This window comes from Osmia lignaria, unplaced genomic scaffold (genome assembly GCF_051020975.1).
Source record: "Osmia lignaria lignaria isolate PbOS001 unplaced genomic scaffold, iyOsmLign1 scaffold0005, whole genome shotgun sequence".
In the NCBI taxonomy this organism is placed as follows: Eukaryota; Metazoa; Arthropoda; class Insecta; order Hymenoptera; family Megachilidae; genus Osmia; species Osmia lignaria.
Genome location: NW_027478162.1, coordinates 20,419,830 through 20,491,918, shown reverse-complemented (window position 1 = coordinate 20,491,918; position 72,089 = coordinate 20,419,830).

Genomic DNA, 72,089 nt, shown 5'->3' with positions numbered 1-72,089 from the left:
CGCATCTGATCGAAAAATATCATAGAACATAAAAAGTAGGAAACTTAATTCTCTACAAAAAAGGTCTCTTAACATTTTGCCATAGCTCGCTTCGTTTCCGAGATATTTGCAGATTTATCTCAAGGGAAGGGGCCTAACGGACATATTTCGAGATATTTCTTCTTCTTGTTGTTCTTCTTCTGCACAGCTAAGCTGGAAGTGGCATTTGCGGCTCGCACTAGTGCAGAGTTATCTCAAAGAAAGGGGTCACGGTGTTTATGTATCTCTATTATGTTGGTGCGGTTTCGGAACTTTTAAATATCTTGATATATCTCGAGAACTACGCATCTGATCAAAAAATATCATAGAACGTAAAAGGTAGGAAACTTAATTCTCTACAAAAAAGGTCTCTTAAGATTTTGCCATAGCTCGCTTCGTTTCCGAGATATTTGCAGATTTATCTCAAGGGAAGGGGCCTAACGGACATATTTCGAGATATTTCTTCTTCTTGTTGTTCTTCTTCTGCACAGCTAAGCTGGAAGTGGCATTTGCGGCTCGCACTAGTGCAGAGTTATCTCAAAGAAAGGGGTCACGGTGTTTATGTATCTCTATTATGTTGGTGCGGTTTCGGAACTTTTAAATATCTTGATATATCTCGAGAACTACGCATCTGATCAAAAAATATCATAGAACGTAAAAGGTAGGAAACTTAATTCTCTACAAATAAGGTCTCTTAACATTTTGCCATAGCTCGCTTCGTTTCCGAGATATTTGCAGATTTATCTCAAGGGAAGGGGCCTGACGGACATATTTCGAGATATTTCTTCTTCTTGTTGTTCTTCTTCTGCACAGCTAAGCTGGAAGTGGCATTTGCAGCTCGCAATAGTGCAGAGTTATCTCAAAGAAAGGGGCCACGGTGTTTCTGTATCTCTATTATGTTGGTGCGGCTTCGGAACTTTTAAATATCTCGATATATCTCGAAAACTACGCTTCTGATCAAAAAATATCATAGAACATAAATTGTAGGAAACATAATTCTCTATAGAAAAGGTCTCTTAACATTTTGCCATAGCTCGCTTCGTTTCCGAGATATTTGCAGATTCAGCTCAAAGGAACTGGCCTGACGGACATATTTCGAGATATTTCTTCTTCTTGTTGTTCTTCCTCTGCACAGCTAAGCTGGAAGTGGCATTTGCAGCTCGCAATAGTGCAGAGTTATCTCAAAGAAAGGGGCCACGGTGTTTCTGTATCTCTATTATGTTGGTGCGGCTTCGGAACTTTTAAATATCTTGATATATCTCGAGAACTACGCATCTGATCAAAAAATATCATAGAACATAAAAAGTAGGAAACGTAATTCTCTACAAAAAAGGTCTCTTAACATTTTGCCATAGCTCGCTTCGTTTCCGAGATATTTGCAGATTTATCTCAAGGGAAGGGGCCTGACGGACATATTTCGAGATATTTCTTCTTCTTGTTGTTCTTCTTCTGCACAGCTAAGCTGGAAGTGGCATTTGCGGCTCGCACTAGTGCAGAGTTATCTCAAAGAAAGGGGCCACGGTGTTTCTGTATCTCTATTATGTTGGTGCGGCTTCGGAACTTTTAAATATCTCGATGTATCTCGAAAACTACGCTTCTGATCAAAAAATATCATAGAACATAAATTGTAGGAAACATAATTCTCTACAAAAAAGGTCTCTTAGCATTTTGCCATAGCTCGCTTCGTTTCCGAGATATTTGCAGATATATCTCAAGGGAAGGGGCCTGACGGACATATTTCGAGATATTTCTTCTTCTTGTTGTTCTTCTTCTGCACAGCTAAGCTGGAAGTGGCATTTACAGCTCGCAATAGTGCAGAGTTATCTCAAAGAAAGGGGCCACGGTGTTTCTGTATCTCTATTATGTTGGTGCGGCTTCGGAACTTTTAAATATCTTGATATATCTCGAGAACTACGCATCTGATCAAAAAATATCATAGAACATAAAAAGTAGGAAACTTAATTCTCTACAAAAAAGGTCTCTTAACATTTTGCCATAGCTCGCTTCGTTTCCGAGATATTTGCAGATTTATCTCAAGGGAAGGGGCCTGACGGACATATTTCGAGATATTTCTTCTTCTTGTTGTTCTTCTTCTGCACAGCTAAGCTGGAAGTGGCATTTGCGGCTCGCACTAGTGCAAAGTTATCTCAAAGAAAGGGGCCACGGTGTTTCTGTATCCCTATTATGTTGGTGCGGCTTCGGAACTTTTAAATATCTCGATATATCTCGAAAACTACGCTTCTGATCAAAAAATATCATAGAACATAAATTGTAGGAAACATAATTCTCTATAAAAAACGTCTCTTAACATTTTGCCATAGCTCGCTTCGTTTCCGAGATATTTGCAGATTCAGCTCAAAGGAACTGGCCTGACGGACATATTTCGAGATATTTCTTCTTCTTGTTGTTCTTCCTCTGCACAGCTAAGCTGGAAGTGGCATTTGCGGCTCGCACTAGTGCAGAGTTATCTCAAAGAAAGGGGCCACGGTGTTTCTGTATCTCTATTATGTTGGTGCGGCTTCGGAACTTTTAAATATCTTGATATATCTCGAGAACTACGCATCTGATCAAAAAATATCATAGAACATAAAAAGTAGGAAACGTAATTCTCTACAAAAAAGGTCTCTTAACATTTTGCCATAGCTCGCTTCGTTCCCGAGATATTTGCAGATTTATCTCAAGGGAAGGGGCCTGACGGACATATTTCGAGATATTTCTTCTTCTTGTTGTTCTTCTTCTGCACAGCTAAGCTGGAAGTGGCATTTGCGGCTCGCACTAGTGCAGAGTTATCTCAAAGAAAGGGGCCACGGTGTTTCTGTATCTCTATTATGTTGGTGCGGCTTCGGAACTTTTAAATATCTCGATGTATCTCGAAAACTACGCTTCTGATCAAAAAATATCATAGAACATAAATTGTAGGAAACATAATTCTCTACAAAAAAGGTCTCTTAACATTTTGCCATAGCTCGCTTCGTTTCCGAGATATTTGCAGATATATCTCAAGGGAAGGGGCCTGACGGACATATTTCGAGATATTTCTTCTTCTTGTTGTTCTTCTTCTGCACAGCTAAGCTGGAAGTGGCATTTACAGCTCGCAATAGTGCAGAGTTATCTCAAAGAAAGGGGCCACGGTGTTTCTGTATCTCTATTATGTTGGTGCGGCTTCGGAACTTTTAAATATCTTGATATATCTCGAGAACTACGCATCTGATCAAAAAATATCATAGAACATAAAAAGTAGGAAACTTAATTCTCTACAAAAAAGGTCTCTTAACATTTTGCCATAGCTCGCTTCGTTTCCGAGATATTTGCAGATTTATCTCAAGGGAAGGGGCCTGACGGACATATTTCGAGATATTTCTTCTTCTTGTTGTTCTTCTTCTGCACAGCTAAGCTGGAAGTGGCATTTGCGGCTCGCACTAGTGCAGAGTTATCTCAAGGAAAGGGGCCACGGTGTTTCTGTATCCCTATTATGTTGGTGCGGCTTCGGAACTTTTAAATATCTCGATATATCTCGAAAACTACGCTTCTGATCAAAAAATATCATAGAACATAAATTGTATGAAACATAATTCTCTATAAAAAACGTCTCTTAACATTTTGTCATAGCTCGCTTCGTTTCCGAGATATTTGCAGATTCAGCTCAAAGGAACTGGCCTGACGGACATATTTCGAGATATTTCTTCTTCTTGTTGTCCTTCCTCTGCACAGCTAAGCTGGAAGTGGCATTTGCGGCTCGCACTAGTGCAGAGTTATCTCAAAGAAAGGGGCCACGGTGTTTCTGTATCTCTATTATGTTGGTGCGGCTTCGGAACTTTTAAATATCTTGATATATCTCGAGAACTACGCATCAGATCAAAAAATATCATAGAACATAAAAAGTAGGAAACTTAATTCTCTACAAAAAAAGTCTCTTAACATTTTGCCATAGCTCTCTTCGTTTCCGAGATATTTGCAGATTTATCTCAAGGGAAGGGGCCTGACGGACATATTTCGAGATATTTCTTCTTCTTGTCGTTCTTCTGCACAGCTAAGCTGGAAGTGGCATTTGCAGCTCGCAATAGTGCATAGTTATCTGAAAGAAAGGGGCCACGGTGTTTCTGTATCTCTATTATGTTGGTGCGGCTTCGGAACTTTTAAATATCTTGATATATCTCGAGAACTACGCATCTGATCAAAAAATATCATAGAACATAAAAAGTAGGAAACTTAATTCTCTACAAAAAAGGTCTCTTAACATTTTGCCATAGCTCGCTTCGTTTCCGAGATATTTGCAGATTTATCTCAAGGGAAGGGGCCTGACGGACATATTTCGAGATATTTCTTCTTCTTGTTGTTCTTCTTCTGCACAGCTAAGCTGGAAGTGGCATTTGCGGCTCGCACTAGTGCGGAGTTATCTCAAAGAAAGGGGCCACGGTGTTTCTGTATCCCTATTATGTTGGTGCGGCTTCGGAACTTTTAAATATCTCGATATATCTCGAAAACTACGCTTCTGATCAAAAAATATCATAGAACATAAATTGTAGGAAACATAATTCTCTATAAAAAACGTCTCTTAACATTTTGTCATAGCTCGCTTCGTTTCCGAGATATTTGCAGATTCAGCTCAAAGGAACTGGCCTGACGGACATATTTCGAGATATTTCTTCTTCTTGTTGTTCTTCCTCTGCACAGCTAAGCTGGAAGTGGCATTTGCAGCTCGCAATAGTGCAGAGTTATCTCAAAGAAAGGGTCACGGTGTTTCTGTATCTCTATTATGTTGGTGCGGCTTCGGAACTTTTAAATATCTTGATATATCTCGAGAACTACGCATCTGATCAAAAAATATCATAGAACATAAAAAGTAGGAAACTTAATTCTCTACAAAAAAGGTCTCTTAACATTTTGCCATAGCTCGCTTCGTTTCCGAGATATTTGCAGATTTATCACAAGGGAAGGGGCCTGACGGACATATTTCGAGATATTTCTTCTTCTTGTTGTTCTTCTTCTGCACAGCTAAGCTGGAAGTGGCATTTGCGGCTCGCACTAGTGCAGAGTTATCTCAAAGAAAGGGGCCACGGTGTTTCTGTATCTCTATTATGTTGGTGCGGCTTCGGAACTTTTAAATATCTCGATATATCTCGAAAACTACGCTTCTGATCAAAAAATATCATAGAACATAAATTGTAGGAAACAGAATTCTCTACAAAAAAGGTCTCTTAACATTTTGCCATAGCTCGCTTCGTTTCCGAGATATTTGCAGATATATCTCAAGGGAAGGGGCCTGACGGACATATTTCGAGATATTTCTTCTTCTTGTTGTTCTTCTTCTGCACAGCTAAGCTGGAAGTGGCATTTGCAGCTCGCAATAGTGCAGAGTTATCTCAAAGAAAGGGGCCACGGTGTTTCTGTATCTCTATTATGTTGGTGCGGCTTCGGAACTTTTAAATATCTTGATATATCTCGAGAACTACGCATCTGATCAAAAAATATCATAGAACATAAAAAGTAGGAAACGTAATTCTCTACAAAAAAGGTCTCTTAACATTTTGCCATAGCTCGCTTCGTTTCCGAGATATTTGCAGATTTATCTCAAGGGAAGGGGCCTGACGGACATATTTCGAGATATTTCTTCTTCTTGTTGTTCTTCTTCTGCACAGCTAAGCTGGAAGTGGCATTTGCGGCTCGCACTAGTGCAGAGTTATCTCAAGGAAAGGGGCCACGGTGTTTCTGTATCCCTATTATGTTGGTGCGGCTTCGGAACTTTTAAATATCTCGATATATCTCGAAAACTACGCTTCTGATCAAAAAATATCATAGAACATAAATTGTAGGAAACAGAATTCTCTACAAAAAAGGTCTCTTAACATTTTGCCATAGCTCGCTTCGTTTCCGAGATATTTGCAGATATATCTCAAGGGAAGGGGCCTGACGGACATATTTCGAGATATTTCTTCTTCTTGTTGTTCTTCTTCTGCACAGCTAAGCTGGAAGTGGCATTTCCAGCTCGCAATAGTGCAGAGTTATCTCAAAGAAAGGGGCCACGGTGTTTATGTATCTCTATTATGTTGGTGCGGTTTCGGAACTTTTAAATATCTTGATATATCTCGAGAACTACGCATCTGATCAAAAAATATCATAGAACGTAAAAGGTAGGAAACTTAATTCTCTACAAATAAGGTCTCTTAACATTTTGCCATAGCTCGCTTCGTTTCCGAGATATTTGCAGATTTATCTCAAGGGAAGGGGCCTGACGGACATATTTCGAGATATTTCTTCTTCTTGTTGTTCTTCTTCTGCACAGCTAAGCTGGAAGTGGCATTTGCAGCTCGCAATAGTGCAGAGTTATCTCAAAGAAAGGGGCCACGGTGTTTCTGTATCTCTATTATGTTGGTGCGGCTTCGGAACTTTTAAATATCTCGATATATCTCGAAAACTACGCTTCTGATCAAAAAATATCATAGAACATAAATTGTAGGAAACATAATTCTCTATAGAAAAGGTCTCTTAACATTTTGCCATAGCTCGCTTCGTTTCCGAGATATTTGCAGATTCAGCTCAAAGGAACTGGCCTGACGGACATATTTCGAGATATTTCTTCTTCTTGTTGTTCTTCCTCTGCACAGCTAAGCTGGAAGTGGCATTTGCAGCTCGCAATAGTGCAGAGTTATCTCAAAGAAAGGGGCCACGGTGTTTCTGTATCTCTATTATGTTGGTGCGGCTTCGGAACTTTTAAATATCTTGATATATCTCGAGAACTACGCATCTGATCAAAAAATATCATAGAACATAAAAAGTAGGAAACGTAATTCTCTACAAAAAAGGTCTCTTAACATTTTGCCATAGCTCGCTTCGTTTCCGAGATATTTGCAGATTTATCTCAAGGGAAGGGGCCTGACGGACATATTTCGAGATATTTCTTCTTCTTGTTGTTCTTCTTCTGCACAGCTAAGCTGGAAGTGGCATTTGCGGCTCGCACTAGTGCAGAGTTATCTCAAAGAAAGGGGCCACGGTGTTTCTGTATCTCTATTATGTTGGTGCGGCTTCGGAACTTTTAAATATCTCGATGTATCTCGAAAACTACGCTTCTGATCAAAAAATATCATAGAACATAAATTGTAGGAAACATAATTCTCTACAAAAAAGGTCTCTTAGCATTTTGCCATAGCTCGCTTCGTTTCCGAGATATTTGCAGATATATCTCAAGGGAAGGGGCCTGACGGACATATTTCGAGATATTTCTTCTTCTTGTTGTTCTTCTTCTGCACAGCTAAGCTGGAAGTGGCATTTACAGCTCGCAATAGTGCAGAGTTATCTCAAAGAAAGGGGCCACGGTGTTTCTGTATCTCTATTATGTTGGTGCGGCTTCGGAACTTTTAAATATCTTGATATATCTCGAGAACTACGCATCTGATCAAAAAATATCATACAACATAAAAAGTAGGAAACTTAATTCTCTACAAAAAAGGTCTCTTAACATTTTGCCATAGCTCGCTTCGTTTCCGAGATATTTGCAGATTTATCTCAAGGGAAGGGGCCTGACGGACATATTTCGAGATATTTCTTCTTCTTGTTGTTCTTCTTCTGCACAGCTAAGCTGGAAGTGGCATTTGCGGCTCGCACTAGTGCAAAGTTATCTCAAAGAAAGGGGCCACGGTGTTTCTGTATCCCTATTATGTTGGTGCGGCTTCGGAACTTTTAAATATCTCGATATATCTCGAAAACTACGCTTCTGATCAAAAAATATCATAGAACATAAATTGTAGGAAACATAATTCTCTATAAAAAACGTCTCTTAACATTTTGCCATAGCTCGCTTCGTTTCCGAGATATTTGCAGATTCAGCTCAAAGGAACTGGCCTGACGGACATATTTCGAGATATTTCTTCTTCTTGTTGTTCTTCCTCTGCACAGCTAAGCTGGAAGTGGCATTTGCGGCTCGCACTAGTGCAGAGTTATCTCAAAGAAAGGGGCCACGGTGTTTCTGTATCTCTATTATGTTGGTGCGGCTTCGGAACTTTTAAATATCTCGATGTATCTCGAAAACTACGCTTCTGATCAAAAAATATCATAGAACATAAATTGTAGGAAACATAATTCTCTACAAAAAAGGTCTCTTAACATTTTGCCATAGCTCGCTTCGTTTCCGAGATATTTGCAGATATATCTCAAGGGAAGGGGCCTGACGGACATATTTCGAGATATTTCTTCTTCTTGTTGTTCTTCTTCTGCACAGCTAAGCTGGAAGTGGCATTTACAGCTCGCAATAGTGCAGAGTTATCTCAAAGAAAGGGGCCACGGTGTTTCTGTATCTCTATTATGTTGGTGCGGCTTCGGAACTTTTAAATATCTTGATATATCTCGAGAACTACGCATCTGATCAAAAAATATCATAGAACATAAAAAGTAGGAAACTTAATTCTCTACAAAAAAGGTCTCTTAACATTTTGCCATAGCTCGCTTCGTTTCCGAGATATTTGCAGATTTATCTCAAGGGAAGGGGCCTGACGGACATATTTCGAGATATTTCTTCTTCTTGTTGTTCTTCTTCTGCACAGCTAAGCTGGAAGTGGCATTTGCGGCTCGCACTAGTGCAGAGTTATCTCAAGGAAAGGGGCCACGGTGTTTCTGTATCCCTATTATGTTGGTGCGGCTTCGGAACTTTTAAATATCTCGATATATCTCGAAAACTACGCTTCTGATCAAAAAATATCATAGAACATAAATTGTATGAAACATAATTCTCTATAAAAAACGTCTCTTAACATTTTGTCATAGCTCGCTTCGTTTCCGAGATATTTGCAGATTCAGCTCAAAGGAACTGGCCTGACGGACATATTTCGAGATATTTCTTCTTCTTGTTGTCCTTCCTCTGCACAGCTAAGCTGGAAGTGGCATTTGCGGCTCGCACTAGTGCAGAGTTATCTCAAAGAAAGGGGCCACGGTGTTTCTGTATCTCTATTATGTTGGTGCGGCTTCGGAACTTTTAAATATCTTGATATATCTCGAGAACTACGCATCAGATCAAAAAATATCATAGAACATAAAAAGTAGGAAACTTAATTCTCTACAAAAAAAGTCTCTTAACATTTTGCCATAGCTCTCTTCGTTTCCGAGATATTTGCAGATTTATCTCAAGGGAAGGGGCCTGACGGACATATTTCGAGATATTTCTTCTTCTTGTCGTTCTTCTGCACAGCTAAGCTGGAAGTGGCATTTGCAGCTCGCAATAGTGCATAGTTATCTGAAAGAAAGGGGCCACGGTGTTTCTGTATCTCTATTATGTTGGTGCGGCTTCGGAACTTTTAAATATCTTGATATATCTCGAGAACTACGCATCTGATCAAAAAATATCATAGAACATAAAAAGTAGGAAACTTAATTCTCTACAAAAAAGGTCTCTTAACATTTTGCCATAGCTCGCTTCGTTTCCGAGATATTTGCAGATTTATCTCAAGGGAAGGGGCCTGACGGACATATTTCGAGATATTTCTTCTTCTTGTTGTTCTTCTTCTGCACAGCTAAGCTGGAAGTGGCATTTGCGGCTCGCACTAGTGCAGAGTTATCTCAAAGAAAGGGGCCACGGTGTTTCTGTATCCCTATTATGTTGGTGCGGCTTCGGAACTTTTAAATATCTCGATATATCTCGAAAACTACGCTTCTGATCAAAAAATATCATAGAACATAAATTGTAGGAAACATAATTCTCTATAAAAAACGTCTCTTAACATTTTGTCATAGCTCGCTTCGTTTCCGAGATATTTGCAGATTCAGCTCAAAGGAACTGGCCTGACGGACATATTTCGAGATATTTCTTCTTCTTGTTGTTCTTCCTCTGCACAGCTAAGCTGGAAGTGGCATTTGCAGCTCGCAATAGTGCAGAGTTATCTCAAAGAAAGGGTCACGGTGTTTCTGTATCTCTATTATGTTGGTGCGGCTTCGGAACTTTTAAATATCTTGATATATCTCGAGAACTACGCATCTGATCAAAAAATATCATAGAACATAAAAAGTAGGAAACTTAATTCTCTACAAAAAAGGTCTCTTAACATTTTGCCATAGCTCGCTTCGTTTCCGAGATATTTGCAGATTTATCACAAGGGAAGGGGCCTGACGGACATATTTCGAGATATTTCTTCTTCTTGTTGTTCTTCTTCTGCACAGCTAAGCTGGAAGTGGCATTTCCAGCTTGCAATAGTGCAGAGTTATCTCAAAGAAAGGGGCCACGGTGTTTCTGTATCTCTATTATGTTGGTGCGGCTTCGGAACTTTTAAATATCTTGATATATCTCGAGAACTACGCATCTGATCGAAAAATATCATAGAACATAAAAAGTAGGAAACTTAATTCTCTACAAAAAAGGTCTCTTAACATTTTGCCATAGCTCGCTTCGTTTCCGAGATATTTGCAGATTTATCTCAAGGGAAGGGGCCTAACGGACATATTTCGAGATATTTCTTCTTCTTGTTGTTCTTCTTCTGCACAGCTAAGCTGGAAGTGGCATTTGCGGCTCGCACTAGTGCAGAGTTATCTCAAAGAAAGGGGTCACGGTGTTTATGTATCTCTATTATGTTGGTGCGGTTTCGGAACTTTTAAATATCTTGATATATCTCGAGAACTACGCATCTGATCAAAAAATATCATAGAACGTAAAAGGTAGGAAACTTAATTCTCTACAAATAAGGTCTCTTAACATTTTGCCATAGCTCGCTTCGTTTCCGAAATATTTGCAGATTTATCTCGAGGGAAGGGGTCTGACGGACATATTTCGAGATATTTCTTCTTCTTGTTGTTCTTCTTCTGCACAGCTAAGCTGGAAGTGGCATTTGCAGCTCGCAATAGTGCAGAGTTATCTCAAAGAAAGGGGCCACGGTGTTTCTGTATCTCTATTATGTTGGTGCGGCTTCGGAACTTTTAAATATCTTAATATATCTCGAGAACTACGCATCTGATCAAAAAATATCATAGAACATGAAAAGTAGGAAACTTAATTCTCTACAAAAAAGGTCTCTTAACATTTTGCCATAGCTCTCTTCGTTTCCGAGATATTTGCAGATTTATCTCAAGGGAAGGGGCCTGACGGACATATTTCGAGATATTTCTTCTTCTTGTTGTTCTTCTTCTGCACAGCTAAGCTGGAAGTGGCATTTGCAGCTCGCAATAGTGCAGAGTTATCTCAAAGAAAGGGGCCACGGTGTTTCTGTATCTCTATTATGTTGGTGCGGCTTCGGAACTTTTAAATATCTTGATATATCTCGAGAACTACGCATCTGATCAAAAAATATCATAGAACATGAAAAGTAGGAAACTTAATTCTCTACAAAAAAGGTCTCTTAACATTTTGCCATAGCTCTCTTCCTTTCCGAGATATTTGCAGATTTATCTCAAGGGAAGGGGCCTGACGGACATATTTCGAGATATTTCTTCTTCTTGTTGTTCTTCTTCTGCACAGCTAAGCTGGAAGTGGCATTTGCAGCTCGCAATAGTGCAGAGTTATCTCAAAGAAAGGGGCCACGGTGTTTCTGTATCTCTATTATGTTGGTGCGGCTTCGGAACTTTTAAATATCTTGATATATCTCGAGAACTACGCATCTGATCAAAAAATATCATAGAACATAAAAAGTAGGAAACTTAATTCTCTACAAAAAAGATCTCTTAACATTTTGCCATAGCTCGCTTCGTTTCCGAGATATTTGCAGATTTATCTCAAGGGAAGGGGCCTGACGGACATATTTCGAGATATTTCTTCTTCTCGTTGTTCTTCTTCTGCACAGCTAAGCTGTAAGTGGCATTTGCGGCTCGCGCTAGTGCAGAGTTATTTCAAAGAAAGGGGCCACGGTGTTTCTGTATCTCTATTATGTTGGTGCGGCTTCGGAACTTTTAAATATCTTGATATATCTCGAGAACTACGCATCTGATCAAAAAATATCATAGAACATAAAAAGTAGGAAACTTAATTCTCTACAAAAAAGATCTCTTAACATTTTGCCATAGCTCGCTTCGTTTCCGAGATATTTGCAGATTTATCTCAAGGGAAGGGGCCTGACGGACACATTTCGAGATACTTCTTCTTCTTGTTGTTCTTCTTCTGCACAGCTAAGCTGGAAGTGGCATTTGCAGCTCGCAATAGTGCAGAGTTATCTCAAAGAAAGGGTCCACGGTGTTTCTGTATCTCTATTATATTGGTGCGGCTTCGGAACTTTTAAATATCTTAATATATCTCGAGAACTACGCATCTGATCAAAAAATATCATAGAACATAAAAAGTAGGAAACTTAATTCTCTACAAAAAAGGTCTCTTAACATTTTGCCATAGCTCGCTTCGTTTCCGAGATATTTGCAGATTTAACTCAAGGGAAGGGGCCTCACGGACATATTTCGAGATATTTCTTCTTCTTGTTGTTCTTCTTCTGCACAGCTAAGCTGGAAGTGGCATTTGCGGCTCGCACTAGTGCACAGTTATCTCAAAGAAAGGGGCCACGGTGTTTCTGTATCTCTATTATGTTGGTGCGGCTTCGGAACTTTTAAATATGTTGATATACCTCGAGAACTACGCATCTGATCAAAAAATATCATAGAACATAAAAAGTAGGAAACTTAATTCTCTACAAAAAAGGTCTCTTAATATTTTGCCATAGGTCGCTTCGTTTCCGAGATATTTGCAGATTTATCTCAAGGGAAGGGGCCTAACGGACATATTTCGAGATATTTCTTCTTCTTGTTGTTCTTCCTCTGCACAGCTAAGCTGGCAGTGGCATTTGCAGCTCGCAATAGTGCAGAGTTATCTCAAAGAAAGGGGCCACGGTGTTTCTGTATCTCTATTATGTTGGTGCGGCTTCGGAACTTTTAAATATCTCGATATATCTCGAAAACTACGCTTCTGATCAAAAAATATCATAGAACATAAAAAGTAGGAAACATAATTCTGTACAAAAAAGGTCTCTTAACATTTTGCCATAGCTCGCTTCGTTTCCGAGATATTTGCAGATTTATCTCAAGGGAAGGGGCCTGACGGACATATTTCGAGATATTTCTTCTTCTTGTTGTTCTTCTTCTGCACAGCTAAGCTGGAAGTGGCATTCACAGCTCGCAATAGTGCAGAGTTATCTCAAAGAAAGGTGCCACGGTGTTTCTGTATCTCTATTATGTTGGTGCGGCTTCGGAACCTTTAAATATCTTGATATATCTCGAGAACTACGCATTTGATCAAAAAATATCATAGAACATAAAAAGTAGGAAACTTAATTCTCTACAAAAAAGGTCTCTTAACATTTTGCCATAGCTCGCTTCGTTTCCGAGATATTTGCAGATTCAGCTCAAAGGAACTGGCCTGACGGACATATTTCGAGATATTTCTTCTTCTTGTTGTTCTTCCTCTGCACAGCTAAGCTGGAAGTGGCATTTGCAGCTCGCAATAGTGCAGAGTTATCTCAAAGAAAGGGGCCACGGTGTTTCTGTATCTCTATTATGTTGGTGCGGCTTCGGAACTTTTAAATATCTCGATATATCTCGAAAACTACGCTTCTGATCAAAAAATATCATAGAACATAAAAAGTAGGAAACTTAATTCTCTACAAAAAAGATCTCTTAACATTTTGCCATAGCTCGCTTCGTTTCCGAGATATTTGCAGATTTATCTCAAGGGAAGGGGCCTGACGGACATATTTCGAGATATTTCTTCTTCTCGTTGTTCTTCTTCTGCACAGCTAAGCTGTAAGTGGCATTTGCGGCTCGCGCTAGTGCAGAGTTATCTCAAAGAAAGGGGCCACGGTGTTTCTGTATCTCTATTATGTTGGTGCGGCTTCGGAACTTTTAAATATCTTGATATATCTCGAGAACTACGCATCTGATCAAAAAATATCATAGAACATAAATTGTAGGAAACATAATTCTCTACAAAAAAGGTATGTTAACATTTTGCCATAGCTCGCTTCGTTTCCGAGATATTTGCAGATATATCTCAAGGGAAGGGGCCTGACGGACATATTTCGAGATACTTCTTCTTCTTGTTGTTCTTCTTCTGCACAGCTAAGCTGGAAGTGGCATTTGCAGCTCGCAATAGTGCAGAGTTATCTCAAAGAAAGGGGCCACGGTGTTTCTGTATCTCTATTATGTTGGTGCGGCTTCGGAACTTTTCAATATCTTAATATATCTCGAGAACTACGCATCTGATCAAAAAATATCATAGAATATAAAAAGTAGGAAACTTAATTCTCTACAAAAAAGGTCTCTTAACATTTTGCCATAGCTCTCTTCGTTTCCGAGATATTTGCAGATTTATCTCAAGGGAAGGGTCCTGACGGACATATTTCGAGATATTTCTTCTTCTTGTTGTTCTTCTTCTGCACAGCTAAGCTGGAAGTGGCATTTGCAGCGCGCAATAGTGCAGAGTTATCTCAAAGAAAGGCGCCACGGTGTTTCTGTATCTCTATTATGTTGGTGCGGCTTCGGAACTTTTAAATATCTTGATATATCTCGAGAACTACGCATCTGATCAAAAAATATCATAGAAGATAAAAAGTAGGAAACTTAATTCTCTACAAAAAAGGTCTCTTAACATTCCGCCATAGCTCGCTTCGTTTCCGAGATATTTGCAGATTTATCTCAAGGGAAGGGGCCTGTCGGACATATTTCGAGATATTTCTTCTTCTTGTTGTTCTTCTTCTGCACAGCTAAGCTGGAAGTGGCATTTGCGGCTCGCACTAGTGCAGAGTTATCTCAAAGAAAGGGGCCACGGTGTTTCTGTATATCTATTATGTTGGTGCGGCTTCGGAACTTTTAAATATCTTGATATATCTCGAGAACTACGCATCTGATCAAAAAATATCATACTACATAAAAAGTAGGAAACTTAATTCTCTGCAAGAAAGGTCTGTAAACATTTTGCCATAGCTCGCTTCGTTTCCGAGATATTTGCAGATTTATCTCAAGGGAAGGGGCCTGACGGACATATTTCGAGATATTTCTTCTTCTTGTTGTTCTTCTTCTGCACAGCTAAGCTGGAAGTGGCATTTGCAGCTCGCAATAGTGCAGAGTTATCTCAAAGAAAGGGGCCACGGTGTTTCTGTATCTCTATTATGTTGGTGCGGCTTCGCAACTTTTAAATATCTTGATATATCTCGAGAACTACGCATCTGATCAAAAAATATCATACAACATAAAAAGTAGGAAACTTAATTCTCTACAAAAAAGGTCTCTTAACATTTTGCCATAGCTCGCTTCGTTTCCGAGATATTTGCAGATTTATCTCAAGGGAAGGGGCCTGACGGACATATTTCGAGATATTTCTTCTTCTTGTTGTTCTTCTTCTGCACAGCTGAGCTGGAAGTGGCATTTGCAGGTCGCAATAGTGCAGAGTTATCTCAACGAAAGGGGCCACGGTGTTTCTGTATCTCTATTATGTTGGTGCGGCTTCGGAACTTTTAAATATCTCGATATATCTCGAAAACTACGCTTCTGATCAAAAAATATCATAGAACACAAATTGTAGGAAACATAATTCTCTACAAAAAACGTCTCTAAGATTTTGCCACAGCTCGCTTCGTTTCCGAGATATTTGCAGATTTATCTCAAGGGAAGGGTCCTGATGGACATATTTCGAGATATTTCTTCTTCTTGTTGTTCTTCTTCTGCACAGCTAAACTGGAAGTGGCATTTCCAGCTCGCAATCGTGCAGAGTTATCTCAAAGAAAGGGGCCACGGTGTTTCTGTATCTCTATTATGTTGGTGCGGCTTCGGAACTTTTAAGTATCTCGATATATCTCGAAAACTACGCTTCTGATCAAAAAATATCATACAACATAAATTGTAGGAAACATAATTCTCTACAAAAAACGTCTCTTAACATTTTGCCATAGCTCGCTTCGTTTCCGAGATATTTGCAGATTCAGCTCAAAGGAACTGGCCTGACGGACATATTTCGAGATATTTCTTCTTCTTGTTGTTCTTCCTCTGCACAGCTAAGCTGGAAGTGGCATTTGCAGCTCGCAATAGTGCAGAGTTATCTCAAAGAAAGGGGCCACGGTGTTTCTGTATCTCTATTATGTTGGTGCGGCTTCGGAACTTTTAAATATCTCGATATATCTCGAAAACTACGCTTCTGATCAAAAAATATCATAGAACATAAAAAGTAGGAAACATAATTCTGTACAAAAAAGGTCTCTTAACATTTTGCCATAGCTCGCTTCGTTTCCGAGATATTTGCAGATTTATCTCAAGGGAAGGGGCCTGACGGACATATTTCGAGATATTTCTTCTTCTTGTTGTTCTTCTTCTGCGCAGCTAAGCTGGAAGTGGCATTCACAGCTCGCAATAGTGCAGAGTTATCTCAAAGAAAGGTGCCACGGTGTTTCTGTATCTCTATTATGTTGGTGCGGCTTCGGAACCTTTAAATATCTTGATATATCTCGAGAACTACGCATCTGATCAAAAAATATCATAGAACATAAAAAGTAGCAAACTTAATTCTCTACAAAAAAGGTCTCTTAACATTTTGCCATAGCTCGCTTCGTTTCCGAGATATTTGCAGATTCAGCTCAAAGGAACTGGCCTGACGGACATATTTCGAGATATTTCTTCTTCTTGTTGTTCTTCCTCTGCACAGCTAAGCTGGAAGTGGCATTTGCAGCTCGCAATAGTGCAGAGTTATCTCAAAGAAAGGGTCACGGTGTTTCTGTATCTCTATTATGTTGGTGCGGCTTCGGAACTTTTAAATATCTTGATATATCTCGAGAACTACGCATCTGATCAAAAAATATCATAGAACATAAATTGTAGGAAACATAATTCTCTACAAAAAAGGTATGTTAACATTTTGCCATAGCTCGCTTCGTTTCCGAGATATTTGCAGATATATCTCAAGGGAAGGGGCCTGCCGGACATATTTCGAGATATTTCTTCTTCTTGTTGTTCTTCTTCTGCACAGCTAAGCTGGAAGTGGCATTTACAGCTCGCAATAGTGCAGAGTTATCTCAAAGAAAGCGGCCACGGTGTTTCTGTATCTCTATTATGTTGGTGCTGCTTCGGAACTTTTAAATATCTTGATATATCTCGAGAACTACGCATCTGATCAAAAAATATCATAGAACATGAAAAGTAGGAAACTTAATTCTCTACAAAAAAGGTCTCTTAACATTTTGCCATAGCTCGCTTCGTTTCCGAGATATTTGCAGATTTATCTCAAGGGAAGGGGCCTGACGGACATATTTCGAGATATTTCTTCTTCTCCTTGTTCTTCTTCTGCACAGCTAAGCTGGAAGTGGCATTTGCAGCGCGCAATAGTGCAGAGTTATCTCAAAGAAAGGGGCCACGGTGTTTCTGTATCTCTATTATGTTGGTGCGGCTTCGGAACTTTTAAATATCTTGATATATCTCGAGAACTACGCATCTGATCAAAAAATATCATAGAAGATAAAAAGTAGGAAACTTAATTCTCTACAAAAAAGGTCTCTTAACATTTTGCCATAGCTCGCTTCGTTTCCGAGATATTTGCAGATTCAGTTCAAAGGAACTGGCCTGACGGACATATTTCGAGATATTTCTTCTTCTTGTTGTTCTTCCTCTGCACAGCTAAGCTGGAAGTGGCATTTGCAGCTCGCAATAGTGCAGAGTTATCTCAAAGAAAGGGGCCACGGTGTTTCTGTATCTCTATTATGTTGGTGCGGCTTCGGAACTTTTAAATATCTCGATATATCTCGAAAACTACGCTTCTGATCAAAAAATATCATAGAACATAAATTGTAGGAAACATAATTCTGTACAAAAAAGGTCTCTTAACATTTTGCCATAGCTCGCTTCGTTTCCGAGATATTTGCAGATTTATCTCAAGGGAAGGGGCCTGACGGACATATTTCGAGATATTTCTTCTTCTCCTTGTTCTTCTTCTGCACAGCTAAGCTGTAAGTGGCATTTGCGGCTCGCGCTAGTGCAGAGTTATCTCAAAGAAAGGTGCCACGGTGTTTCTGTATCTCTATTATGTTGGTGCGGCTTCGGAACCTTTAAATATCTTGATATATCTCGAGAACTACGCATCTGATCAAAAAATATCATACAACATAAAAAGTAGGAAACTTAATTCTCTACAAAAAAGGTCTCTTAACATTTTGCCATAGCTCGCTTCGTTTCCGAGATATTTGCAGATTTATCTCAAGGGAAGGGGCCTAACGGACATATTTCGAGATATTTCTTCTTCTTGTTGTTCTTCTTCTGCACAGCTAAACTGGAAGTGGCATTTCCAGCTCGCAATAGTGCAGAGTTATCTCAAAGAAAGGAGCCACGGTGTTTCTGTATCTCTATTATGTTGGTGCGGCTTCGGAACTTTTAAATATCTTTATATATCTCGAGAACTACGCATCTGATCAAAAAATATCATAGAACATAAAATGTAGGAAACTTAATTCTCTACAAAAAAGGTCTCTTAACATTTTGCCATAGCTCGCTTCGTTTCCGAGATATTTGCAGATTTATCTCAAGGGAAGGGGCCTGACGGACATATTTCGAGATATTTCTTCTTCTCGTTGTTCTTCTTCTGCACAGCTAAGCTGTAAGTGGCATTTGCGGCTCGCGCTAGTGCAGAGTTATCTCAAAGAAAGGGGCCACGGTGTTTCTGTATCTCTATTATGTTGGTGCGGCTTCGGAACTTTTAAATATCTTGATATATCTCGAGAACTACGCATCTGATCAAAAAATATCATAGAACATAAAAAGTAGGAAACTTAATTCTCTACAAAAAAGATCTCTTAACATTTTGCCATAGCTCGCTTCGTTTCCGAGATATTTGCAGATTTATCTCAAGGGAAGGGGCCTGACGGACATATTTCGAGATATTTCTTCTTCTCGTTGTTCTTCTTCTGCACAGCTAAGCTGTAAGTGGCATTTGCGGCTCGCGCTAGTGCAGAGTTATCTCAAAGAAAGGGGCCACGGTGTTTCTGTATCTCTATTATGTTGGTGCGGCTTCGGAACTTTTAAATATCTTGATATATCTCGAGAACTACGCATCTGATCAAAAAATATCATAGAACATAAATTGTAGGAAACATAATTCTCTACAAAAAAGGTATGTTAACATTTTGCCATAGCTCGCTTCGTTTCCGAGATATTTGCAGATATATCTCAAGGGAAGGGGCCTGCCGGACATATTTCGAGATATTTCTTCTTCTTGTTGTTCTTCTTCTGCACAGCTAAGCTGGAAGTGGCATTTACAGCTCGCAATAGTGCAGAGTTATCTCAAAGAAAGCGGCCACGGTGTTTCTGTATCTCTATTATGTTGGTGCTGCTTCGGAACTTTTAAATATCTTGATATATCTCGAGAACTACGCATCTGATCAAAAAATATCATAGAACATGAAAAGTAGGAAACTTAATTCTCTACAAAAAAGGTCTCTTAACATTTTGCCATAGCTCTCTTCGTTTCCGAGATATTTGCAGATTTATCTCAAGGGAAGGGTCCTGACGGACATATTTCGAGATATTTCTTCTTCTTGTTGTTCTTCTTCTGCACAGCTAAGCTGGAAGTGGCATTTGCAGCGCGCAATAGTGCAGAGTTATCTCAAAGAAAGGGGCCACGGTGTTTCTGTATCTCTATTATGTTGGTGCGGCTTCGGAACTTTTAAATATCTTGATATATCTCGAGAACTACGCATCTGATCAAAAAATATCATAGAAGATAAAAAGTAGGAAATTTAATTCTCTACAAAAAAGGTCTCTTAACATTCCGCCATAGCTCGCTTCGTTTCCGAGATATTTGCAGATTTATCTCAAGGGAAGGGGCCTGTCGGACATATTTCGAGATATTTCTTCTTCTTGTTGTTCTTCTTCTGCACAGCTAAGCTGGAAGTGGCATTTGCGGCTCGCACTAGTGCAGAGTTATCTCAAAGAAAGGGGCCACGGTGTTTCTGTATATCTATTATGTTGGTGCGGCTTCGGAACTTTTAAATATCTTGATATATCTCGAGAACTACGCATCTGATCAAAAAATATCATACTACATAAAAAGTAGGAAACTTAATTCTCTACAAGAAAGGTCTGTAAACATTTTGCCATAGCTCGCTTCGTTTCCGAGATATTTGCAGATTTATCTCAAGGGAAGGGGCCTGACGGACATATTTCGAGATATTTCTTCTTCTTGTTGTTCTTCTTCTGCACAGCTAAGCTGGAAGTGGCATTTGCAGCTCGCAATAGTGCAGAGTTATCTCAAAGAAAGGGGCCACGGTGTTTCTGTATCTCTATTATGTTGGTGCGGCTTCGCAACTTTTAAATATCTTGATATATCTCGAGAACTACGCATCTGATCAAAAAATATCATACAACATAAAAAGTAGGAAACTTAATTCTCTACAAAAAAGGTCTCTTAACATTTTGCCATAGCTCGCTTCGTTTCCGAGATATTTGCAGATTTATCTCAAGGGAAGGGGCCTGACGGACATATTTCGAGATATTTCTTCTTCTTGTTGTTCTTCTTCTGCACAGCTGAGCTGGAAGTGGCATTTGCAGGTCGCAATAGTGCAGAGTTATCTCAACGAAAGGGGCCACGGTGTTTCTGTATCTCTATTATGTTGGTGCGGCTTCGGAACTTTTAGATATCTCGATATATCTCGAAAACTACGCTTCTGATCAAAAAATATCATAGAACACAAATTGTAGGAAACATAATTCTCTACAAAAAACGTCTCTAAGATTTTGCCACAGCTCGCTTCGTTTCCGAGATATTTGCAGATTTATCTCAAGGGAAGGGTCCTGATGGACATATTTCGAGATATTTCTTCTTCTTGTTGTTCTTCTTCTGCACAGCTAAACTGGAAGTGGCATTTCCAGCTCGCAATCGTGCAGAGTTATCTCAAAGAAAGGGGCCACGGTGTTTCTGTATCTCTATTATGTTGGTGCGGCTTCGGAACTTTTAAGTATCTCGATATATCTCGAAAACTACGCTTCTGATCAAAAAATATCATAGAACATAAATTGTAGGAAACATAATTCTCTACAAAAAACGTCTCTTAACATTTTGCCATAGCTCGCTTCGTTTCCGAGATATTTGCAGATTCAGCTCAAAGGAACTGGCCTGACGGACATATTTCGAGATATTTCTTCTTCTTGTTGTTCTTCCTCTGCACAGCTAAGCTGGAAGTGGCATTTGCAGCTCGCAATAGTGCAGAGTTATCTCAAAGAAAGGGGCCACGGTGTTTCTGTATCTCTATTATGTTGGTGCGGCTTCGGAACTTTTAAATATCTCGATATATCTCGAAAACTACGCTTCTGATCAAAAAATATCGTAGAACATAAAAAGTAGGAAACATAATTCTGTACAAAAAAGGTCTCTTAACATTTTGCCATAGCTCGCTTCGTTTCCGAGATATTTGCAGATTTATCTCAAGGGAAGGGGCCTGACGGACATATTTCGAGATATTTCTTCTTCTCCTTGTTCTTCTTCTGCACAGCTAAGCTGTAAGTGGCATTTGCGGCTCGCGCTAGTGCAGAGTTATCTCAAAGAAAGGTGCCACGGTGTTTCTGTATCTCTATTATGTTGGTGCGGCTTCGGAACCTTTAAATATCTTGATATATCTCGAGAACTACGCATCTGATCAAAAAATATCATAGAACATAAAAAGTAGGAAACTTAATTCTCTACAAAAAAGGTCTCTTAACATTTTGCCATAGCTCGCTTCGTTTCCGAGATATTTGCAGATTCAGCTCAAAGGAACTGGCCTGACGGACATATTTCGAGATATTTCTTCTTCTTGTTGTTCTTCCTCTGCACAGCTAAGCTGGAAGTGGCATTTGCAGCTCGCAATAGTGCAGAGTTATCTCAAAGAAAGGGGCCACGGTGTTTCTGTATCTCTATTATGTTGGTGCGGCTTCGGAACTTTTAAATATCTCGATATATCTCGAAAACTACGCTTCTGATCAAAAAATATCATAGAACATAAATTGTAGGAAACATAATTCTGTACAAAAAAGGTCTCTTAACATTTTGCCATAGCTCGCTTCGTTTCCGAGATATTTGCAGATTTATCTCAAGGGAAGGGGCCTGACGGACATATTTCGAGATATTTCTTCTTCTCCTTGTTCTTCTTCTGCACAGCTAAGCTGTAAGTGGCATTTGCGGCTCGCGCTAGTGCAGAGTTATCTCAAAGAAAGGTGCCACGGTGTTTCTGTATCTCTATTATGTTGGTGCGGCTTCGGAACCTTTAAATATCTTGATATATCTCGAGAACTACGCATCTGATCAAAAAATATCATACAACATAAAAAGTAGGAAACTTAATTCTCTACAAAAAAGGTCTCTTAACATTTTGCCATAGCTCGCTTCGTTTCCGAGATATTTGCAGATTTATCTCAAGGGAAGGGGCCTAACGGACATATATCGAGATATTTCTTCTTCTTGTTGTTCTTCTTCTGCACAGCTAAACTGGAAGTGGCATTTCCAGCTCGCAATAGTGCAGAGTTATCTCAAAGAAAGGAGCCACGGTGTTTCTGTATCTCTATTATGTTGGTGCGGCTTCGGAACTTTTAAATATCTTGATATATCTCGAGAACTACGCATCTGATCAAAAAATATCATAGAACATAAAAAGTAGGAAACTTAATTCTCTACAAAAAAGATCTCTTAACATTTTGCCATAGCTCGCTTCGTTTCCGAGATATTTGCAGATTTATCTCAAGGGAAGGGGCCTGACGGACATATTTCGAGATATTTCTTCTTCTCGTTGTTCTTCTTCTGCACAGCTAAGCTGTAAGTGGCATTTGCGGCTCGCGCTAGTGCAGAGTTATCTCAAAGAAAGGGGCCACGGTGTTTCTGTATCTCTATTATGTTGGTGCGGCTTCGGAACTTTTAAATATCTTGATATATCTCGAGAACTACGCATCTGATCAAAAAATATCATAGAACATAAATTGTAGGAAACATAATTCTCTACAAAAAAGGTATGTTAACATTTTGCCATAGCTCGCTTCGTTTCCGAGATATTTGCAGATATATCTCAAGGGAAGGGGCCTGCCGGACATATTTCGAGATATTTCTTCTTCTTGTTGTTCTTCTTCTGCACAGCTAAGCTGGAAGTGGCATTTACAGCTCGCAATAGTGCAGAGTTATCTCAAAGAAAGCGGCCACGGTGTTTCTGTATCTCTATTATGTTGGTGCTGCTTCGGAACTTTTAAATATCTTGATATATCTCGAGAACTACGCATCTGATCAAAAAATATCATAGAACATAAAATGTAGGAAACTTAATTCTCTACAAAAAAGGTCTCTTAACATTTTGCCATAGCTCGCTTCGTTTCCGAGATATTTGCAGATTTATCTCAAGGGAAGGGGCCTGTCGGACATATTTCGAGATATTTCTTCTTCTCCTTGTTCTTCTTCTGCACAGCTAAGCTGTAAGTGGCATTTGCGGCTCGCGCTAGTGCAGAGTTATCTCAAAGAAAGGTGCCACGGTGTTTCTGTATCTCTATTATGTTGGTGCGGCTTCGGAACCTTTAAATATCTTGATATATCTCGAGAACTACGCATCTGATCAAAAAATATCATACAACATAAAAAGTAGGAAACTTAATTCTCTACAAAAAAGGTCTCTTAACATTTTGCCATAGCTCGCTTCGTTTCCGAGATATTTGCAGATTTATCTCAAGGGAAGGGGCCTAACGGACATATATCGAGATATTTCTTCTTCTTGTTGTTCTTCTTCTGCACAGCTAAACTGGAAGTGGCATTTCCAGCTCGCAATAGTGCAGAGTTATCTCAAAGAAAGGAGCCACGGTGTTTCTGTATCTCTATTATGTTGGTGCGGCTTCGGAACTTTTAAATATCTTGATATATCTCGAGAACTACGCATCTGATCAAAAAATATCATAGAACATAAAATGTAGGAAACTTAATTCTCTACAAAAAAGGTCTCTTAACATTTTGCCATAGCTCGCTTCGTTTCCGAGATATTTGCAGATTTATCTCAAGGGAAGGGGCCTGACGGACATATTTCGAGATATTTCTTCTTCTCGTTGTTCTTCTTCTGCACAGCTAAACTGGAAGTGGCATTTCCAGCTCGCAATCGTGCAGAGTTATCTCAAAGAAAGGGGCCACGGTGTTTCTGTATCTCTATTATGTTGGTGCGGCTTCGGAACTTTTAAGTATCTCGATATATCTCGAAAACTACGCTTCTGATCAAAAAATATCATAGAACATAAATTGTAGGAAACATAATTCTCTACAAAAAACGTCTCTTAACATTTTGCCATAGCTCGCTTCGTTTCCGAGATATTTGCAGATTCAGCTCAAAGGAACTGGCCTGACGGACATATTTCGAGATATTTCTTCTTCTTGTTGTTCTTCCTCTGCACAGCTAAGCTGGAAGTGGCATTTGCAGCTCGCAATAGTGCAGAGTTATCTCAAAGAAAGGGGCCACGGTGTTTCTGTATCTCTATTATGTTGGTGCGGCTTCGGAACTTTTAAATATCTCGATATATCTCGAAAACTACGCTTCTGATCAAAAAATATCGTAGAACATAAAAAGTAGGAAACATAATTCTGTACAAAAAAGGTCTCTTAACATTTTGCCATAGCTCGCTTCGTTTCCGAGATATTTGCAGATTTATCTCAAGGGAAGGGGCCTGACGGACATATTTCGAGATATTTCTTCTTCTCCTTGTTCTTCTTCTGCACAGCTAAGCTGTAAGTGGCATTTGCGGCTCGCGCTAGTGCAGAGTTATCTCAAAGAAAGGTGCCACGGTGTTTCTGTATCTCTATTATGTTGGTGCGGCTTCGGAACCTTTAAATATCTTGATATATCTCGAGAACTACGCATCTGATCAAAAAATATCATAGAACATAAAAAGTAGGAAACTTAATTCTCTACAAAAAAGGTCTCTTAACATTTTGCCATAGCTCGCTTCGTTTCCGAGATATTTGCAGATTCAGCTCAAAGGAACTGGCCTGACGGACATATTTCGAGATATTTCTTCTTCTTGTTGTTCTTCCTCTGCACAGCTAAGCTGGAAGTGGCATTTGCAGCTCGCAATAGTGCAGAGTTATCTCAAAGAAAGGGGCCACGGTGTTTCTGTATCTCTATTATGTTGGTGCGGCTTCGGAACTTTTAAATATCTCGATATATCTCGAAAACTACGCTTCTGATCAAAAAATATCATAGAACATAAATTGTAGGAAACATAATTCTGTACAAAAAAGGTCTCTTAACATTTTGCCATAGCTCGCTTCGTTTCCGAGATATTTGCAGATTTATCTCAAGGGAAGGGGCCTGACGGACATATTTCGAGATATTTCTTCTTCTCCTTGTTCTTCTTCTGCACAGCTAAGCTGTAAGTGGCATTTGCGGCTCGCGCTAGTGCAGAGTTATCTCAAAGAAAGGTGCCACGGTGTTTCTGTATCTCTATTATGTTGGTGCGGCTTCGGAACCTTTAAATATCTTGATATATCTCGAGAACTACGCATCTGATCAAAAAATATCATACAACATAAAAAGTAGGAAACTTAATTCTCTACAAAAAAGGTCTCTTAACATTTTGCCATAGCTCGCTTCGTTTCCGAGATATTTGCAGATTTATCTCAAGGGAAGGGGCCTAACGGACATATATCGAGATATTTCTTCTTCTTGTTGTTCTTCTTCTGCACAGCTAAACTGGAAGTGGCATTTCCAGCTCGCAATAGTGCAGAGTTATCTCAAAGAAAGGAGCCACGGTGTTTCTGTATCTCTATTATGTTGGTGCGGCTTCGGAACTTTTAAATATCTTGATATATCTCGAGAACTACGCATCTGATCAAAAAATATCATAGAACATAAAATGTAGGAAACTTAATTCTCTACAAAAAAGGTCTCTTAACATTTTGCCATAGCTCGCTTCGTTTCCGAGATATTTGCAGATTTATCTCAAGGGAAGGGGCCTGACGGACATATTTCGAGATATTTCTTCTTCTCCTTGTTCTTCTTCTGCACAGCTAAGCTGTAAGTGGCATTTGCGGCTCGCGCTAGTGCAGAGTTATCTCAAAGAAAGGTGCCACGGTGTTTCTGTATCTCTATTATGTTGGTGCGGCTTCGGAACCTTTAAATATCTTGATATATCTCGAGAACTACGCATCTGATCAAAAAATATCATACAACATAAAAAGTAGGAAACTTAATTCTCTACAAAAAAGGTCTCTTAACATTTTGCCATAGCTCGCTTCGTTTCCGAGATATTTGCAGATTTATCTCAAGGGAAGGGGCCTAACGGACATATATCGAGATATTTCTTCTTCTTGTTGTTCTTCTTCTGCACAGCTAAACTGGAAGTGGCATTTCCAGCTCGCAATAGTGCAGAGTTATCTCAAAGAAAGGAGCCACGGTGTTTCTGTATCTCTATTATGTTGGTGCGGCTTCGGAACTTTTAAATATCTTGATATATCTCGAGAACTACGCATCTGATCAAAAAATATCATAGAACATAAAAAGTAGGAAACTTAATTCTCTACAAAAAAGATCTCTTAACATTTTGCCATAGCTCGCTTCGTTTCCGAGATATTTGCAGATTTATCTCAAGGGAAGGGGCCTGACGGACATATTTCGAGATATTTCTTCTTCTCGTTGTTCTTCTTCTGCACAGCTAAGCTGTAAGTGGCATTTGCGGCTCGCGCTAGTGCAGAGTTATCTCAAAGAAAGGGGCCACGGTGTTTCTGTATCTCTATTATGTTGGTGCGGCTTCGGAACTTTTAAATATCTTGATATATCTCGAGAACTACGCATCTGATCAAAAAATATCATAGAACATAAATTGTAGGAAACATAATTCTCTACAAAAAAGGTATGTTAACATTTTGCCATAGCTCGCTTCGTTTCCGAGATATTTGCAGATATATCTCAAGGGAAGGGGCCTGCCGGACATATTTCGAGATATTTCTTCTTCTTGTTGTTCTTCTTCTGCACAGCTAAGCTGGAAGTGGCATTTACAGCTCGCAATAGTGCAGAGTTATCTCAAAGAAAGCGGCCACGGTGTTTCTGTATCTCTATTATGTTGGTGCTGCTTCGGAACTTTTAAATATCTTGATATATCTCGAGAACTACGCATCTGATCAAAAAATATCATAGAACATAAAATGTAGGAAACTTAATTCTCTACAAAAAAGGTCTCTTAACATTTTGCCATAGCTCGCTTCGTTTCCGAGATATTTGCAGATTTATCTCAAGGGAAGGGGCCTGTCGGACATATTTCGAGATATTTCTTCTTCTCCTTGTTCTTCTTCTGCACAGCTAAGCTGTAAGTGGCATTTGCGGCTCGCGCTAGTGCAGAGTTATCTCAAAGAAAGGTGCCACGGTGTTTCTGTATCTCTATTATGTTGGTGCGGCTTCGGAACCTTTAAATATCTTGATATATCTCGAGAACTACGCATCTGATCAAAAAATATCATACAACATAAAAAGTAGGAAACTTAATTCTCTACAAAAAAGGTCTCTTAACATTTTGCCATAGCTCGCTTCGTTTCCGAGATATTTGCAGATTTATCTCAAGGGAAGGGGCCTAACGGACATATATCGAGATATTTCTTCTTCTTGTTGTTCTTCTTCTGCACAGCTAAACTGGAAGTGGCATTTCCAGCTCGCAATAGTGCAGAGTTATCTCAAAGAAAGGAGCCACGGTGTTTCTGTATCTCTATTATGTTGGTGCGGCTTCGGAACTTTTAAATATCTTGATATATCTCGAGAACTACGCATCTGATCAAAAAATATCATAGAACATAAAATGTAGGAAACTTAATTCTCTACAAAAAAGGTCTCTTAACATTTTGCCATAGCTCGCTTCGTTTCCGAGATATTTGCAGATTTATCTCAAGGGAAGGGGCCTGACGGACATATTTCGAGATATTTCTTCTTCTCGTTGTTCTTCTTCTGCACAGCTAAGCTGTAAGTGGCATTTGCGGCTCGCGCTAGTGCAGAGTTATCTCAAAGAAAGGGGCCACGGTGTTTCTGTATCTCTATTATGTTGGTGCGGCTTCGGAACTTTTAAATATCTTGATATATCTCGAGAACTACGCATCTGATCAAAAAATATCATAGAACATAAAAAGTAGGAAACTTAATTCTCTACAAAAAAGATCTCTTAACATTTTGCCATAGCTCGCTTCGTTTCCGAGATATTTGCAGATTTATCTCAAGGGAAGGGGCCTGACGGACATATTTCGAGATATTTCTTCTTCTCGTTGTTCTTCTTCTGCACAGCTAAGCTGTAAGTGGCATTTGCGGCTCGCGCTAGTGCAGAGTTATCTCAAAGAAAGGGGCCACGGTGTTTCTGTATCTCTATTATGTTGGTGCGGCTTCGGAACTTTTAAATATCTTGATATATCTCGAGAACTACGCATCTGATCAAAAAATATCATAGAACATAAATTGTAGGAAACATAATTCTCTACAAAAAAGGTATGTTAACATTTTGCCATAGCTCGCTTCGTTTCCGAGATATTTGCAGATATATCTCAAGGGAAGGGGCCTGCCGGACATATTTCGAGATATTTCTTCTTCTTGTTGTTCTTCTTCTGCACAGCTAAGCTGGAAGTGGCATTTACAGCTCGCAATAGTGCAGAGTTATCTCAAAGAAAGCGGCCACGGTGTTTCTGTATCTCTATTATGTTGGTGCTGCTTCGGAACTTTTAAATATCTTGATATATCTCGAGAACTACGCATCTGATCAAAAAATATCATAGAACATGAAAAGTAGGAAACTTAATTCTCTACAAAAAAGGTCTCTTAACATTTTGCCATAGCTCGCTTCGTTTCCGAGATATTTGCAGATTTATCTCAAGGGAAGGGGCCTGACGGACATATTTCGAGATATTTCTTCTTCTTGTTGTTCTTCTTCTGCACAGCTGAGCTGGAAGTGGCATTTGCAGGTCGCAATAGTGCAGAGTTATCTCAGCGAAAGGGGCCACGGTGTTTCTGTATCTCTATTATGTTGGTGCGGCTTCGGAACTTTTAAATATCTCGATATATCTCGAAAACTACGCTTCTGATCAAAAAATATCATAGAACACAAATTGTAGGAAACATAATTCTCTACAAAAAACGTCTCTAAGATTTTGCCACAGCTCGCTTCGTTTCCGAGATATTTGCAGATTTATCTCAAGGGAAGGGTCCTGATGGACATATTTCGAGATATTTCTTCTTCTTGTTGTTCTTCTTCTGCACAGCTAAGCTGGAAGTGGCATTTCCGGCTCGCACTAGTGCAGAGTTATCTCAAAGAAAGGGGCCACGGTGTTTCTGTATCCCTATTATGTTGGTGCGGCTTCGGAACTTTTAAATGTCTCGATATATCTCGAAAACTACGCTTCTGATCAAAAAATATCATAGAACATAAATTGTAGGAAACATAATTCTCTACAAAAAACGTCTCTTAACATTTTGCCATAGCTCGCTTCGTTTCCGAGATATTTGCAGATTCAGCTCAAAGGAACTGGCCTGACGGACATATTTCGAGATATTTCTTCTTCTTGTTGTTCTTCCTCTGCACAGCTAAGCTGGAAGTGACATTTGCAGCTCGCAATAGTGCAGAGTTATCTCAAAGAAAGGGGCCACGGTGTTTCTGTATCTCTGTGATGTTGGTGCGGCTTCGGAACTTTTAAATATCTTGATATATCTCGAGAACTACGCATCTGATCAAAAAATATCATAGAACACAAATTGTAGGAAACATAATTCTCTACAAAAAACGTCTGTAAGATTTTGCCATAGCTCGCTTCGTTTCCGAGATATTTGCAGATTCAGCTCAAAGGAACTGGCCTGACGGACATATTTCGAGATATTTCTTCTTCTTGTTGTTCTTCCTCTGCACAGCTAAGCTGGAAGTGACATTTGCAGCTCGCAATAGTGCAGAGTTATCTCAAAGAAAGGGGCCACGGTGTTTCTGTATCTCTATTATGTTGGTGCGGCTTCGGAACTTTTAAATATCTTGATATATCTCGAGAACTACGCATCTGATCAAAAAATATCATAGAACATAAAAAGTAGGAAACTTAATTCTCTACAAAAAAGGTCTCTTAACATTTTGCCATAGCTCGCTTCGTTTCCGAGATATTTGCAGATTTATCTCAAGGGAAGGGGCCTGACGGACATATTTCGAGATATTTCTTCTTCTTGTTGTTCTTCCTCTGCACAGCTAAGCTGGAAGTGGCATTTGCGGCTCGCACTAGTGCAGAGTTATCTCAAAGAAAGGGGCCACGGTGTTTCTGTATCCCTATTATGTTGGTGCGGCTTCGGAACTTTTAAATGTCTCGATATATCTCGAAAACTACGCTTCTGATCAAAAAATGTCATAGAACATAAATTGTAGCAAACATAATTCTCTACAAAAAACGTCTCTTAACATTTTGCCATAGCTCGCTTCGTTTCCGAGATATTTGCAGATTCAGCTCAAAGGAACTGGCCTGACGGACATATTTCGAGATATTTCTTCTTCTTGTTGTTCTTCCTCTGCACAGCTAAGCTGGAAGTGACATTTGCAGCTCGCAATAGTGCAGAGTTATCTCAAAGAAAGGGGCCACGGTGTTTCTGTATCTCTATGATGTTGGTGCGGCTTCGGAACTTTTAAATATCTTGATATATCTCGAGAACTACGCATCTGATCAAAAAATATCATAGAACATAAAAAGTAGGAAACTTAATTCTCTACAAAAAAGGTCTCTTAACATTTTGCCATAGCTCGCTTCGTTTCCGAGATATTTGCAGATTTATCTCAAGGGAAGGGGCCTGACGGACATATTTCGAGATATTTCTTCTTCTTGTTGTTCTTCTTCTGCACAGCTAAGCTGGAAGTGGCATTTGCGGCTCGCACTAGTGCAGAGTTATCTCAAAGAAAGGGGCCACGGTGTTTCTGTATCCCTATTATGTTGGTGCGGCTTCGGAACTTTCAAATGTCTCGATATATCTCGAAAACTACGCTTCTGATCAAAAAATATCATAGAACATAAATTGTAGGAAACATAATTCTCTACAAAAAACGTCTCTTAACATTTTGCCATGGCTCGCTTCGTTTCCGAGATATTTGCAGATTCAGCTCAAAGGAACTGGCCTGACGGACATATTTCGAGATATTTCTTCTTCTTGTTGTTCTTCCTCTGCACAGCTAAGCTGGAAGTGACATTTGCGGCTCGCACTAGTGCAGAGTTATCTCAAAGAAAGGGGCCACGGTGTTTCTGTATCTCTATTATGTTGGTGCGGCTTCGGAACTTTTAAATATCTCGATATATCTCGAAAACTACGCTTCTGATCAAAAAATATCATAGAACACAAATTGTAGGAAACATAATTCTCTACAAAAAACGTCTCTAAGATTTTGCCATAGCTCGCTTCGTTTCCGAGATATTTGCAGATTCAGCTCAAAGGAACTGGCCTGACGGACATATTTCGAGATATTTCTTCTTCTTGTTGTTCTTCCTCTGCACAGCTAAGCTGGAAGTGACATTTGCAGCTCGCAATAGTGCAGAGTTATCTCAAAGAAAGGGGCCACGGTGTTTCTGTATCTCTATTATGTTGGTGCGGCTTCGGAACTTTTAAATATCTTGATATATCTCGAGAACTACGCATCTGATCAAAAAATATCATAGAACATAAAAAGTAGGAAACTTAATTCTCTACAAAAAAGGTCTCTTAACATTTTGCCATAGCTCGCTTCGTTTCCGAGATATTTGCAGATTTATCTCAAGGGAAGGGGCCTGACGGACATATTTCGAGATATTTCTTCTTCTTGTTGTTCTTCTTCTGCACAGCTAAGCTGGAAGTGGCATTTGCGGCTCGCACTAGTGCAGAGTTATCTCAAAGAAAGGGGCCACGGTGTTTCTGTATCCCTATTATGTTGGTGCGGCTTCGGAACTTTCAAATGTCTCGATATATCTCGAAAACTACGCTTCTGATCAAAAAATATCATAGAACATAAATTGTAGGAAACATAATTCTCTACAAAAAACGTCTCTTAACATTTTGCCATGGCTCGCTTCGTTTCCGAGATATTTGCAGATTCAGCTCAAAGGAACTGGCCTGACGGACATATTTCGAGATATTTCTTCTTCTTGTTGTTCTTCCTCTGCACAGCTAAGCTGGAAGTGACATTTGCAGCTCGCAATAGTGCAGAGTTATCTCAAAGAAAGGGGCCACGGTGTTTCTGTATCTCTATTATGTTGGTGCGGCTTCGGAACTTTTAAATATCTTGATATATCTCGAGAACTACGCATCTCATCAAAAAATATCATAGAACATAAAAAGTAGAAAACTTAGTTCTCTACAAAAAAGGTCTCTTAACATTTTGCCATAGCTCGCTTCGTTTCCGAGATATTTGCAGATTTATCTCAAGGGAAGGGGCCTGACGGACATATTTCGAGATATTTCTTCTTCTTGTTGTTCTTCTTCTGCACAGCTAAGCTGGAAGTGGCATTTGCGACTCGCACTAGTGCAGAGTTATCTCAAAGAAAGGGGCCACGGTGTTTCTGTATCTCTATTATGTTGGTGCGGCTTCGGAACTTTTAAATATCTCGATATATCTCGAAAACTACGCTTCTGATCAAAAAATATCATAGAACATAAATTGTAGGAAACAGAATTCTCTACAAAAAAGGTCTCTTAACATTTTGCATTAGCTCGCTTCGTTTCCGAGATATTTGCAGATATATCTCAAGGGAAGGGGCCTGACGGACATATTTCGAGATATTTCTTCTTCTTGTTGTTCTTCTTCTGCACAGCTAAGCTGGAAGTGGCATTTACAGCTCGCAATAGTGCAGAGTTATCTCAAAGAAAGGGGCCACGGTGTTTCTGTATCTCTATTATGTTGGTGCGGCTTCGGAACTTTTAAATATCTTGATATATCTCGAGAACTACGCATCTCATCAAAAAATATCATAGAACATAAAAAGTAGGAAACTTAATTCTCTACAAAAAAGGTCTCTTAACATTTTGCCATAGCTCGCTTCGTTTCCGAGATATTTGCAGATTTATCTCAAGGGAAGGGGCCTGACGGACATACTTCGAGATATTTCTTCTTCTTGTTGTTCTTCTTCTGCACAGCTAAGCTGGAAGTGGCATTTGCGGCTCGCACTAGTGCAGAGTTATCTCAAAGAAAGGGGCCACGGTGTTTCTGTATCTCTATTATGTTGGTGCGGCTTCGGAACTTTTAAATATCTCGATATATCTCGAAAACTACGCTTCTGATCAAAAAATATCATAGAACATAAATTGTAGGAAACAGAATTCTCTACAAAAAAGGTCTCTTAACATTTTGCCATAGCTCGCTTGGTTTCCGAGATATTTGCAGATATATCTCAAGGGAAGGGGCCTGACGGACATATTTCGAGATATTTCTTCTTCTTGTTGTTCTTCTTCTGCACAGCTAAGCTGGAAGTGGCATTTGCGGCTCGCACTAGTGCAGAGTTATCTCAAAGAAAGGGGCCACGGTGATTCTGTATCCCTATTATGTTGGTGCGGCTTCGGAACTTTTAAATATCTCGATATATCTCGAAACCTACGCTTCTGATCAAAAAATATCATAGAACATAAATTGTAGGAAACATAATTCTCTACAAAAAACGTCTCTTAACATTTTGCCATAGCTCGCTTCGTTTCCGAGATATTTGCAGATTCAACTCAAAGGAACTGGCGTGACGGACATATTTCGAGATATTTCTTCTTCTTGTTGTTCTTCCTCTGCACAGCTAAGCTGGAAGTGGCATTTGCAGCTCGCAATAGTGCAGAGTTATCTCAAAGAAAGGGGCCACGGTGTTTCTGTATCTCTATTATGTTGGTGCGGCTTCGGAACTTTTAAATATGTTGATATATCTCGAGAACTACGCATCTGATCAAAAAATATCATAGAACATAAAAAGTAGGAAACTTAATTCTCTACAAAAAAGGTCTCTTAACATTTTGCCATAGGTCGCTTCGTTTCCGAGATATTTGCAGATTTATCTCAAGGGAAGGGGCCTAACGGACATATTTCGAGATATTTCTTCTTCTTGTTGTCCTTCTTCTGCACAGCTAAACTGGAAGTGGCATTTCCAGCTCGCAATAGTGCAGAGTTATCTCAAAGAGAGGGGCCACGGTGTTTCTGTATCTCTATTATGTTGGTGCGGCTTCGGAACTTTTAAATATCTTGATATATCTCGAAAACTACGCTTCTGATCAAAAAATATCATAGAACATAAATTGTAGGAAACATAATTCTCTACAAAAAACGTCTCTTAACATTTTGCCATAGCTCGCTTCGTTTCCGAGATATTTGCAGATTCAGCTCAAAGGAACTGGCCTGACGGACATATTTCGAGATATTTCTTCTTCTTGTTGTTCTTCCTCTGCACAGCTAAGCTGGAAGTGGCATTTGCAGCTCGCAATAGTGCAGAGTTATCTCAAAGATAGGGGCCACGGTGTTTCTGTATCTCTATTATGTTGGTGCGGCTTCGGAACTTTTAAATATCTTGATATATCTCGAGAACTACGCATCTGATCAAAAAATATCATAGAACATGAAAAGTAGGAAACTTAATTCTCTACAAAAAAGGTCTCTTAACATTTCGCCATAGCTCGCTTCGTTTCCGAGATATTTGCAGATTTATCTCAAGGGAAGGGGCCTGACGGACATATTTCGAGATATTTCTTCTTCTTGTTGTTCTTCTTCTGCACAGCTAAGCTGGAAGTGGCATTTGCGGCTCGCACTAGTGCAGAGTTATCTCAAAGAAAGGGGCCACGGTGTTTCTGTATCCCTATTATGTTGGTGCGGCTTCGGAACTTTCAAATGTCTCGATATATCTCGAAAACTACGCTTCTGATCAAAAAATATCATAGAACATAAATTGTAGGAAACATAATTCTCTACAAAAAACGTCTCTTAACATTTTGCCATGGCTCGCTTCGTTTCCGAGATATTTGCAGATTCAGCTCAAAGGAACTGGCCTGACGGACATATTTCGAGATATTTCTTCTTCTTGTTGTTCTTCCTCTGCACAGCTAAGCTGGAAGTGACATTTGCAGCTCGCAATAGTGCAGAGTTATCTCAAAGAAAGGGGCCACGGTGTTTCTGTATCTCTATTATGTTGGTGCGGCTTCGGAACTTTTAAATATCTTGATATATCTCGAGAACTACGCATCTCATCAAAAAATATCATAGAACATAAAAAGTAGGAAACTTAATTCTCTACAAAAAAGGTCTCTTAACATTTTGCCATAGCTCGCTTCGTTTCCGAGATATTTGCAGATTTATCTCAAGGGAAGGGGCCTGACGGACATATTTCGAGATATTTCTTCTTCTTGTTGTTCTTCTTCTGCACAGCTAAGCTGGAAGTGGCATTTGCGGCTCGCACTAGTGCAGAGTTATCTCAAAGAAAGGGGCCACGGTGTTTCTGTATCTCTATTATGTTGGTGCGGCTTCGGAACTTTTAAATATCTCGATATATCTCGAAACCTACGCTTCTGATCAAAAAATATCATAGAACATAAAAAGTAGGAAACTTAATTCTCTACAAAAAAGGTCTCTTAACATTTTGCCATAGCTCGCTTGGTTTCCGAGATATTTGCAGATTCAGCTCAAAGGAACTGGCGTGACGGACATATTTCGAGATATTTCTTCTTCTTGTTGTTCTTCCTCTGCACAGCTAAGCTGGAAGTGGCATTTGCAGCTCGCAATAGTGCAGAGTTATCTCAAAGAAAGGGGCCACGGTGTTTCTGTATCTCTATTATGTTGGTGCGGCTTCGGAACTTTTAAATATGTTGATATATCTCGAGAACTACGCATCTGATCAAAAAATATCATAGAACATAAAAAGTAGGAAACTTAATTCTCTACAAAAAAGGTCTCTTAACATTTTGCCATAGGTCGCTTCGTTTCCGAGATATTTGCAGATTTATCTCAAGGGAAGGGGCCTAACGGACATATTTCGAGATATTTCTTCTTCTTGTTGTCCTTCTTCTGCACAGCTAAACTGGAAGTGGCATTTCCAGCTCGCAATAGTGCAGAGTTATCTCAAAGAGAGGGGCCACGGTGTTTCTGTATCTCTATTATGTTGGTGCGGCTTCGGAACTTTTAAATATCTTGATATATCTCGAAAACTACGATTCTGATCAAAAAATATCATAGAACATAAATTGTAGGAAACATAATTCTCTACAAAAAACGTCTCTTAACATTTTGCCATAGCTCGCTTCGTTTCCGAGATATTTGCAGATTCAGCTCAAAGGAACTGGCCTGACGGACATATTTCGAGATATTTCTTCTTCTTGTTGTTCTTCCTCTGCACAGCTAAGCTGGAAGTGGCATTTGCAGCTCGCAATAGTGCAGAGTTATCTCAAAGAAAGGGGCCACGGTGTTTCTGTATCTCTATTATGTTGGTGCGGCTTCGGAACTTTTAAATATCTTGATATATCTCGAGAACTACGCATCTGATCAAAAAATATCATACAACATAAAAAGTAGGAAACTTAATTCTCTACAAAAAAGGTCTCTTAACATTTTGCCATAGCTCGCTTCGTTTCCGAGATATTTGCAGATTTATCTCAAGGGAAGGGGCCTGACGGACATATTTCGAGATATTTCTTCTTCTTGTTGTTCTTCTTCTGCACAGCTAAGCTGGAACTGGCATTTGCGGCTCGCACTAGTGCAGAGTTATCTCAAAGAAAGGGGCCACGGTGTTTCTGTATCTCTATTATGTTGGTGCGGCTTCGGAACTTTTAAATATGTTGATATATCTCGAGAACTACGCATCTGATCAAAAAATATCATAGAACATAAAAAGTAGGAAACTTAATTCTCTACAAAAAAGGTCTCTTAATATTTTGCCATAGGTCGCTTCGTTTCCGAGATATTTGCAGATTTATCTCAAGGGAAGGGGCCTAACGGACATATTTCGAGATATTTCTTCTTCTTGTTGTCCTTCTTCTGCACAGCTAAACTGGAAGTGGCATTTCCAGCTCGCAATAGTGCAGAGTTATCTCAAAGAGAGGGGCCACGGTGTTTCTGTATCTCTATTATGTTGGTGCGGCTTCGGAACTTTTAAATATCTTGATATATCTCGAAAACTACGCTTCTGATCAAAAAATATCATAGAACATAAATTGTAGGAAACATAATTCTCTACAAAAAACGTCTCTTAACATTTTGCCATAGCTCGCTTCGTTTCCGAGATATTTGCAGATTTATCTCAAGGGAAGGGGCCTGACGGACATATTTCGAGATATTTCTTCTTCTTGTTGTTCTTCTTCTGCACAGCTAAGCTGGAACTGGCATTTGCGGCTCGCACTAGTGCAGAGTTATCTCAAAGAAAGGGGCCACGGTGTTTCTGTATCTCTATTATGTTGGTGCGGCTTCGGAACTTTTAAATATCTCGATGTATCTCGAAAACTACGCTTCTGATCAAAAAATATCATAGAACATAAATTGTAGGAAGCATAATTCTCTACAAAAAAGGTCTCTTAACATTTTGCCATAGCTCGCTTCGTTTCCGAGATATTTGCAGATATATCTCAAGGGAAGGGGCCTGACGGACATATTTCGAGATATTTCTTCTTCTTGTTGTTCTTCTTCTGCACAGCTAAGCTGGAAGTGGCATTTGCGGCTCGCACTAGTGCAGAGTTATCTCAAAGAAAGGGGCCACGGTGTTTCTGTATCCCTATTATGTTGGTGCGGCTTCGGAACTTTTAAATATCTCGATATATCTCGAAAACTACGCTTCTGATCAAAAAATATCATAGAACATAAATTGTAGGAAACATAATTCTCTATAAAAAACGTCTCTTAACATTTTGCCATAGCTCGCTTCGTTTCCGAGATATTTGCAGATTCACCTCAAAGGAACTGGCCTGACGGACATATTTCGAGATATTTCTTCTTCTTGTTGTTCTTCCTCTGCACAGCTAAGCTGGAAGTGGCATTTGCAGCTCGCAATAGTGCAGAGTTATCTCAAAGAAAGGGGCCACGGTGTTTCTGTATCTCTATTATGTTGGTGCGGCTTCGGAACTTTTAAATATCTTGATATATCTCGAGAACTACGCATCTGATCAAAAAATATCATAGAACATAAAAAGTAGGAAACTTAATTCTCTACAAAAAAGGTCTGTTAACATTTCGCCATAGCTCGCTTCGTTTCCGAGATATTTGCAGATTTATCTCAAGGGAAGGGGCCTGACGGACATATTTCGAGATATTTCTTCTTCTTGTTGTCCTTATTCTGCACAGCTAAGCTGGAAGTGGCATTTACAGCTCGCAATCGTGCAGAGTCATCTCAAAGAAAGGGGCCACGGTGTTTCTGTATCTCTATTATGTTGGTGCGGCTTCGGAACCTTTAAATATCTTGATATATCTCGAGAACTACGCATCTGATCAAAAAATATCATAGAACATGAAAAGTAGGAAACTTAATTCTCTACAAAAAAGGTCTCTTAACATTTCGCCATAGCTCGCTTCGTTTCCGAGATATTTGCAGATTTATCTCAAGGGAAGGGGCCTGACGGACATATTTCGAGATATTTCTTCTTCTTGTTGTTCTTCTTCTGCACAGCTAAGCTGGAAGTGGCATTTGCGGCTCGCACTAGTGCAGAGTTATCTCAAAGAAAGGGGCCACGGTGTTTCTGTATCCCTATTATGTTGGTGCGGCTTCGGAACTTTTAAATACCTCGATATATCTCGAAAACTACGCTTCTGATCAAAAAATATCATAGAACATAGATTGTAGGAGACATAATTCTCTACAAAAAACGTCTCTTAACATTTTGCCATAGCTCGCTTCGTTTCCGAGATATTTGCAGATTCAGCTCGAAGGAAGTGGCCTGACGGACATATTTCGAGATATTTCTTCTTCTTGTTGTTCTTCCTCTGCACAGCTAAGCTGGAAGTGGCATTTGCAGCTCGCAATAGTGCAGAGTTATCTCAAAGAAAGGGGCCACGGTGTTTCTGTATCTCTATTATGTTGGTGCGGCTTCGGAACTTTTAAATATCTCGATATATCTCGAAAACTACGCTTCTGATCAAAAAATATCATAGAACATAAATTGTAGGAAACATAATTCTCTACAAAAAACGTCTCTAAACATTTCGCCATAGCTCGCTTCGTTTCCGAGATATTTGCAGAGTTATCTCAAGGGAAGGGGCCTGACGGACATATTTCGAGATATTTCTTCTTCTTGTTGTCCTTCTTCTGCACAGCTAAGCTGGAAGTGGCATTTACAGCTCGCAATCGTGCAGAGTTATCTCAAAGAAAGGGGCCACGGTGTTTCTGTATCTCTATTATGTTGGTGCGGCTTCGGAACTTTTAAATATCTTGATATATCTCGAGAACTACGCATCTGATCAAAAAATATCATAGAACATAAAAAGTAGGAAACTTAATTCTCTACAAAAAACGTCTCTTAGCATTTTGCCATAGCTCGCTTCGTTTCCGAGATATTTGCAGATTCAGCTCAAAGGAACTGGCCTGACGGACATATTTCGAGATATTTCTTCTTCTTGTTGTTCTTCTTCTGCACAGCTAAGCTGGAAGTGGCATTTGCAGCTCGCAATAGTGCAGAGTTATCTCAAAGAAAGGGGCCACCGTGTTTCTGTATCTCTATTATGTTGGTGCGGTTTCGGAACTTTTAAATATCTTGATATATCTCGAGAACTACGCATCTGATCAAAAAATATCATAGAACATAAAAAGTAGGAAACTTAATTCTCTGCAAATAAGGTCTCTTAACATTTTGCCATAGCTCGCTTCGTTTCCGAGATATTTGCAGATTTATCTCAAGGGAAGGGGCCTGACGGACATATTTCGAGATATTTCTTCTTCTTGTTGTTCTTCTTCTGCGCAGCTAAGCTGGAAGTGGCATTTGCAGCTCGCAATAGTGCAGAGATATCTCAAAGAAAGGGGCCACACTGTTTCTGTATCTCTATTATGTTGGTGCGGCTTCGGAACTTTTAAATATCTTGATGTATCTCGAGAGCTACGCGTCTGATCAAAAAATATCATAGAACATAAAAAGTAGGAAACATAATTCTGTACAAAAAAGGTCTCTTAACATTTTGCCATAGCTCGCTTCGTTTCCGAGATATTTGCAGATTTATCTCAAGGGAAGTGGCCTGACGGACATATTTCGAGATATTTCTTCTTCTTGTTGTTCTTCTTCTGCACTGCTAAGCTGGAAGTGGCATTTGCGGCTCGCACTAGTGCAGAGTTATCTCAAAGAAAGGGGCCACGGTGTTTCTGTATTGCTATTATGTTGGTGCGGCTTCGGAACTTTTAAATATCTCGATATATCTCGAAAACTACGCTTCTGATCAAAAAATATCATAGAACATAAATTGTAGGAAACATAATTCTCTACAAAAAACGTCTCTTAACATTTTGCCATAGCTCTCTTCGTTTCCGAGATATTTGCAGATTTATCTCAAGGGAAGGGGCCTGACGGACATATTTCGAGATATTGCTTCTTCTTGTTGTTCTTCTGCACAGCTAAGCTGGAAGTGGCATTTGCAGCTCGCAATAGTGCATAGTTATCTGAAAGAAAGGGGCCACGGTGTTTCTGTATCTCTATTATGTTGGTGCGGCTTCGGAACTTTTAAATATCTTGATATATCTCGAGAACTACGCATCTAATCAAAAAATCTCATAGAACATAAAAAGTAGGAAACTTAATTCTCTACAAAAAAGGTCTCTTAAGATTTTGCCATAGCTCTCTTCGTTTCCGAGATATTTGCAGATTTATCTCAAGGGAAGGGGCCTGGCGGACATATTTCGAGATATTTCTTCTTCTTGTTGTTCTTCTTCTGCACAGCTAAGCTGGAAGTGGCATTTGCAGCTCGCAATAGTGCAGAGTTATCTCAAAGAAAGGGGCCACGGTGTTTCTGTATCTCTATTATGTTGGTGCGGCTTCGGAACTTTTAGATATCTTGATATATCTCGAGAACTACGCATCTGATCAAAAAATATCATAGAACATGAAAAGTAGGAAACTTAATTCTCTACAAAAAAGGTCTCTTAACATTTTGCCATAGCTCGCTTCGTTTCCGAGATATTTGCAGATTTATCTCAAGGGAAGGGGCCTGACGGACATATTTCGAGATATTTCTTCTTCTTGTTGTTCTTCTTCTGCACAGCTAAGCTGGAAGTGGCATTTGCGGCTCGCACTAGTGCAGAGTTATCTCAACGAAAGGGGCCACGGTGTTTCTGTATCTCTATTATGTTGGTGCGGCTTCGGAACTTTTAAATATCTCGATATATCTCGAAAACTACGCTTCTGATCAAAAAATATCATAGAACATAAATTGTAGGAAACTTAATTCTCTACAAAAAAGGTCTCTTAACATTTTGCCATAGCTCTCTTCGTTTCCGAGATATTTGCAGATTTATCTCAAGGGAAGGGGCCTGACGGACATATTTCGAGATATTTCTTCTTCTTGTTGTTCTTCTGCACAGCTAAGCTGGAAGTGGCATTTGCAGCTCGCAACAGTGCATAGTTATCTGAAAGAAAGGGGCCACGGTGTTTCTGTATCTCTAATATGTTGGTGCGGCTTCGGAACTTTTAAATATCTTGATATATCTCGAGAACTACGCATCTAATCAAAAAATATCATAGAACATAAAAAGTAGGAAACTTAATTCTCTACAAAAAAGGTCTCTTAACATTTTGCCATAGCTCGCTTCGTTTCCGAGATATTTGCAGATTTATCTCAAGGGAAGGGGCCTGACGGACATATTTCGAGATATTTCTTCTTCTTGTTGTTCTTCTTCTGCACAGCTAAGCTGGAAGTGGCATTTGCGGCTCGCACTAGTGCAGAGTTATCTCAAAGAAAGGGGCCACGGTGTTTCTGTATCCCTATTATGTTGGTACGGCTTCGGAACTTTTAAATATCTCGATATATCCCGAAAACTACGCTTCTGATCAAAAAATATCATAGAACATAAATTGTAGGAAACATAATTCTCTATAAAAAACGTCTCTTAACATTTTGCCATAGCTCGCTTCGTTTCCGAGATATTTGCAGATTCAGCTCAAAGGAACTGGCCTGACGGACATATTTCGAGATATTTCTTCTTCTTGTTGTTCTTCCTCTGCACAGCTAAGCTGGAAGTGGCATTTGCAGCTCGCAATAGTGCAGAGTTATCTCAAAGAAAGGGGCCACGGTGTTTCTGTATCTCTATTATGTTGGTGCGGCTTCGGAACTTTTAAATATCTTGATATATCTCGAGAACTACGCATCTGATCAAAAAATATCATACAACATAAAAAGTAGGAAACTTAATTCTCTACAAAAAAGGTCTCTTAACATTTTGCCATAGCTCGCTTCGTTTCCGAGATATTTGCAGATTTATCTCAAGGGAAGGGGCCTGACGGACATATTTCGAGATATTTCTTCTTCTTGTTGTTCTTCTTTTGCACAGCTAAGCTGGAAGTGGCATTTGCGGCTCGCACTAGTGCAGAGTTATCTCAAAGAAAGGGGCCACGGTGTTTCTGTATCTCTATTATGTTGGTGCGGCTTCGGAACTTTTAAATATCTCGATGTATCTCGAAAACTACGCTTCTGATCAAAAAATATCATAGAACATAAATTGTAGGAAACATAATTCTCTACAAAAAAGGCCTCTTAACATTTTGCCATAGCTCGCTTCGTTTCCGAGATATTTGCAGATTTATCTCAAGGGAAGGGGCCTGACGGACATATTTCGAGATATTTCTTCTTCTTGTTGTTCTTCTTCTGCACAGCTAAGCTGGAAGTGGCATTTGCGGCTCGCACTAGTGCAGAGTTATCTCAAAGAAAGGGGCCACGGTGTTTCTGTATCTCTATTATGTTGGTGCGGCTTCGGAACTTTTAAATATCTTGATATATCTCGAGAACCACGCATCTGATCAAAAAATATCATAGAACATAAAAAGTAGGAAGCTTAATTCTCTACAAAAGAGGTCTCTTAACATTTTGCCATAGCTCGCTTCGTTTCCGAGATATTTGCAGATTTATCTCAAGGGAAGGGGCCTGACGGACATATTTCGAGATATTTCTTCTTCTTGTTGTTCTTCTTCTGCACAGCTAAGCTGGAAGTGGCATTTACAGCTCGCAATACTGCAGAGTTATCTCAAAGAAAGGGGCCACGGTGTTTCTGTATCTCTATTATGTTGGTGCGGCTTCGGAACTTTTAAATATCTTGATATATCTCGGGAACTACGCATCAGATCAAAAAATATCATAGAACATAAAAAGTAGGAAACTTAATTCTCTACAAAAAAGGTCTCTTGAGATTTTGCCATAGCTCTCTTCGTTTCCGAGATATTTGCAGATTTATCTCAAGGGAAGGGGCCGGACGGACATATTTCGAGATATTTCTTCTTCTTGATGTTCTTCTTCTGCACAGCTAAGCTGGAAGTGGCATTTGCAGCTCGCAATAGTGCAGAGTTATCTCAAAGAAAGGGGCCACGGTGTTTCTGTATCTCTATTATGTTGGTGCGGCTTCGGAACTTTTAAATATCTTGATATATCTCGAGAACTACGCATCTGATCAAAAAATATCATAGAACATAAAACGTAGGAAACTTAATTCTCTACAAAAAAGGTCTCTCAACATTTTGCCATAGCTCGCTTCGTTTCCGAGATATTTGCAGATTTATCTCAAGGGAAGGGGCCTGACTTACATATTTCGAGATATTTCTTCTTCTTGTTGTTCTTCTTCTGCACAGCTAAGCTGGAAGTGGCATTTGCGGCTCGCACTAGTGCAGAGTTATCTCAAAGAAAGGGGCCACGGTGTTTCTGTATCTCTATTATGTTGGTGCGGCTTCGGAACTTTTAAATATCTCGATGTATCTCGAAAACTACGCTTCTGATCAAAAAATATCATAGAACATAAATTGTAGGAAACATAATTCTCTACAAAAAAGGCCTCTTAACATTTTGCCATAGCTCGCTTCGTTTCCGAGATATTTGCAGATTTATCTCAAGGGAAGGGGCCTGACGGACATATTTCGAGATATTTCTTCTTCTTGTTGTTCTTCTTCTGCACAGCTAAGCTGGAAGTGGCATTTGCGGCTCGCACTAGTGCAGAGTTATCTCAAAGAAAGGGGCCACGGTGTTTCTGTATCTCTATTATGTTGGTGCGGCTTCGGAACTTTTAAATATCTTGATATATCTCGAGAACCACGCATCTGATCAAAAAATATCATAGAACATAAAAAGTAGGAAGCTTAATTCTCTACAAAAGAGGTCTCTTAACATTTTGCCATAGCTCGCTTCGTTTCCGAGATATTTGCAGATTTATCTCAAGGGAAGGGGCCTGACGGACATATTTCGAGATATTTCTTCTTCTTGTTGTTCTTCTTCTGCACAGCTAAGCTGGAAGTGGCATTTACAGCTCGCAATACTGCAGAGTTATCTCAAAGAAAGGGGCCACGGTGTTTCCGTATCTCTATTATGTTGGTGCGGCTTCGGAACTTTTAAATATCTTGATATATCTCGGGAACTACGCATCAGATCAAAAAATATCATAGAACATAAAAAGTGGGAAACTTAATTCTCTACAAAAAAGGTCTCTTGAGATTTTGCCATAGCTCTCTTCGTTTCCGAGATATTTGCAGATTTATCTCAAGGGAAGGGGCCGGACGGACATATTTCGAGATATTTCTTCTTCTTGATGTTCTTCTTCTGCACAGCTAAGCTGGAAGTGGCATTTGCAGCTCGCAATAGTGCAGAGTTATCTCAAAGAAAGGGGCCACGGTGTTTCTGTATCTCTATTATGTTGGTGCGGCTTCGGAACTTTTAAATATCTTGATATATCTCGAGAACTACGCATCTGATCAAAAAATATCATAGAACATAAAACGTAGGAAACTTAATTCTCTACAAAAAAGGTCTCTCAACATTTTGCCATAGCTCGCTTCGTTTCCGAGATATTTGCAGATTTATCTCAAGGGAAGGGGCCTGACGGACATATTTCGAGATATTTCTTCTTCTTGTTGTTCTTCTTCTGCACAGCTAAGCTGGAAGTGGCATTTGCGGCTCGCACTAGTGCAGAGTTATCTCAAAGAAAGGGGCCACGGTGTTTCTGTATCTCTATTATGCTGGTGCGGCTTCGGAAATTTTAAATATCTTGATATATCTCGAGAACTACGCATCTGATCAAAAAATGTCATAGAACATAAAAAGTAGGAAACTTAATTCTCTACAAAAAAGGTCTCTCAACATTTTGCCATAGCTCGCTTCGTTTCCGAGATATTTGCAGATTTATCTCAAGGGAAGGGGCCTGACGGACATATTTCGAGATATTTCTTCTTCTTGTTGTTCTTCTTTTGCACAGCTAAGCTGGAAGTGGCATTTGCGGCTCGCACTAGTGCAGAGTTATCTCAAAGAAAGGGGCCACGGTGTTTCTGTATCTCTATTATGTTGGTGCGGCTTCGGAACTTTTAAATATCTTGATATATCTCGAGAACTACGCATCAGATCAAAAAATATCATAGAACATAAAAAGTAGGAAACTTAATTCTCTACAAAAAAGGTCTCTTAACATTTTGCCATAGCTCTCTTCGTTTCCGAGATATTTGCAGATTTATCTCAAGGGAAGGGGCCTGACGGACATATTTCGAGATATTTCTTCTTCTTGTTGTTCTTCTTCTGCACAGCTAAGCTGGAAGTGGCATTTACAGCTCGCAATACTGCAGAGTTATCTCAAAGAAAGGGGCCACGGTGTTTCTGTATCCCTATTATGTTGGTGCGGCTTCGGAACTTTTAAATATCTCGATATATCTCGAAAACTACGCTTCTGATCAAAAAATATCATAGAACATAAATTGTAGGAAACATAATTCTCTATAAAAAACGTCTCTTCACATTTTGCAATAGCTCGCTTCGTTTCCGAGATATTTGCAGATTCAGCTCAAAGGAACTGGCCTGACGGACATATTTCGAGATATTTCTTCTTCTTGTTGTTCTTCCTCTGCACAGCTAAACTGGAAGTGGCATTTCCAGCTCGCAATAGTGCAGAGTTATCTCAAAGAGAGGGGCCACGGTGTTTCTGTATCTCTATTATGTTGGTGCGGCTTCGGAACTTTTAAATATCTTGATATATCTCGAGAACTACGCATCTGATCAAAAAATGTCATAGAACATAAAAAGTAGGAAACTTAATTCTCTACAAAAAAGGTCTCTCAACATTTTGCCATAGCTCGCTTCGTTTCCGAGATATTTGCAGATTTATCTCAAGGGAAGGGGCCTGACGGACATATTTCGAGATATTCCTTCTTCTTGTTGTTCTTCTTCTGCACAGCTAAGGTGGAAGTGGCATTTGCGGCTCGCACTAGTGCAGAGTTATCTCAAAGAAAGGGGCCACGGTGTTTCTGTATCCCTATTATGTTGGTGCGGCTTCGGAACTTTTAAATATCTCGATATATCTCGAAAACTACGCTTCTGATCAAAAAATATCATAGAACATAAATTGTAGGGAACATAATTCTCTACAAAAAACGTCTCTTAACATTTTGCCATAGCTCTCTTCGTTTCCGAGATATTTGCAGATTTATCTCAAGGGAAGGGGCCTGACGGACATATTTCGAGATATTTCTTCTTCTTGTTGTTCTTCTTCTGCACAGCTAAGCTGGAAGTGGCATTTGCGGCTCGCACTAGTGCAGAGTTATCTCAACGAAAGGGGCCACGGTGTTTCTGTATCTCTATTATGTTGGTGCGGCTTCGGAGCTTTTAAATATCTCGATATATCTCGAAAACTACGCTTCTGATCAAAAAATATCATAGAACATAAATTGTAGGAAACATAATTCTCTACAAAAAAGGTCTCTTAACATTTTGCCATCGTTTCCGAGATATTTGCAGATATATCTCAAGGGAAGGGCCTGACGGACATATTTCGAGATATTTCTTCTTCTTGTTGTTCTTCCTCTGCACAGCTAAGCTGGAAGTGGCATTTGCAGCTCGCAATAGTGCAGAGTTATCTCAACGAAAGGGGCCACGGTGTTTCTGTATCTCTATTATGTTGGTGCGGCTTCGGAACTTTTAAATATCTCGATATATCTCGAAAACTACGCTTCTGATCAAAAAATATCATAGAACATAAATTGTAGGAAACAGAATTCTCTACAAAAAAGGTCTCTTAACATTTTGCCATAGCTCGCTTCGTTTCCGAGATATTTGCAGATATATCTCAAGGGAAGGGGCCTGACGGACATATTTCGAGATATTTCTTCTTCTTGTTGTTCTTCTTCTGCACAGCTAAGCTGGAAGTGGCATTTACAGCTCGCAATAGTGCAGAGTTATCTCAAAGAAAGGGGCCACGGTGTTTCTGTATCTCTATTATGTTGGTGCGGCTTTGGAACTTTTAAATATCTCGATATATCTCGAAAACTACGCTTCTGATCAAAAAATATCATAGAACATAAATTGTAGGAAACATAATTCTCTACAAAAAAGGTCTCTTAACATTTTGCCATAGCTCGCTTCGTTTCCGAGATATTTGCAGATATATCTCAAGGGAAGGGGCCTGACGGACATATTTCGAGATATTTCTTCTTCTTGTTGTTCTTCTTCTGCACAGCTAAGCTGGAAGTGGCATTTACAGCTCGCAATAGTGCAGAGTTATCTCAAAGAAAGGGGCCACGGTGTTTCTGTATCTCTATTATGTTGGTGCGGCTTCGGAACTTTTAAATATCTTGATATATCTCGAGAACTACGCATCAGATCAAAAAATATCATAGAACATAAAAAGTAGGAAACTTAATTCTCTATAAAAAAGGTCTCTTAACATTTTGCCATACCTCTCTTCGTTTCCGAGATATTTGCAGATTTATCTCAAGGGAAGGGGCCTGACGGACATATTTCGAGATATTTCTTCTTCTTGTTGTTCTTCTTCTGCACAGCTAAGCTGGAAGTGGCATTTACAGCTCGCAATACTGCAGAGTTATCTCAAAGAAAGGGGCCACGGTGTTTCTGTATCCCTATTATGTTGGTGCGGCTTCGGAACTTTTAAAGATCTCGATATATCTCGAAAACTACGCTTCTGATCAAAAAATATCATAGAACATAAATTGTAGGAAACATAATTCGCTACAAAAAACGTCTCTTAACATTTTGCCATAGCTCGCTTCGTTTCCGAGATATTTGCAGATTCAGCTCAAAGGAACTGGCCTGACGGACATATTTCGAGATATTTCTTCTTCTTGTTGTTCTTCCTCTGCACAGCTAAGCTGGAAGTGGCATTTGCAGCTCGCAATAGTGCAGAGTTATCTCAAAGAGAGGGGCCACGGTGTTTCTGTATCTCTATTATGTTGGTGCGGCTTCGGAACTTTTAAATATCTTGATATATCTCGAGAACTACGCATCTGATCATAAAATATCATAGAACATAAAAAGTAGGAAACTTAATTCTCTACAAAAAAGGTCTCTCAACATTTTGCCATAGCTCGCTTCGTTTCCGAGATATTTGCAGATTTATCTCAAGGGAAGGGGCCTGACGGACATATTTCGAGATATGTCTTCTTCTTGTTGTTCTTCTTCTGCACAGCTAAGCTGGAAGTGGCATTTACAGCTCGCAATAGTGCAGAGTTATCTCAAAGAAAGGGGCCACGGTGTTTCTGTATCTCTATTATGTTGGTGCGGCTTCGGAACTTTTAAATATCTTGATATATCTCGCGAACTACGCATCTGATCAAAAAATATCATAGAACATGAAAAGTAGGAAACTTAATTCTCTACAAAAAAGGTCTCTTAACATTTTGCCATAGCTCGCTTCGTTTCCGAGTTATTTGCAGATTTATCTCAAGGGAAGGGGCCTAACGGACATATTTCGAGATATTTCTTCTTCTTGTTGTTCTTCTTCTGCACAGCTAAACTGGAAGTGGCATTTCCAGCTCGCAATAGTGCAGAGTTATCTCAAAGAGAGGGGCCACGGTGTTTCTGTATCTCTATTATGTTGGTGCGGCTTCGGAACTTTTAAATATCTTGATATATCTCGAGAACTACGCATCTGATCAAAAAATATCATAGAACATAAAAAGTAGGAAACTTAATTCTCTACAAAAAAGGTCTCTTAACATTTTGCCATAGCTCGCTTCGTTTCCGAGATATTTGCAGATTTATCTCAAGGGAAGGGGCCTGACGGACATATTTCGAGATATTTCTTCTTCTTGTTGTTCTTCGTCTGCACAGCTAAGCTGGAAGTGGCATTTGCGGCTCGCACTAGTGCAGAGTTATCTCAAAGAAAGGGGCCACGGTGTTTCTGTATCCCTATTATGTTGGTGCGGCTTCGGAACTTTTAAATATCTCGATATATCTCGAAAACTACGCCTCTGATCAAAAAATATCATAGAACATAAATTGTAGGAAACATAATTCTCTACAAAAAAGGTCTCTTAACATTTTGCCATAGCTCGCTTCGTTTCCGAGATATTTGCAGATTCAGCTCAAAGGAACTGGCCTGACGGACATATTTCGAGATATTTCTTCTTCTTGTTGTTCTTCCTCTGCACAGCTAAGCTGGAAGTGGCATTTGCAGCTCGCAATAGTGCAGAGTTATCTCAAAGAAAGGGGCCACGGTGTTTCTGTATCTCTATTATGGTGGTGCGGCTTCGGAACTTTTAAATATCTCGATATATCTCGAAAACTACGCTTCTGATCAAAAAATATCATAGAACATAAATTGTAGGAAACATAATTCTCTACAAAAAAGGTCTCTTAACATTTTGCCATAGCTCGCTTCGTTTCCGAGATATCTGCAGATTTATCTCAAGGGAAGGGGCCTAACGGACATATTTCGAGATATTTCTTCTTCTTGTTGTTCTTCTTCTGCACAGCTAAACTGGAAGTGGCATTTCCAGCTTGCAATAGTGCAGAGTTATCTCAAAGAGAGGGGCCACGGTGTTTCTGTATCTCTATTATGTTGGTGCGGGTTCGGAACTTTTAAATATCTTGATATATCTCGAGAGCTACGCGTCTGATCAAAAAATATCATACAACATAAAAAGTAGGAAACATAATTCTCTACAAAAAAGGTCTCTTAACATTTTGCCATAGCTCGCTTCGTTTCCGAGATATTTGCAGATTCAGCTCAAAGGAACTGGCCTGACGGACATATTTCGAGATATTTCTTCTTCTTGTTGTTCTTCCTCTGCACAGCTAAGCTGGAAGTGGCATTTGCAGCTCGCAATAGTGCAGAGTTATCTCAAAGAAAGGGGCCACGGTGTTTCTGTATCTCTATTATGTTGGTGCGGCTTCGGAACTTTTAAATATCTTGATATATCTCGAGAACTACGCATCTGATCAAAAAATATCATAGAACATAGAAAGTAGGAAACTTAATTCTCTACAAAAAAGGTCTCTTAACATTTTGCCATAGCTCGCTTCGTTTCCGAGATATTTGCAGATTTATCTCAAGGGAAGGGGCCTGACGGACATATTTCGAGATATTTCTTCTTCTTGTTGTTCTTCTTCTGCACAGCTAAGCTGGAAGTGGCATTTGCGGCTCGCAATAGTGCAGAGTTATCTCAAAGAAAGGGGCCACGGTGTTTCTGTATCTCTATTATGTTGGTGCGGCTTCGGAACTTTTAAATATCTTGATATATCTCGAGAACTACGCATCTGATCAAAAAATATCATAGAACATAAAAAGTAGGAAACTTAATTCTCTACAAAAAAGGTCTCTTAACATTTTGCCATAGCTCTCTTCGTTTCCGAGATATTTGCAGATTTATCTCAAGGGAAGGGGCCTGACGGACATATTTCGAGATATTTCTTCTTCTTGTTGTTCTTCTTCTGCACAGCTAAGCTGGAAGTGGCATTTACAGCTCGCAATACTGCAGAGTTATCTCAAAGAAAGGGGCCACGGTGTTTCTGTATCCCTATTATGTTGGTGCGGCTTCGGAACTTTTAAATATCTCGATATATCTCGAAAACTACGCTTCTGATCAAAAAATATCATAGAACATAAATTGTAGGAAACATAATTCTCTACAAAAAACGTCTCTTCACATTTTGCAATAGCTCGCTTCGTTTCCGAGATATTTGCAGATTCAGCTCAAAGGAACTGGCCTGACGGACATATTTCGAGATATTTCTTCTTCTTGTTGTTCTTCCTCTGCACAGCTAAACTGGAAGTGGCATTTCCAGCTCGCAATAGTGCAGAGTTATCTCAAAGAGAGGGGCCACGGTGTTTCTGTATCTCTATTATGTTGGTGCGGCTTCGGAACTTTTAAATATCTTGATATATCTCGAGAACTACGCATCTGATCAAAAAATGTCATAGAACATAAAAAGTAGGAAACTTAATTCTCTACAAAAAAGGTCTCTCAACATTTTGCCATAGCTCGCTTCGTTTCCGAGATATTTGCAGATTTATCTCAAGGGAAGGGGCCTGACGGACATATTTCGAGATATTCCTTCTTCTTGTTGTTCTTCTTCTGCACAGCTAAGGTGGAAGTGGCATTTGCGGCTCGCACTAGTGCAGAGTTATCTCAAAGAAAGGGGCCACGGTGTTTCTGTATCCCTATTATGTTGGTGCGGCTTCGGAACTTTTAAATATCTCGATATATCTCGAAAACTACGCTTCTGATCAAAAAATATCATAGAACATAAATTGTAGGGAACATAATTCTCTACAAAAAACGTCTCTTAACATTTTGCCATAGCTCTCTTCGTTTCCGAGATATTTGCAGATTTATCTCAAGGGAAGGGGCCTGACGGACATATTTCGAGATATTTCTTCTTCTTGTTGTTCTTCTTCTGCACAGCTAAGCTGGAAGTGGCATTTGCGGCTCGCACTAGTGCAGAGTTATCTCAACGAAAGGGGCCACGGTGTTTCTGTATCTCTATTATGTTGGTGCGGCTTCGGAACTTTTAAATATCTCGATATATCTCGAAAACTACGCTTCTGATCAAAAAATATCATAGAACATAAATTGTAGGAAACATAATTCTCTACAAAAAAGGTCTCTTAACATTTTGCCATCGTTTCCGAGATATTTGCAGATATATCTCAAGGGAAGGGGCCTGACGGACATATTTCGAGATATGTCTTCTTCTTGTTGTTCTTCTTCTGCACAGCTAAACTGGAAGTGGCATTTACAGCTCGCAATAGTGCAGAGTTATCTCAAAGAGAGGGGCCACGGTGTTTCTGTATCTCTATTATGTTGGTGCGGCTTCGGAACTTTTAAATATCTTGATATATCTCGAGACCTACGCATCTGATCAAAAAATATCATAGAACATAAAAAGTAGGAAACATAATTCTCTACAAAAAAGGTCTCCTAACATTTTGCCATAGCTCGCTTCGTTTCCGAGATATTTGCAGATTTATCTCAAGGGAAGGGGCCTGACGGACATATTTCGAGATATTTCTTCTTCTTGTTGTTCTTCTTCTGCACAGCTAAACTGGAAGTGGCATTTCCAGCTCGCAATAGTGCAGAGTTATCTCAAAGAGAGGGGACACGGTGTTTCTGTATCTCTATTATGTTGGTGCGGCTTCGGAAATTTTAAATATCTTGATATATCTCGAGAACTACGCATCTCATCAAAAAATGTCATAGAACATAAAAAGTAGGAAACTTAATTCTCTACAAAAAAGGTCTCTCAACATTTTGCCATAGCTCGCTTCGTTTCCGAGATATTTGCAGATTTATCTCAAGGGAAGGGGCCTGACGGACATATTTCGAGATATTTCTTCTTCTTGTTGTTCTTCTTCTGCACAGCTAAGCTGGAAGTGGCATTTGCGGCTCGCACTAGTGCAGAGTTATCTCAACGAAAGGGGCCACGGTGTTTCTGTATCTCTATTATGTTGGTGCGGCTTCGGAACTTTTAAATATCTCGATATATCTCGAAAACTACGCTTCTGATCAAAAAATATCATAGAACATAAATTGTAGGAAACATAATTCTCTACAAAAAAGGTCTCTTAACATTTTGCCATAGCTCGCTTCGTTTCCGAGATATTTGCAGATATATCTCAAGGGAAGGGCCTGACGGACATATTTCGAGATATTTCTTCTTCTTGTTGTTCTTCTTCTGCACAGCTAAGCTGGATGTGGCATTTACAGCTCGCAATAGTGCAGAGTTATCTCAAAGAAAGGGGCCACGGTGTTTCTGTATCTCTATTATGTTGGTGCGGCTTCGGAACTTTTAAATATCTTGATATATCTCGAGAACTACGCATCAGATCAAAAAATATCATAGAACATAAAAAGTAGGAAACTTAATTCTCTACAAAAAAGGTCTCTTAACATTTTGCCATACCTCTCTTCGTTTCCGAGATATTTGCAGATTTATCTCAAGGGAAGGGGCCTGACGGACATATTTCGAGATATTTCTTCTTCTTGTTGTTCTTCTTCTGCACAGCTAAGCTGGAAGTGGCATTTACAGCTCGCAATACTGCAGAGTTATCTCAAAGAAAGGGGCCACGGTGTTTCTGTATCCCTATTATGTTGGTGCGGCTTCGGAACTTTTAAAGATCTCGATATATCTCGAAAACTACGCTTCTGATCAAAAAATATCATAGAACATAAATTGTAGGAAACATAATTCTCTACAAAAAACGTCTCTTAACATTTTGCCATAGCTCGCTTCGTTTCCGAGATATTTGCAGATTCAGCTCAAAGGAACTGGCCTGACGGACATATTTCGAGATATTTCTTCTTCTTGTTGTTCTTCCTCTGCACAGCTAAGCTGGAAGTGGCATTTACAGCTCGCAATACTGCAGAGTTATCTCAAAGAAAGGGGCCACGGTGTTTCTGTATCCCTATTATGTTGGTGCGGCTTCGGAACTTTTAAATATCTCGATATATCTCGAAAACTACGCTTCTGATCAAAAAATATCATAGAACATAAATTGTAGGAAACATAATTCTCTACAAAAAACGTCTCTTCACATTTTGCAATAGCTCGCTTCGTTTCCGAGATATTTGCAGATTCAGCTCAAAGGAACTGGCCTGACGGACATATTTCGAGATATTTCTTCTTCTTGTTGTTCTTCCTCTGCACAGCTAAACTGGAAGTGGCATTTCCAGCTCGCAATAGTGCAGAGTTATCTCAAAGAGAGGGGCCACGGTGTTTCTGTATCTCTATTATGTTGGTGCGGCTTCGGAACTTTTAAATATCTTGATATATCTCGAGAACTACGCATCTGATCAAAAAATGTCATAGAACATAAAAAGTAGGAAACTTAATTCTCTACAAAAAAGGTCTCTCAACATTTTGCCATAGCTCGCTTCGTTTCCGAGATATTTGCAGATTTATCTCAAGGGAAGGGGCCTGACGGACATATTTCGAGATATTCCTTCTTCTTGTTGTTCTTCTTCTGCACAGCTAAGGTGGAAGTGGCATTTGCGGCTCGCACTAGTGCAGAGTTATCTCAAAGAAAGGGGCCACGGTGTTTCTGTATCCCTATTATGTTGGTGCGGCTTCGGAACTTTTAAATATCTCGATATATCTCGAAAACTACGCTTCTGATCAAAAAATATCATAGAACATAAATTGTAGGGAACATAATTCTCTACAAAAAACGTCTCTTAACATTTTGCCATAGCTCTCTTCGTTTCCGAGATATTTGCAGATTTATCTCAAGGGAAGGGGCCTGACGGACATATTTCGAGATATTTCTTCTTCTTGTTGTTCTTCTTCTGCACAGCTAAGCTGGAAGTGGCATTTGCGGCTCGCACTAGTGCAGAGTTATCTCAACGAAAGGGGCCACGGTGTTTCTGTATCTCTATTATGTTGGTGCGGCTTCGGAACTTTTAAATATCTCGATATATCTCGAAAACTACGCTTCTGATCAAAAAATATCATAGAACATAAATTGTAGGAAACATAATTCTCTACAAAAAAGGTCTCTTAACATTTTGCCATCGTTTCCGAGATATTTGCAGATATATCTCAAGGGAAGGGGCCTGACGGACATATTTCGAGATATGTCTTCTTCTTGTTGTTCTTCTTCTGCACAGCTAAACTGGAAGTGGCATTTACAGCTCGCAATAGTGCAGAGTTATCTCAAAGAGAGGGGCCACGGTGTTTCTGTATCTCTATTATGTTGGTGCGGCTTCGGAACTTTTAAATATCTTGATATATCTCGAGACCTACGCATCTGATCAAAAAATATCATAGAACATAAAAAGTAGGAAACATAATTCTCTACAAAAAAGGTCTCCTAACATTTTGCCATAGCTCGCTTCGTTTCCGAGATATTTGCAGATTTATCTCAAGGGAAGGGGCCTGACGGACATATTTCGAGATATTTCTTCTTCTTGTTGTTCTTCTTCTGCACAGCTAAACTGGAAGTGGCATTTCCAGCTCGCAATAGTGCAGAGTTATCTCAAAGAGAGGGGACACGGTGTTTCTGTATCTCTATTATGTTGGTGCGGCTTCGGAAATTTTAAATATCTTGATATATCTCGAGAACTACGCATCTGATCAAAAAATGTCATAGAACATAAAAAGTAGGAAACTTAATTCTCTACAAAAAAGGTCTCTCAACATTTTGCCATAGCTCGCTTCGTTTCCGAGATATTTGCAGATTTATCTCAAGGGAAGGGGCCTGACGGACATATTTCGAGATATTTCTTCTTCTTGTTGTTCTTCTTCTGCACAGCTAAGCTGGAAGTGGCATTTGCGGCTCGCACTAGTGCAGAGTTATCTCAACGAAAGGGGCCACGGTGTTTCTGTATCTCTATTATGTTGGTGCGGCTTCGGAACTTTTAAATATCTCGATATATCTCGAAAACTACGCTTCTGATCAAAAAATATCATAGAACATAAATTGTAGGAAACATAATTCTCTACAAAAAAGGTCTCTTAACATTTTGCCATAGCTCGCTTCGTTTCCGAGATATTTGCAGATATATCTCAAGGGAAGGGCCTGACGGACATATTTCGAGATATTTCTTCTTCTTGTTGTTCTTCTTCTGCACAGCTAAGCTGGATGTGGCATTTACAGCTCGCAATAGTGCAGAGTTATCTCAAAGAAAGGGGCCACGGTGTTTCTGTATCTCTATTATGTTGGTGCGGCTTCGGAACTTTTAAATATCTTGATATATCTCGAGAACTACGCATCAGATCAAAAAATATCATAGAACATAAAAAGTAGGAAACTTAATTCTCTACAAAAAAGGTCTCTTAACATTTTGCCATACCTCTCTTCGTTTCCGAGATATTTGCAGATTTATCTCAAGGGAAGGGGCCTGACGGACATATTTCGAGATATTTCTTCTTCTTGTTGTTCTTCTTCTGCACAGCTAAGCTGGAAGTGGCATTTACAGCTCGCAATACTGCAGAGTTATCTCAAAGAAAGGGGCCACGGTGTTTCTGTATCCCTATTATGTTGGTGCGGCTTCGGAACTTTTAAAGATCTCGATATATCTCGAAAACTACGCTTCTGATCAAAAAATATCATAGAACATAAATTGTAGGAAACATAATTCTCTACAAAAAACGTCTCTTAACATTTTGCCATAGCTCGCTTCGTTTCCGAGATATTTGCAGATTCAGCTCAAAGGAACTGGCCTGACGGACATATTTCGAGATATTTCTTCTTCTTGTTGTTCTTCCTCTGCACAGCTAAGCTGGAAGTGGCATTTGCAGCTCGCAATAGTGCAGAGTTATCTCAACGAAAGGGGCCACGGTGTTTCTGTATCTCTATTATGTTGGTGCGGCTTCGGAACTTTTAAATATCTCGATATATCTCGAAAACTACGCTTCTGATCAAAAAATATCATAGAACATAAATTGTAGGAAACATAATTCTCTACAAAAAAGGTCTCTTAACATTTTGCCATAGCTCGCTTCGTTTCCGAGATATTTGCAGATATATCTCAAGGGAAGGGGCCTGACGGACATATTTCGAGATATTTCTTCTTCTTGTTGTTCTTCTTCTGCACAGCTAAGCTGGAAGTGGCATTTACAGCTCGCAATAGTGCAGAGTTATCTCAAAGAAAGGGGCCACGGTGTTTCTGTATCTCTATTATGTTGGTGCGGCTTTGGAACTTTTAAATATCTCGATATATCTCGAAAACTACGCTTCTGATCAAAAAATATTATAGAACATAAATTGTAGGAAACATAATTCTCTACAAAAAAGGTCTCTTAACATTTTGCCATAGCTCGCTTCGTTTCCGAGATATTTGCAGATATATCTCAAGGGAAGGGGCCTGACGGACATATTTCGAGATATTTCTTCTTCTTGTTGTTCTTCTTCTGCACAGCTAAGCTGGAAGTGGCATTTACAGCTCGCAATAGTGCAGAGTTATCTCAAAGAAAGGGGCCACGGTGTTTCTGTATCTCTATTATGTTGGTGCGGCTTCGGAACTTTTAAATATCTTGATATATCTCGAGAACTACGCATCAGATCAAAAAATATCATAGAACATAAAAAGTAGGAAACTTAATTCTCTATAAAAAAGGTCTCTTAACATTTTGCCATACCTCTCTTCGTTTCCGAGATATTTGCAGATTTATCTCAAGGGAAGGGGCCTGACGGACATATTTCGAGATATTTCTTCTTCTTGTTGTTCTTCTTCTGCACAGCTAAGCTGGAAGTGGCATTTACAGCTCGCAATACTGCAGAGTTATCTCAAAGAAAGGGGCCACGGTGTTTCTGTATCCCTATTATGTTGGTGCGGCTTCGGAACTTTTAAAGATCTCGATATATCTCGAAAACTACGCTTCTGATCAAAAAATATCATAGAACATAAATTGTAGGAAACATAATTCTCTACAAAAAACGTCTCTTAACATTTTGCCATAGCTCGCTTCGTTTCCGAGATATTTGCAGATTCATCTCAAAGGAACTGGCCTGACGGACATATTTCGAGATATTTCTTCTTCTTGTTGTTCTTCCTCTGCACAGCTAAGCTGGAAGTGGCATTTGCAGCTCGCAATAGTGCAGAGTTATCTCAAAGAGAGGGGCCACGGTGTTTCTGTATCTCTATTATGTTGGTGCGGCTTCGGAACTTTTAAATATCTTGATATATCTCGAGAACTACGCATCTGATCAAAAAATATCATAGAACATAAAAAGTAGGAAACTTAATTCTCTACAAAAAAGGTCTCTCAACATTTTGCCATAGCTCGCTTCGTTTCCAAGATATTTGCAGATTTATCTCAAGGGAAGGGGCCTGACGGACATATTTCGAGATATGTCTTCTTCTTGTTGTTCTTCTTCTGCACAGCTAAGCTGGAAGTGGCATTTACAGCTCGCAATAGTGCAGAGTTATCTCAAAGAAAGGGGCCACGGTGTTTCTGTGTCTCTATTATGTTGGTGCGGCTTCGGAACTTTTAAATATCTTGATATATCTCGCGAACTACGCATCTGATCAAAAAATATCATAGAACATGAAAAGTAGGAAACTTAATTCTCTACAAAAAAGGTCTCTTAACATTTTGCCATAGCTCGCTTCGTTTCCGAGATATTTGCAGATTTATCTCAAGGGAAGGGGCCTAACGGACATATTTCGCGATATTTCTTCTTCTTGTTGTTCTTCTTCTGCACAGCTAAACTGGAAGTGGCATTTCCAGCTTGCAATAGTGCAGAGTTATCTCAAAGAGAGGGGCCACGGTGTTTCTGTATCTCTATTATGTTGGTGCGGGTTCGGAACTTTTAAATATCTTGATATATCTCGAGAGCTACGCGTCTGATCAAAAAATATCATACAACATAAAAAGTAGGAAACATAATTCTCTACAAAAAAGGTCTCTTAACATTTTGCCATAGCTCGCTTCGTTTCCGAGATATTTGCAGATTCAGCTCAAAGGAACTGGCCTGACGGACATATTTCGAGATATTTCTTCTTCTTGTTGTTCTTCCTCTGCACAGCTAAGCTGGAAGTGGCATTTCCAGCTCGCAATAGTGCAGAGTTATCTCAAAGAGAGGGGCCACGGTGTTTCTGTATCTCTATTATGTTGGTGCGGCTTCGGAACTTTTAAATATCTTGATATATCTCGAGAACTACGCATCTGATCAAAAAATATCATAGAACATAAAAAGTAGGAAACTTAATTCTCTACAAAAAAGGTCTCTTCACATTTTGCCATAGCTCGCTTCGTTTCCGAGATATTTGCAGATTCAGCTCAAAGGAACTGGCCTGACGGACATATTTCGAGATATTTCTTCTTCTTGTTGTTCTTCCTCTGCACAGCTAAGCTGGAAGTGGCATTTGCAGCTCGCAATAGTGCAGAGTTATCTCAAAGAAAGGGGCCACGGTGTTTCTGTATCTCTATTATGTAGGTGCGGCTTCGGAACTTTTAAATATCTTGATATATCTCGAGAACTACGCTTCTGATCAAAAAATATCATAGAACATAAATTGTAGGAAACATAATTCTCTACAAAAAACGTCTCTTCACATTTTGCCATAGCTCGCTTCGTTTCCGAGATATTTGCAGATTCAGCTCAAAGGAACTGGCCTGACGGACATATTTCGAGATATTTCTTCTTCTTGTTGTTCTTCCTCTGCACAGCTAAGCTGGAAGTGGCATTTGCAGCTCGCAATAGTGCAGAGTTATCTCAAAGAAAGGGGCCACGGTGTTTCTGTATCTCTATTATGTTGGTGCGGCTTCGGAACTTTTAAATATCTTGATATATCTCGAGAACTACGCATCTGATCAAAAAATATCATAGAACATAAAAAGTAGGAAACTTAATTCTCTACAAAAAAGGTCTCTTAACATTTTGCCATAGCTCGCTTCGTTTCCGAGATATTTGCAGATTTATCTCAAGGGAAGGGGCCTGACGGACATATTTCGAGATATTTCTTCTTCTTGTTGTTCTTCTTCTGCACAGCTAAGCTGGAAGTGGCATTTGCGGCTCGCACTAGTGCAGAGTTATCTCAAAGAAGGGGGCCACGGTGTTTCTGTATCCCTATTATGTTGGTGCGGCTTCGGAACTTTTAAATATCTCGATATATCTCGAAAACTACGCTTCTGATCAAAAAATATCATAGAACATAAATTGTAGGAAACATAATTCTCTACAAAAAACGTCTCTTAACATTTTGCCATAGCTCGCTTCGTTTCCGAGATATTTGCAGGTTCAGCTCAAAGGAACTGGCCTGACGGACATATTTCGAGATATTTCTTCTTCTTGTTGTTCTTCCTCTGCACAGCTAAGCTGGAAGTGGCATTTGCAGCTCGCAATAGTGCAGAGTTATCTCAAAGAAAGGGGCCACGGTGTTTCTGTATCTCTATTATGTTGGTGCGGCTTCGGAACTTTTAAATATCTTGATATATCTCGAGAACTACGCATCTGATCAAAAAATATCATAGAACATAAAAAGTAGGAAACTTAATTCTCTACAAAAAAGGTCTCTTAACATTTTGCCATAGCTCGCTTCGTTTCCGAGATATTTGCAGATTTATCTCAAGGGAAGGGGCCTAACGGACATATTTCGAGATATTTCTTCTTCTTGTTGTTCTTCTTCTGCACAGCTAAACTGGAAGTGGCATTTCCAGCTCGCAATAGTGCAGAGTTATCTCAAAGAGAGGGGCCACGGTGTTTCTGTATCTCTATTATGTTGGTGCGGCTTCGGAACTTTTAAGTATCTTGATATATCTCGAGAACTACGCATCTGATCAAAAAATATCATAGAACATAAAAAGTAGGAAACTTAATTCTCTACAAAAAAGGTCTCTTCACATTTTGCCATAGCTCGCTTCGTTTCCGAGATATTTGCAGATTCAGCTCAAAGGAACTGGCCTGACGGACATATTTCGAGATATTTCTTCTTCTTGTTGTTCTTCCTCTGCACAGCTAAGCTGGAAGTGGCATTTGCAGCTCGCAATAGTGCAGAGTTATCTCAAAGAAAGGGGCCACGGTGTTTCTGTATCTCTATTATGTAGGTGCGGCTTCGGAACTTTTAAATATCTTGATATATCTCGAGAACTACGCTTCTGATCAAAAAATATCATAGAACATAAATTGTAGGAAACATAATTCTCTACAAAAAACGTCTCTTCACATTTTGCCATAGCTCGCTTCGTTTCCGAGATATTTGCAGATTCAGCTCAAAGGAACTGGCCTGACGGACATATTTCGAGATATTTCTTCTTCTTGTTGTTCTTCCTCTGCACAGCTAAGCTGGAAGTGGCATTTGCAGCTCGCAATAGTGCAGAGTTATCTCAAAGAAAGGGGCCACGGTGTTTCTGTATCTCTATTATGTTGGTGCGGCTTCGGAACTTTTAAATATCTTGATATATCTCGAGAACTACGCATCTGATCAAAAAATATCATAGAACATAAAAAGTAGGAAACTTAATTCTCTACAAAAAAGTCTGTTAAGATTTTGCCATAGCTCGCTTCGTTTCCGAGATATTTGCAGATTTATCTCAAGGGAAGGGGCCTAACGGACATATTTCGAGATATTTCTTCTTCTTGTTGTTCTTCTTCTGCACAGCTAAACTGGAAGTGGCATTTGCAGCTCGCAATAGTGCAGAGTTATCTCAAAGAGAGGGGCCACGGTGTTTCTGTATCTCTATTATGTTGGTGCGGCTTCGGAACTTTTAAATATCTTGATATATCCCGAGAACTACGCATCTGATCAAAAAATATCATACAACATAAAACGTAGGAAACTTAATTCTCTACAAAAAAGGTCTCTTAACATTTTGCCATAGCTCGCTTCGTTTCCGAGATATTTGCAGATTTATCTCAAGGGAAGGGGCCTAACGGACTTATTTCGAGATATTTCTTCTTCTTGTTGTTCTTCTTCTGCACAGCTAAACTGGAAGTGGCATTTCCAGGTCGCAATAGTGCAGAGTTATCTCAAAGAGAGGGGCCACGGTGTTTCTGTATCTCTATTATGTTGGTGCGGCTTCGGAACTTTTAAATATCTTGATATATCTCGAGATCTACGCATCTGATCAAAAAATATCATAGAACATAAAAAGTAGGAAACTTAATTCTCTACAAAAAAGGTCTCTCAACATTTTGCCATAGCTCGCTTCGTTTCCGAGATACTTGCCGATTTATCTCAAGGGAAGGGGCCTGACGGACATATTTCGAGATATTTCTTCTTCTTGTTGTTCTTCTTCTGCACAGCTAAGCTGGAAGTGGCATTTGCAGCTCGCAATTGTGCAGAGTTATCTCAAAGAGAGGGGCCACGGTGTTTCTGTATCTCTATTATGTTGGTGCGGCTTCGGAACTTTTAAATATCTTGATATATCTCGAGAACTACGAATCTGATCAGAAAATATCATAGAAGATAAAAAGTAGGAAACTTAATTCTCTACAAAAAAGGTCTCTTAACATTTTGCCATAGCTCGCTTCGTTTCCGAGATATTTGCAGATTTATCTCAAGGGAAGGGGCCTGACGGACATATTTCGAGATATTTCTTCTTCTTGTTGTTCTTCTTCTGCACAGCTAAGCTGGAAGTGGCATTTGCAGCTCGCAATAGTGCAGAGTTATCTCAAAGAAAGGGGCCACGGTGTTTCTGTACCTCTATTATGTTGGTGCAGCTTCGGAGCTTTTAAATATCTTGATATATCTCGAGAACTACGCATCTGATCAAAAAATATCATAGAACATAAAAAGTAGGAAACTTAATTCTCTACAAAAAAGGTCTCTTAACGTTTTGCCATAGCTCGCTTCGTTTCCGAGATATTTGCAGATTTATCTCAAGGGAAGGGTCCTGATGGACATATTTCGAGATATTTCTTCTTCTTGTTGTTCTTCTTCTGCACAGCTAAACTGAAAGTGGCATTTCCAGCTCGCAATCGTGCAGAGTTATCTCAAAGAAAGGGGCCACGGTGTTTCTGTATCTCTATTATGTTGGTGCGGCTTCGGAACTTTTAAATATCTTGATATATCTCGAGAACTACGCATCTGATCAAATAATATCATAGAACATAAAAAGTAGGAAACTTAATTCTCTACAAAAAAGGTCTCTTAACGTTTTGCAATAGCTCGCTTCGTTTCCGAGATATTTGCAGATTTATCTCAAGGGAAGGGTCCTGATGGACATATTTCGAGATATTTCTTCTTCTTGTTGTTCTTCTTCTGCACAGCTAAACTGAAAGTGGCATTTCCAGCTCGCAATCGTGCAGAGTTATCTCAAAGAAAGGGGCCACGGTGTTTCTGTATCTCTATTATGTTGGTGCGGCTTCGGAACTTTTAAATATCTTGATATATCTCGAGAACTACGCATCTGATCAAATAATATCATAGAACATAAAAAGTAGGAAACTTAATTCTCCACAGATAAGGTCTCTTAACATTTTGCCATAGCTCGCTTCGTTTCCGAGATATTTGCAGATTTATCTCAAGGGAAGGGGCCTGACGGACATATTTCGAGATATTTCTTCTTCTTGTTGTTCTTCTTCTGCACAGCTATGCTGGAAGTGGCATTTGCAGCTCGCAATAGTGCAGAGTTATCTCAAAGAAAGGGGCCACGGTGTTTCTGTATCTCTATTATGTTGGTGCGGCTTCGGAACTTTTAAATATCTTGATATATCTCGAGAACTACGCATCTGATCAAAAAATATCATAGAACATAAAAAGTAGGAAACTTCATTCTCTACCAAAAAGGTCTCTTAACATTTTGCCATAGCTCGCTTCGTTTCCGAGATATATGCAGATATATCTCAAGGGAAGGGGCCTGACGGACATATTTCGGGATATTTCTTCTTCTTGTTGTTCTTCCTCTGCACAGCTAAGCTGGAAGTGGCATTTGCAGCTCGCAATAGTGCAGAGTTATCTCAAAGAAAGGGGCCACGGTGTTTCTGTATCTCTATTATGTAGGTGCGGCTTCGGAACTTTTAAATATCTTGATATATCTCGAGAACTACGCTTCTGATCAAAAAATATCATAGAACATAAATTGTAGGAAACATAATTCTCTACAAAAAACGTCTCTTCACATTTTGCCATAGCTCGCTTCGTTTCCGAGATATTTGCAGATTCAGCTCAAAGGAACTGGCCTGACGGACATATTTCGAGATATTTCTTCTTCTTGTTGTTCTTCCTCTGCACAGCTAAGCTGGAAGTGGCATTTGCAGCTCGCAATAGTGCAGAGTTATCTCAAAGAAAGGGGCCACGGTGTTTCTGTATCTCTATTATGTTGGTGCGGCTTCGGAACTTTTAAATATCTTGATATATCTCGAGAACTACGCATCTGATCAAAAAATATCATAGAACATAAAAAGTAGGAAACTTAATTCTCTACAAAAAAGGTCTCTTAACATTTTGCCATAGCTCGCTTCGTTTCCGAGATATTTGCAGATTTATCTCAAGGGAAGGGGCCTGACGGACATATTTCGAGATATTTCTTCTTCTTGTTGTTCTTCTTCTGCACAGCTAAGCTGGAAGTGGCATTTGCGGCTCGCACTAGTGCAGAGTTATCTCAAAGAAGGGGGCCACGGTGTTTCTGTATCCCTATTATGTTGGTGCGGCTTCGGAACTTTTAAATATCTCGATATATCTCGAAAACTACGCTTCTGATCAAAAAATATCATAGAACATAAATTGTAGGAAACATAATTCTCTACAAAAAACGTCTCTTAACATTTTGCCATAGCTCGCTTCGTTTCCGAGATATTTGCAGGTTCAGCTCAAAGGAACTGGCCTGACGGACATATTTCGAGATATTTCTTCTTCTTGTTGTTCTTCCTCTGCACAGCTAAGCTGGAAGTGGCATTTGCAGCTCGCAATAGTGCAGAGTTATCTCAAAGAAAGGGGCCACGGTGTTTCTGTATCTCTATTATGTTGGTGCGGCTTCGGAACTTTTAAATATCTTGATATATCTCGAGAACTACGCATCTGATCAAAAAATATCATAGAACATAAAAAGTAGGAAACTTAATTCTCTACAAAAAAGGTCTCTTAACATTTTGCCATAGCTCGCTTCGTTTCCGAGATATTTGCAGATTTATCTCAAGGGAAGGGGCCTAACGGGCATATTTCGAGATATTTCTTCTTCTTGTTGTTCTTCTTCTGCACAGCTAAACTGGAAGTGGCATTTCCAGCTCGCAATAGTGCAGAGTTATCTCAAAGAGAGGGGCCACGGTGTTTCTGTATCTCTATTATGTTGGTGCGGCTTCGGAACTTTTAAATATCTTGATATATCTCGAGAACTACGCATCTGATCAAAAAATATCATAGAACATAAAAAGTAGGAAACTTAATTCTCTACAAAAAAGGTCTCTTCACATTTTGCCATAGCTCGCTTCGTTTCCGAGATATTTGCAGATTCAGCTCAAAGGAACTGGCCTGACGGACATATTTCGAGATATTTCTTCTTCTTGTTGTTCTTCCTCTGCACAGCTAAGCTGGAAGTGGCATTTGCAGCTCGCAATAGTGCAGAGTTATCTCAAAGAAAGGGGCCACGGTGTTTCTGTATCTCTATTATGTAGGTGCGGCTTCGGAACTTTTAAATATCTTGATATATCTCGAGAACTACGCTTCTGATCAAAAAATATCATAGAACATAAATTGTAGGAAACATAATTCTCTACAAAAAACGTCTCTTCACATTTTGCCATAGCTCGCTTCGTTTCCGAGATATTTGCAGATTCAGCTCAAAGGAACTGGCCTGACGGACATATTTCGAGATATTTCTTCTTCTTGTTGTTCTTCCTCTGCACAGCTAAGCTGGAAGTGGCATTTGCAGCTCGCAATAGTGCAGAGTTATCTCAAAGAAAGGGGCCACGGTGTTTCTGTATCTCTATTATGTTGGTGCGGCTTCGGAACTTTTAAATATCTTGATATATCTCGAGAACTACGCATCTGATCAAAAAATATCATAGAACATAAAAAGTAGGAAACTTAATTCTCTACAAAAAAGTCTGTTAAGATTTTGCCATAGCTCGCTTCGTTTCCGAGATATTTGCAGATTTATCTCAAGGGAAGGGGCCTAACGGACATATTTCGAGATATTTCTTCTTCTTGTTGTTCTTCTTCTGCACAGCTAAACTGGAAGTGGCATTTGCAGCTCGCAATTGTGCAGAGTTATCTCAAAGAGAGGGGCCACGGTGTTTCTGTATCTCTATTATGTTGGTGCGGCTTCGGAACTTTTAAATATCTTGATATATCTCGAGAACTACGAATCTGATCAGAAAATATCATAGAAGATAAAAAGTAGGAAACTTAATTCTCTACAAAAAAGGTCTCTTAACATTTTGCCATAGCTCGCTTCGTTTCCGAGATATTTGCAGATTTATCTCAAGGGAAGGGGCCTGACGGACATATTTCGAGATATTTCTTCTTCTTGTTGTTCTTCTTCTGCACAGCTAAGCTGGAAGTGGCATTTGCAGCTCGCAATAGTGCAGAGTTATCTCAAAGAAAGGGGCCACGGTGTTTCTGTACCTCTATTATGTTGGTGCAGCTTCGGAGCTTTTAAATATCTTGATATATCTCGAGAACTACGCATCTGATCAAAAAATATCATAGAACATAAAAAGTAGGAAACTTAATTCTCTACAAAAAAGGTCTCTTAACGTTTTGCCATAGCTCGCTTCGTTTCCGAGATATTTGCAGATTTATCTCAAGGGAAGGGTCCTGATGGACATATTTCGAGATATTTCTTCTTCTTGTTGTTCTTCTTCTGCACAGCTAAACTGAAAGTGGCATTTCCAGCTCGCAATCGTGCAGAGTTATCTCAAAGAAAGGGGCCACGGTGTTTCTGTATCTCTATTATGTTGGTGCGGCTTCGGAACTTTTAAATATCTTGATATATCTCGAGAACTACGCATCTGATCAAATAATATCATAGAACATAAAAAGTAGGAAACTTAATTCTCTACAAAAAAGGTCTCTTAACGTTTTGCAATAGCTCGCTTCGTTTCCGAGATATTTGCAGATTTATCTCAAGGGAAGGGTCCTGATGGACATATTTCGAGATATTTCTTCTTCTTGTTGTTCTTCTTCTGCACAGCTAAACTGAAAGTGGCATTTCCAGCTCGCAATCGTGCAGAGTTATCTCAAAGAAAGGGGCCACGGTGTTTCTGTATCTCTATTATGTTGGTGCGGCTTCGGAACTTTTAAATATCTTGATATATCTCGAGAACTACGCATCTGATCAAATAATATCATAGAACATAAAAAGTAGGAAACTTAATTCTCCACAAATAAGGTCTCTTAACATTTTGCCATAGCTCGCTTCGTTTCCGAGATATTTGCAGATTTATCTCAAGGGAAGGGGCCTGACGGACATATTTCGAGATATTTCTTCTTCTTGTTGTTCTTCTTCTGCACAGCTATGCTGGCAGTGGCATTTGCAGCTCGCAATAGTGCAGAGTTATCTCAAAGAAAGGGGCCACGGTGTTTCTGTATCTCTATTATGTTGGTGCGGCTTCGGAACTTTTAAATATCTTGATATATCTCGAGAACTACGCATCTGATCAAAAAATATCATAGAACATAAAAAGTAGGAAACTTCATTCTCTACCAAAAAGGTCTCTTAACATTTTGCCATAGCTCGCTTCGTTTCCGAGATATATGCAGATATATCTCAAGGGAAGGGGCCTGACGGACATATTTCGGGATATTTCTTCTTCTTGTTGTTCTTCTTCTGCACAGCTAAACAGGAAGTGGCATTTCCAGCTCACAATAGTGCAGAGTTATCTGAAAGAAAGGGGCCACGGTGTTTCTGTATCTCTATTATGTTGGTGCGGCTTCGGAACTTTTAAATATCTTGATATATCTCGAGAACTACGGATCTGATCAAATAATATCATAGAACATAAAAAGTAGGAAACTTAATTCTCTACAAATAAGGTCTCTTAACATTTTGCCGTAGCTCGCTTCGTTTCCGAGATATTTGCAGATTTATCTCAAGGGAAGGGGCCTGACGGACATATTTCCAGATATTTCTTCTTCTTGTTGTTCTTCTTCTGCACAGCTAAGCTGGAAGTGGCAAATGCAGCTCGCAATAGTGCAGAGTTATCTCAAAGAAAGGGGCCACGGTGTTTCTGTATCTCTATTATGTTGGTGCGGCTTCGGAAATTTTAAATATCTTGATATATCTCGAGAACTACGCATCCGATCAAAAAATATCATAGAACATAAAAAGTAGGAAACTTAATTCTCTACAAAAAAGGTCTCTTAACATTTTGCCATAGCTCGCTTCGTTTCCGAGATATTTGCAGATTTATCTCGAGGGAAGGGGCCTGACGGACATATTTCGAGATATTTCTTCTTCTGCACAGCTAAGCTGGAAGCGGCATTTGCGGCTCGCGCTAGTGCAGAGTTATCTCAAAGAAAGGGGCCACGGTGTTTCTGTATCTCTATTATGTTGGTGCAGCTTCGGATCTTTTAAATATCTCGATATATCTCGAAAACTACGCTTCTGATCAAAAAATATCATAGAACATAAATTGTAGGAAACATAATTCTCTACAAAAAAGGTCTCTTAACATTTTGCCATAGCTCGTTTCGTTTCCGAGATATTTGCAGATATATCTCAAGGGAAGGGGCCTGACGGACATATTTCGAGATATTTCCTCTTCTTGTTGTTCTTCTTCTGCACAGCTAAACTGGAAGTGGCATTTCCAGCTCGCAATAGCGCAGAGTTATCTCAAAGAAAGGGGCCACGGTGTTTCTGTATCTCTATTATGTTGGTGCGGCTTCGGAACTTTTAAATATCTTGATATATCTCGAGAACTACGCATCTGATCAAATAATATCATACAACATAAAAAGTAGGAAACTTAATTCTCTACAAATAAGGTCTCTCAACATTTTGCCATAGCTCGCTTCGTTTCCGAGATATTTGCAGATTTATCTCAAGGGAAGGGGCCTGACGGACATATTTCGAGATATTTCTTCTTCTTGTTGGTCTTCTTCTGCACAGCTAAGCTGGAAGTGGCATTTGCAGCTCGCAATAGTGCAGAGTTATCTCAAAGAAAGGGGCCACGGTGTTTCTGTATCTCTATTATGTTGGTGCGGCTTCGGAACTTTTAAATATCTTGATATATCTCGAGAACTACGCATCTGATCAAAAAATATCATAGAACATAAAAAGTAGGAAACTTCATTCTCTACCAAAAAGGTCTCTTAACATTTTGCCATAGCTCGCTTCGTTTCCGAGATATATGCAGATTTATCTCAAGGGAAGGGGCCTGACGGACATATTTCGGGATATTTCTTCTTCTTGTTGTTCTTCTTCTGCACAGCTAAACAGGAAGTGGCATTTCCAGCTCGCAATAGTGCAGAGTTATCTGAAAGAAAGGGGCCACGGTGTTTCTGTATCTCTATTATGTTGGTGCGGCTTCGGATCTTTTAAATATCTCGATATATCTCGAAAACTACGCTTCTGATCAAAAAATATCATAGAACCTAAATTGTGGGAAATATAATTCTCTACAAAAAAGGTCTCTTAACATTTTGCCATAGCTCGTTTCGTTTCCGAGATATTTGCAGATATATCTCAAGGGAAGGGGCCTGACGGACATATTTCGAGATATTTCTTCTTCTTGTTGTTCTTCTTCTGCACAGCTAAGCTGGAAGCGGCATTTGCGGCTCGCACTAGTGCAGAGTTATCTCAAAGAAAGGGGCCACGGTGTTTCTGTATCTCTATTATGTTGGTGCAGCTTCGGATCTTTTAAATATCTCGATATATCTCGAAAACTACGCTTCTGATTAAAAAATATCATAGAACATAAATTGTAGGAAACATAATTCTCTACAAAAAAGGTCTCTTAACATTTTGCCATAGCTCGTTTCGTTTCCGAGATATTTGCAGATATATCTCAAGGGAAGGGGCCTGACGGACATATTTCGAGATATTTCCTCTTCTTGTTGTTCTTCTTCTGCACAGCTAAACTGGAAGTGGCATTTCCAGCTCGCAATAGCGCAGAGTTATCTCAAAGAAAGGGGCCACGGTGTTTCTGTATCTCTATTATGTTGGTGCGGCTTCGGAACTTTTAAATATCTGGATATATCTCGAGAGCTACGCATCTGATCAAAAAATATCATAGAACATAAAAAGTAGGAAACTTAATTCTCTACAAATAAGGTCTCTTAACATTTTGCCATAGCTCGCTTCGTTTGAGAGATATTTGCAGATTTATCTCAAGGGAAGGGGCCTGACGGACATTTTTCGAGATATTTCTTCTTCTTGTTGTTCTTCTTCTGCACAGCTAAGCTGGAAGTGGCATTTGCAGCTCGCAATAGTGCAGAGTTATCTCGAAGAAAGGGGCCACGGTGTTTCTGTATCTCTATTATATTGGTGCGGCTTCGGAACTATTAGATATCTTGATATATCTCGAGAACTACGCATCTGATCAAAAAATATCATAGAACATAAAAAGTAGGAAACTTAATTCTCTACAAAAAAGGTCTCTTAACATTTTGCCATAGCTCGCTTCGTTTCCGAGATATTTGCAGATTTATCTCAAGGGAAGGGGCCTGACGGACATATTTCGAGATATTTCTTCTTCTTGTTGTTCTTCTTCTGCACAGCTAAGCTGGAAGTGGCATTTGCAGCTCGCAATAGTGCAGAGTTATCTCAAAGAAAGGGGCCACGGTGTTTCTGTATCTCTATTATGTTGGTGCGGCTTCGGAACTTTTAAATATCTTGATATATCTCGAGAACTACGCATCCGATCAAAAAATATCATAAAACATAAAAAGTAGGAAACTTAATTCTCTACAAAAAAGGTCTCTTAACATTTTGCCATAGCTCGCTTTGTTTCCGAGATATTTGCAGATTTATCTCGAGGGAAGGGGCCTGACGGACATATTTCGAGATATTTCTTCTTCTTGTTGTTCTTCTTCTGCACAGCTAAGCTGGAAGCGGCATTTGCGGCTCGCACTAGTGCAGAGTTATCTCAAAGAAAGGGGCCACGGTGTTTCTGTATCTCTATTATGTTGGTGCAGCTTCGGAACTTTTATATATCTTGATATATCTCGAGAACTACGCATCCGATCAAAAAATATCATAAAACATAAAAAGTAGGAAACTTAATTCTCTACAAAAAAGGTCTCTTAACATTTTGCCATAGCTCGCTTCGTTTCCGAGATATTTGCAGATTTATCTCGAGGGAAGGGGCCTGACGGACATATTTCGAGATATTTCTTCTTCTTGTTGTTCTTCTTCTGCACAGCTAAGCTGGAAGCGGCATTTGCGGCTCGCACTAGTGCAGAGTTATCTCAAAGAAAGGGGCCACGGTGTTTCTGTATCTCTATTATGTTGGTGCAGCTTCGGATCTTTTAAATATCTTGATATATCTCGAGAACTACGCTTCTGATCAAAAAATATCATACAACATAAATTGTAGGAAACATAATTCTCTACAAAAAAGGTCTCTTAACATTTTGCCATAGCTCGTTTCGTTTCCGAGATATTTGCAGATATATCTCAAGGGAAGGGGCCTGACGGACATATTTCGAGATATTTCCTCTTCTTGTTGTTCTTCTTCTGCACAGCTAAACTGGAAGTGGCATTTCCAGCTCGCAATAGCGCAGAGTTATCTCAAAGAAAGGGGCCACGGTGTTTCTGTATCTCTATTATGTTGGTGCGGCTTCGGAACTTTTAAATATCTTGATATATCTCGAGAACTACGCATCTGATCAAAAAATATCATAGAACATAAAAAGCAGGAAACTTAATTCTCTACAAATAAGGTCTCTTAACATTTTGCCATAGCTCGCTTCGTTTCCGAGATATTTGCAGATATATCTCAAGGGAAGGGGCCTGACGGACATATTTCGAGATATTTCCTCTTCTTGTTGTTCTTCTTCTGCACAGCTAAACTGGAAGTGGCATTTCCAGCTCGCCATAGCGCAGAGTTATCTCAAAGAAAGGGGCCACGGTGTTTCTGTATCTCTATTATGTTGGTGCGTCTTCGGAACTTTTAAATATCTTGATATATCTCGAGAACTACGCATCTGATCAAAAAATATCATAGAACATGAAAAGTAGGAAACTTAATTCTCTACAAAAAAGGTCTCTTAACATTTTGCCATAGCTCTCTTCGTTTCCGAGATATTTGCAGATTTATCTCAACGGAAGGGGCCTGACGGACATATTTCGAGATATTTCTTCTTCTTGTTGTTCTTCTTCTGCACAGCTTAGCTGGAAGTGGCATTTCCAGCTCGCAATAGTGCAGAGTTATCTCAAAGAAAGGGGCCACGGTGTTTCTGTATCTCTATTATGTTGGTGCGGCTTCGGAACTTTTAAATATCTTGATATATCTCGAGAACTACGCGTCTGATCAAAAAATATCATAGAAC